The following is a 72,089-nucleotide window of genomic DNA, read 5'->3' as shown; positions in this document are numbered from 1 at the left end:
CGCCATGAACAGAATTGTTCACGTAACTGCCTATGTCCTTTGCGTGTTACTGGAGGATTCCACTAGAGGGCACATCAGAGAACTAAGGATATAAATAGAACTTCCAGATTTGCATGATGTAAACAATAAACATGGCGACACTTGAAGAGGTTACTATTTTGTTAATTCTGAGATCATGGCAGAAAAGCGACAGTGGCGCCATCGTAGATGGTATGTAAAGGCCCCTAAATCAAGCACGTTGTGACAATGACACATCATACAGATGTGTGTAATTGTGGACTTGGTCTTTTAACATGTCTTTAAAACATTGTTGTCACTGCTGATGTGCCTCCTGACCCCTGACCCTGTCACATCCCCACACTGCCCCTGCACTACCACTACCATTCATGTGCATATTGCATCTTGCTGACGCGTAGCATTAATTTCTGAAGACGCGCACAACCAACGCTCTAAATGGACGCAGGATATGCGAGGCAGCCATCATGCACACGCGAACGCGTAGTTAAAAGCAAGTGTATCTCTGACCTTAATGTCATTCTTGCAAGTCACAGTTTATTTCAGCTTTATGCGTAGCGCACAGCAAACTTCCATAGCCTATTGAATAGAAAATAATCACAACATGCAATTGCACGACGTACTGTCATCATAAAAATAAATGGGTTACGGTATACACCTTGTCAGACTAAGAAAACAGTCTGCTTTGATGACAGACTTCTGTCTTCTTTATATGCTTTCCTGTAGAGGGGTCAACTGCGGCATGTTGCCTCTCTTTTACCCACATCGCTTTGCTTCTTTTTTTTTTTTTTAAATATCCTATTTTTACTTTAGATATTTTATATGGTCTATGGGTGAAGCAGCATAAATCACTAAGATTGGGATAAATTTTTGTCCCCAGTGGGGATAAAAATAATTCAGCAGAGGCAGGGATATATAGACCAGAAGGGGGGAAATCCCCACCATCATCCCCAGCAAATCACACAGTGGTTACAATAAAGTCCATGTAAAACTGTCTCTCTGTATAAAATTTATGATAGAAAATAGGAATTGTCTGATAATACCTTTGTCTATTGTCTGCTCTATGTAAGAAATTTAATTGAGTAGTGCAGAAGCCTTACAAAAGGACAGAGAGAGACACACAGCCCTCCAAGGCATGACATTGTTTTTGACTTGGCAAAGTGCTGAGCTCAACAGCAGACCACTAACAAGGAGACAATCACCCCTGAAGGAAGGATGCGTACACAGAATGGCAGGAGGACTCCTCTTTAAAGGGAAAGTGGTAAGCACTCACTCTTGAATACTCCTGTGGTTAGTTCCTCAGTCATAACAAAGATCTACCGGACGGTGATTTTCATACTCATCTGCTTCATTTTATATTTGCACTGCGGTTCAGCATCAACACTAAGATTTCTCTTGAATATCAATAATTTAGCTTTTGCATGGAGTTCATTTTCAAAGCATTCAGTCAGATGAAAAACTGTATCAACTTGCTTTTATCTAACATTGAGAACAAACCAATCTAAGGCATTGATGTTATTTCTCTGCTTTGTTGTCTGAATTGGAGCGTTGATCCCCGAGACACAGAGGTTTTGTTTTTATCTTTGGATTAAGGAAGCATAGGTCTTTTTTAGATTGGGGAGTGCTCTCGCAGGGGTCAAATAACAGATTAATAGGTCCAGTAATGAGCTCCCTGGAGTGTCCAAGTCTTTCCGACTTCCCCAACCTCCATTATGTCCTTTTATGATGGATGGTGGCAAACATCATTCACACATCTCAAAGAAAAATGACTCGAATGCCATTTGTGTGAAGGAGAAACATCAGCTGTAGTGATATATTGTTCTGGTATGATGTTCTCTTTTGTATCTTTGTTTGTCATCCATGCTAAACTGTCACTGCTGTCTCCTTTTGTTTGGTCTCCTCACAGCAACAGGAATGTTGACATGCCACTCTGGGTTTCTTGAAGGAGCTTAAAGGAACTTAGGTTTTAGATCTGGTGAATTCGTCTGCTTTGATCCAATCACGTCCTTGATGCTCAGACCATGCACTTGAAAATATGAATGACAAGACACCAAAGCTGCCCATTCTTTCTTCACAACAAATCATTTACTGCTAAATCAGCACAAATCAAGTCGAAGATGATTTTAGGCAATCAAATCTACACAATATAATGGCACATTCATTCCAAGCAATACAGTGTTGCTCTCTTACTATGACTGTATGTAAATCTAATACACACAGCAGATTTTTAAACTTGGAAATTGTACAGATATCCATTATGATTAATGCTTTCACATTAAAAACATTGTCTTTGACATTGACATTATGTTTGTATTATGTTGTGACCCAACCTGAAAAACCCTGGATTTTCAATGACAGTGGGCCTCATGCAAGAACATTGACGTATTCTCTTCTGTGAGGTTTGGTCGGATTAACCAAACTCTCTTAACTGGACAAACTTGTTGTAAATCGCTTGTTTCAGTCCGTAATGATTTTTTTTTTGTGCGTGAGAGAAAATTCTAACTACAAGAAAAATGGTGAATGCCACAAATTCTCTTAAATTACTCCTATGTGCCACTTAAGAATAAATCTGTTTATACGAGTAGTTCTTGCATAAGGCCCATTGTTTGTTTGTTTTTTAATGTCCAATGCCAATGTTTTAAAATTTTTTCGCTTTCTGCAATATATGTGCATGGCAACTATGGCATGGTTAGGAAAGGATAAATTGCACTGCGCAAATAAACTCTAGTTAAGGTATGGTTATTGTTAGGCAACTTATAAAGATCAATGTTTCAGCAAAACTTCTTTATGATGATCCTGATGAGAATAGTTTGCTGAAACATTGATCTTTATAAGTTTAAATAAATTATTGTATTGGAATTTTGAGTGAGCGGCTCTCCCATTCTTCTTTTTCTAATGTCTACTTGCACTTCTGTGTGTGCGTTTTTCAGTTTTTCATAGGGTTACAAAGCTAAAACACTTTGTCAAGGCTAGAGAAAGGTCATGGTCACGGTTAATAAAAATGTGAACATTATTTGCAACTTTGGTCTCCTGCATGGAAGTTGAACTCGATACATGCTCATCCACCACCACTTTGCACACTCACTGCATATATATATTCCACTGCTCACTACTCCACCTTACTGCATATATGGCACACTACTTCCTGCATTGGCAATGAATGTTGCCACTGGAAATAAGAAGCAGCCGACGTGAATTGCGAAATCATCCAATATAGATGTAGTTCAGGGGATACTAGGCTGTGTGATCACTCCAATGCCATGTTTTTGCTCCCACATTATAAAGCTCAGTCATTAATTTGGGCCATTATCAGATGGATAAACTGGGATAAAATTTGGACACAATTTAATATTTAAATGATTCAGGAAATGTTATTTCTATGTTCTGGTATGCTGAGACATTAAGCCCTCTGGAAAGTGGAAATGTTGCAGGAGAAGCAGAGTTTCACACCTACCCACTCAATCCCAATTTATGGTCAGCCTGTTCTCATTGCAAAATCTTTGATGAGCAGCGGGGAATGTTTAAAATCCTTAACAGTGTCGGCCTTGTCATCTCGTCGTTGATTAAGAAGTGTCGGGAGTAGAGCATAATCAGCTGCCTGAGCGGCTCCCCTGGTCAGATATCTCTGTCCACCATCATTAACTGACCTTACACATGTAGAGAATAACCACAGGGGGAGGACAGACAGTACAGCAGTCACAGCAGACGGATCTCAGGAGGTGATTACTTTATGCTACACCATGGAGCGATGCTAATGACCTCTGTGCTCTTGCATTAATGGCCTTTGCTGTCACATTATCATGTGGCAGAGGTGTATGAAGAGGTCCTCACCTCTCAGAGACAGTTTAATCTGAAAAAGCTCCACTAATACTCGGAATGAGGTTAGATGTTTAAGACGTGTAAGGATGAGCAACTTTGGTGGTAGCATGGGACAAAAAAGTTCTGTAATTACCTACAACAGAGTCAGAAGGTGTTTGTATATGATATTCTTAGAACCATATATACTGGCATTATTATTTCTATGCTGTCAGATATGCCTGTAATAAGCAGAGGGCCTTTATATTAAATAGAAAATAAATACACCTATATATGCTTTCTTTCTGAGTGTTATATGAGTGGATTGATATCATTCTTATGCATGTCTAGCTTGGCATCAAGACTAGAGGCAGGCAGAAACAACTAGTCTGGCTCTGTCCAAAGTGATCAAATATGCCAATAGACATTTTATCTCAATTGTTCAACCTGTATATAAACAGAAATATAAAAATGATAGTTTGAAGTTTTAGTTACATTCTGGAACTTTGTGAACAACAGACACAGCGAGGGTGCGCAGCTTCCTGGACTTTTGTTGTCATAGTGAGGTTGCCATGTTTGGTACCATAGTGAATGTACAGAGACTAAAACCTGTGCTTGCCAACACAAGATTCTTGATGGACCCGTACGACATGCAAGGGAAGGGTTATGGGGCAGACGAAAAAGCTGAGGGCATCAGTAAGCCTACTGGTGGAAGAACTATTGAGATCTATTACTTAAAGTAGCAATTCCACAGTGTAAAAATACATATTACATGTAAATGTCATATTCTAAAACCTAAATTTCAACATTGAACCAAAGGTTATTTAATGTAGCTTTTTTGACACTAATCAACAGAAAAAAACATTTTGTGTCAAATGGAAAACAGATCCCTCCCAGTGATCTAAATTAATTACAATTATAATACATATATATAAAAAATATACATACCAGTTTTACATGTACAATTTACATCTGAAAAGTATGAAATAAATGTAGTGGAGTAAAAAGTGCAATATTTCTCCTTGAAATGTAGTGGAATTATACAGTAGCGTAAAATGGAAATACTCAAGTATAAGTTATTCAAAATCAAGTAAATGTACACTACTTTGTTATATTAGTAGGCTAGTTTTCCTTTGTGTTGCTAGCCGACCTCAATTCAAAATATGACATTATATCCATGAATATTCAAACAAACATAATTTCTAGTTAATCAGATTTTGAAAACCACATTATTAACGATTCCTTCAATATAAGTTACTTTCCTGTTTCTGTATCACAGAATTTTCTTTCAGTTTTTCGGTGTAACACTTCCACCAGTGTATCAAATAATAGGATATAAAAAGACAGCAAACATAATTTTCAATAATCAATTCCGTCGTTTTCATTTTTCAAAAAAAATGCTTAGCATTGTCAAACTCAGCCTAACGTTGTAGTAATAGCTCATCAGCCAGCAGAAAACATGCTAGCAGATTAGCTTACTAGCGGTAGTGTTAGCTTGGCTACTCCAGTCAGTCATGTGACCCTCACTTTGCAGGTCATAGCAGTCTGTCTGGTAAGACACACTTGAGCCGGAGATAAAGCACAGAAATGCTGTGTGATAATTGTTGATCATCAAGAAATAGCTCGACCACCTAACGACCCCTGAAATCACAAACCGTCAGTCTTACATTTCTTATTATAGACAGTTTAAAGCAAAGGCATGCAATGTGTTAACTAGTCGATTTTATAGGTGTTGGTGAGTGCATTTTTCTCACTTTGGACAGAGCCAGGCTAGCTCTTTCCCCCTGCTTCCATTCTTTATGCTAAGCTAGGCTAACCACATCCCAACCCTCAATCTTCTCATCCCACTCTCTTAAAGAAACCAAAAAAGCTTATTTCCCGAAATGTTTAACTATTCCTTTAGCTATAGTACATGTTGGGGGAATATGTACAAACTATACAGGCTCTGGGTACAATGGAGGATCTTTTTTTGCCTTTTTTCTGTTTATTTTTCCATGAAAACAAAACGATAGCCTTTTACAGCGAGAAAAATGTGTGCTGGGCTCCAGAAATGACACCATCACTGCCTCAGTGGAGAGAAGTCTGTCATTCCAAATTCAGCAACAGTTTCTATTACAGCCTCAATACATCTCATACAGAGAGGAAAAGCTTTATGTATCTTAGGACCCAATTTCAGAGTGAAAAGAGCTGATTGACTTAGGGGCCCAACTTTTTTCTCTTTCTATGAACCTCAGCTAGAGTGAATGCAAATCAAGGTAGGTGTATTAATGGACATCTCTCTCACTGTATGAGACGGGGACTTAACGTCATGCTAAATTGTTTGTCTTGTGCTCTGGGTTGATCTCTTCATTATATGGCTCATGGAGGATTACTCCAGGATTTGGGCAATCCCTCTGACTCATAATGTGAACGGTGAAAACAACGCTGAGGTGCAGTATATTGAAGTGGTATATGGGGAAATGAAACGGCAGGACAAGATGAAATCATTTGGATATTTAAAGTCACCTACATGTATTATCTATTTTTTTTAATATGCTGTTTAACGTTTCGTCTGCAAAAACAATTTTTCTAAGATTCCTGGCAACATTTTGCATCTGTATTTGATTTAAAGTCTTTCATCTCAATAGAAGTGCGACATCTCTGCCCTTATTCAGTCTACATTTTTTCTCTGTTGTGGCTCTCTATCTTGTGTCAAGTGGGGCCACAACTTGTGTGTTTGGGTTGCCCCACCAACACTGATGTCAACACGCTTGTGTCCCCTCTGTGAAAAACCAGGCCCTGAAGGCAAATGTGCTCATTCGCAAGGTCGAGTGGACAAGGCTCTTTGGTTTCATGGGTGTAATGTACAGAACATACGAAAAACTATCACATTATATTTATGTCGGCTGCTTCTTGAACTATTTTCGCGAGCTCTTGTTGACAGTGTTGCCAACTTTTGCTTCAAACCCACAATTTGGAAATGTTTTGCCCTATTTTATGAAGTAACGGGTGTGCTAAAATGGGCTAAAAGCTGAAGTAGTTTGATGTCAATGAATCCTTAGTTTTTACTTGGCCAGCCAAACAGAGGACACAGCTCCTCAGTCTCTATTTCTCTATAGCAGACAGCAGTGGTTAAATGGCTGCCGTGTGATTCCTGCATCTTCAGCAGACCCAGGCCTGAAGGAAAAGTGTCGTCTTTGAATTCACTGCAGAGACACAGAGCTCTGGCCCCTTTCTCCTCTCAACTTCCCCCCTTGAAGTTTTTTTCTTACAGCTGAAAAGAGAGCAGGATTGTGCTTTAAAAAAAAAAAAAAAAACTAGGGGGTTTTTAATCTGGGGAATGAGTGCTTTGCCATGCAGCCCAGCTCTGGAGAGAGTGCCAAGCAGGGCCGGGCAGTGTATTAATATTTAAATTCCAGTCCAGATAATCAATAGAAGGGGGTACTTCTGTGCACTGTTACCCTCAGATGGGAAACGATAATAGGGAGAAAACCTGCTGATTAGCCTCCTTAGAAGCTCTCTTCTCTGTGTAGTGCTCAATACTTTAGGAGTGATTATAACCTATTGAGGCAGAAAACCTGATCGAATATAACCTCTTTTGAATTCCTTGTTCTCTCAATAGTGTGTCAAAAAGAGCATTCAGCAGTTCATGTTACAAAATCACTGCCTCTCTAAGTTATTCTCATTTCTTCTTTGCATATGGTGCGCAAGAAAAATTTCAGGCAGCCTTTATATCGTAACATAATGCTTTAATATGGGTGCCACTGCCATAACAGACACCAATAGGGAACTTATATTTTATTCTTCTTTTCAGTGTACATAAAAAATCCCAGCTTAGTCCTTTTTGTCTTTTCAATGCTTTGAACTCCTTTCAGCCTTTAGGGGGACTTTTTGTGCTGTGGACTGTGGTGTGCATTCACTGTAAAGGCACTCAATACCGCAATAAGACCACAAGCAAAACTGAGTGTCTTAAGCGGGACCACACATCTAAGGCATTTGCATAATTTAAGGAGGAAAAAAAAGAGAAGGCAAAAAACCAACCCTCTTCATTTAAGATGAGAATCGAGGCAACGCATACCTCTCTCGACCTATCGGGTTACTGCATGTTTTGGTCAAAATGGCCCAACAACAGCTGAAACACAATGTCTTAGAATTTAAGCCTTTCAGGCGAGATTCGTCTTTTTGTGGAGTTAAGGTTTTAGCCACTTTACCATATTCTCATAACACGGTGTGTCTGAAAATCTGAGTGTTTAAGAGAGGTCAGGATTTTTTTTTTTGCCATTGTCCTCACTTAGTTAAAGCATCAGAGATAAAGAAAAGAGGGTGTGTGGAGGGGTGGGGTGGGGGGGGATGCAATGCTTTTCCTGAGGATAATATCTCGTTTGAAGGGCCAGCAGAAAGAAAAGCAGAAGGAGTTGAAGTAGTGGTGGTGAGTATCTTGAAAGAGAGCAAGGCCAAAGCTGAACTGCTCAGTTCATTTTCCACCTCACTGGCCATCGTAATCCATCTTGGCCAGCTGCTAACAAGATTGAGTCTGAAGTTTACCTCCACAATGAGATAATCAGATTAAGATGCACAAAGATCAAATAATGACCCGGCTTTAGGGCAAGTTCAGCAGGCCCTTGATTGCGATGTGTGGTCCTTCAGATATATTAAAGAATTAAAATAGTCTTGCTATGACACGTATGAAATTATCAGAGAAATACGTCGAATGGGATAACGATGCTTATTTCATGCTTAAATATTTAGATGGATCATATAAGTAGACTTAGTGAAAATGTAAAGCTTCATCATCTATGCCTTCATGTCTATTCTGAGAAGTTATAACATATTTCTGCAATTAAACTGAAAATCAACATTTTAAACAATTTTAGACTACTTAGGTTTCTAAGTGATATATAATTGAGAAGTTTCGTATTTTCCATTCAGACTTGTCTTTCCCTGCATACTGCTTTGCTTTAATAGAGTAACGGGATTATTCAGAGAGGCATACAAATGTGATTGTCTCACAGCAGATGGTGCGCACTGCTTCACCTTTGAGAGAAGTTAATTAAGCCCACCATATTGTGCCTATCCAGGGGAAAAAATGTAGATTAATATTGAGCAATCGAACCCTGTCTCTTTCTCAGTCCTCAGCACAGGGACAGAGAAGGTCACTGACACAGAATTATGTACAGAGTTCAATTAATTCCCATCCACTTTTCAGCTCTCGCTTCCCACGTTTCCACAGTGGATCGCAACAGACCTCCTGAAAGTTCGACCCTCACTAAATGCGCCGCACCACGACGGCTGCCAAATTCTCAAACAACCTCCGTTGTGTGATATCAAACGGGTCAGTGGGAGGGAACTTTCCTAATTCCCCTACTCTCTCACCATCAACAAATTACCTTCGATGACCTTACAAAAAACTCAGTTTTCACGCTCATGCCGCTCCAGTTATATTTTAGCGATGGTTAGTAAATTAGTGAAAGTCAGAAAACTTAACCTCTATATTAAGTGTTTTCTGCTGTGAGGTTTTTCAGAGTTAACCCATCAAACACCAGCCGACTAAACCAGCTAGTGTGTATTCCACTAAACATCAAAGGCCTGCGAAGTAGAGTTTAAAAAAAAAAAAGACAAAAAACAGGGAACTGTGGATTATTAAACCAAGTGAAGTCAGAATAACAAAATAGTGTTCAAAGTGCCCAACATGGAGGGGGAAACCTGCTGAGTGCAATATAAAAGTAGGGGTTAAGCTTATTGTAAACTCCCTCTGCTACGTTCCAAAGGTAGATGTTACATATGATTAGAGGAACTCTGCTGTGGCAGTCACCACAAGCTACTTCCGTTCCAGTTGAGCATTGCTAATTTTTTAAACCCTCGACCACATGTGTGGCACTACTGTGTAGCTCCTTTTTTTCTCTCTTTTTGATCTGTTTTCAGGGGGGGTGACTGCAATTTTATGGTAAAATGCCTACTTGAGCCATATCCTCTAATGTTTAATCATGCTTAGTGGTTCCCAAATTATGTGGTGAAATAACTTAGAATGGCTGTACTTAAAGGTTCCTCTATAATTTAATATGATACAGAAATTATTTTTTTTCAGTTATATCCTCAGCCCAGGTCACATTATTGGACAAATAGTTTGACTTTTAATTGTATATTTTGAATTGTCTTACAATGATTTATCTGATTTTAGACTTCATGTTGTCTTCATGTTGCTTTTTGCCAAGATTGATGATCCATTGAATATTATCAATGTTTGATCTTCTAACCTGTTACATACTGAAAGTAGAGCACTGTCTTTAAAGGAATTTTAAGTATTTTTGTGGTTTCATAAGTGTAATGTCATCTGTCGAAGGTGTGACATAATACAGTATTATATAACTGTTATAAATGATTTGGGCGACACATATTTGTTGCATAATGCTGTACAAAGTTATTGCCAGTGGGTCATACAGTTTGCAAAACTTTATGCAATGAAGAGAATAAGTGATTACATCTTAGGGAACTGGTCTTTGCCATTCTCATTCAACCCTGAGTCCTAGGAATTACATTTCTGTACTACTAAATAGTATGTGCTTAGGATGAAATGTAATTACTGTGTGTGTGATGTCCATTGGGTACAGTTTAGTCCAAGAATTGCTACATTCTTGTACCGCAGGAAAACCCCAACCGGTATTTGTGTTCTTCGTTGATGTAGGAAGTGTGATGTCGGCCATGGAGAACTCAGTGGAAATAACATTTGACCTTTTAAATAATCTCTGATCAAAATCTTCATCTTTGTAAGAGTTCATCTTAAAGGGGACCTATTATGCTCATTTCCAGCTCTATATTTTTATTTTTGGACTCCACTAAAGTAGCTTTGCAGGATTCACAGTTCAAAAAACTCCTTAATTATCTTATACTGGTCCTTTATGCAGCCCCTCAGTTCAGCCTCTGTCTCTAACAGGCAGTCTTAGCTCCTGTCTCTTTAAGGCCCCCCTCCTGATGAGCCCGCTCTGTTCTGATTGGCCAGCTTTCCAGAAGCCTGCCGAGGGAAGCCTGCCAGAGTTGTGTTAAGTTACTACTGATGAAAACCCAACATTTCCTGATTTATTGCTTCATATTAAAAGCTTTTAAGTTACGAGATAATGGGAGACTTTATTGTGAAGAGTTTACAGGAAGTGAAACATGTTCCTCACTGAATTATCAGAGCTTTGTTAGCCGTACTAAAAACCAGTTGAAATAACAAGATATGGAGATATTTGAAGCTCTATGTTCAGGGGATCAGTTAAAAATAATGTAGGGAGGAATAGTACAAGCAGAAACAGCCACAGTGATGATGATGTTTGATGAAGAGCTGCGGATGACCAACACACGTCCAACAGGTAAGCTACTTATTTTACTTTGCCCTGCTGTGTAATGGACAGTGTGCTGGCTCAACTCGAGTCATGGCTTGGTGTGGCTACCCCACAACAATAGAAAAATGCCATAATGTTAGCAAAGCAGATGACGATATAAAGAAATCTGTCACAAGCCGACATTGGCTCGGGCTGAAAGCTGAAAAAGTCTTTTTGCTCACAGGGATTACTTTTACATATGTTTTTTTTACATATGTTTACCTCATTATTTGACACTTTGGTCATGTTTAATATGAACATCCAATATTGCAACATATATAAGTATATCTATAAAGTGTTCAGTCTTTATAGATATAGTCCCACTCTCACTACCATGTCTGCAACTTACTGGAAATACATAATCCAAGTTGGGACAAAAAGGACAAACTCTGGGAGTGCATGAGTTGGCAGGCACAAACCATGACTACCACAGTTGAATGTGATATATGCTGAGACACCTGTCAATCGAGTAAACACGACAAAAACACAGTTCTATTTACACTTTTATCACTATGAGAACAATGATTCTCAAAGTTACCATAACATAGAAAAGTATAATTAAGATCTGTGTATAAAGGAATAAAAAAATGACTGACTTTGTATTTCATACTGCATCTTAAAGTCCCCCTCCACTCAAGATGGTTCCACTTTGCCTCTTGTTACTTCATTTGGATGTTTGAGCTTCACTGTGTAGAATGACACTAGAAGGCTGTTTTCACATTCATCAATGTCTGAAGGTGGTAAGTTTCTCTGTGCTCACCTTAAATCTGAGTTCAAGGCGAGTACCGACTAGCATGAATTCTGACTAATTTTATCACAAATAGTGAACAATTGTTATCAAATATTCAATTTACACAAATATGATGTGAAACTTGAAGCTTCCAGTGCACATACACTTAGAATTTACTTTTCAGTGAAGAAGGAGACATCTTGTCTCCAGTAGTTAAACATTTCCAATTAAAAATATTTGCACATTGAGACATTCTGGATTTCTCAGTAAGGGAAAAAGACTCATTTAATGAATTTCTAATGAGGAAATAGAATTTTTTTTGTGAGGAAAAAAACATATCAGGCGCAAATTATTATATTTTTATATGTCATAAAACATGTCTGGAAGGGGTCTTGAAGGGAGTCTGTATTGGCCTTCAGCCATGGTGGTGGCCAAATAATTTATCTGTTGACAGTGAATGAGAGTGATTTGAAATGACCATTTGAATTCATTATTAGTACATTGAATTCCAATGCATGAAATGACAAGTACTAAGTCATAAACTTTTCTTTTTGATCCTGTTAGACTACACTAACATCACACTAGCTGTTAGTTCTGAAAAAGCCTCTGTAGCTTTAAATAGCTTTTCGTTGTTACCTGTATATTTGCAGAATGGATGTACACAGTTACCATTGCTCACTAAAAAGATACTTATAGTATAATGTAAGTCATATTAAACAAAATAGGTAGCAAGACTTGAAAGACAAGATGAGCAGTGTGGGTGTTTTACAACAGAAGCAATATCATGCAAGCCCATCTGTGTGAGTATACCTCTGCTCAGGCTAACACTCATTAAAAACAGGGATGACGCTGCAGGGTGTAGGGTCATATTACAAGGTTGGGGATTATGCAGCTCCATCACTTTTAAATTGACAACACAAGTTACCCAGATCTATAATTATACTTCTCTTATCTGCTGTTACATTGGCTAATGATGGAGGAAACTTGAAGGCTTCTCCTGCTTAGTTTTAATGAGTCCCCTTTCTTTAAAGACCACAAAGTGCCACCAATTTAAGTCCTGCCAATGCTCTCCATTTCAAGTTGAGAAACACCCACAGAGAGGAAAAAATCACCTCGTTGACCGGCAGTGTCAGTTAAGAAGCCAGCATGAGCCTGTTCATTCTCTGTGGCAGGGATCAGATTAGAATTCACAAAATAAAACTTTTCTGGCACGAGATGATCATGGTGTCACTCAAACCTTTAATTAAAATAAAAATAGTCTATCCTGCAGAAGCACTGTTATTTTTAAAGGGGTTATTTTTAAAACGGCAGTGATTTAAAAATCCAAGTGTTCTTGTTGATTGCTAAGATTAATATAATTGTGTGGTACTGGTATAATAAATAAGGTCAACTATCTACCAAAGCTTTGAAGCAAAAATGTAATGAAGTACAGAATTTAATCAGAACAAATGGAACAACTCAGACTGGGTCTGATATGACTCACATGTTAGAGAGCTCCAATGATGATAGCCAACTTCAAGGTGGGTTTAAAGTCAACTTTTGATCCCAAAATGCCACAATGGCTTTAAAATTAAATGTCATTGTAGCTTGAATGCCTATTGAGCATCTGCTGACACCTGTCTGACCTTCAAGTGAAGCGTTTTGGTAACAAGCACAATCAGCAAGCAGCATCATGCAGCTCAAAGAGAAAACTACAGACGTTAGCTGAAGTATCTCAAAGCTGAGAAATGCAACACTTTGGAAATGAAGTGGTCTGTCTGTATGTTACTGTCTGCACAGTGTGTGTAGGATGTTGATATTTTTCAGACTTTTTTGAAACAAAACTGTGGTAGATCAAATTAGCCGTAGCTAAAACATTTGTCAAGAAAACTAAATTTGATCATCTGTAGCTATTGCAGCAACAAACACATAATGCAATATTGTGATGGATGCAGAAGGCAATCAAGGGTTAATCTGTACTAAAAGTGAGTGCTGAAATAGGAAATTCCAAACTTTCTGTTAACTTTCAGCTCTGCTAACTGAGTCTAGTTGTAGTTGTATACATTTGCCAGCAAAAAACATGTTGTTACAAAAACCACTGTCCTGATTATAAAAACACAGAGATAAAGGCAGATTCCCAGTAAAACCAGGATTACAAAACAGAATAATGAATTAAGCTGGGAAACTTTGCTGGATACATTTTGGAAACCCCCAAACCAGGAACATGCCCTAAACTGTGGTTTTCTCCTTTTGCGTAGGCAGGTGCGAGGCTTTACGATATATAATTTAAGGGTAAAAACATTGTGATTTCTAGATTTTTTTCTCATAGGTCTCTCTATAATTGAGGGAGCTTGTTTAGAAGTTTTGAACCCTATCTTTAAAAATTCCAAATTCCTATGATATGAATGGAAAATGCTATTGTTTAATTGATTACCAGAGTATTTGTACATTCCAACAGCCTCTATGAGTTTATATTGTTGGGTTATATGATAAGTAGTCTGACATTTGTATATTTAATATCCTGAACAATACTAAAAGCATTTTCCGTTTCTCAATGCCTCTCTCTAATGACGAAGCACCTGTGTGTCAAAATTGAGTCATCTGCATATAGTAACATTTGCATGTATTACACTGGGATTTTAATATTTATGAATTCAATCAAAGCCAATACAGGGCGTTTTATTTGAGTTTATTGTTGCTCAACACAGTGAAGACATTCAGGTGTAAATAATTTAAAATAATATTTTTCTTTGGCTCATAGTTTATATGAGATTTGATAATCTATCACATATTTTGCCATCAGACTATCACTTAAATCCGTAATGTAAAGCAAGGCCTCAATTGATTTCATATACTCATTGTATATGGAATAAAAATATGGCACAGTTTGTGTTTGAAACTGATCCTGTAATATTTTGTTGGCTTTAGGTTTTATGCTCTCGTGACCTTTACACCCTTGAAAGAATATTATAACTCTAATTGGGTTTGAGAGCACAGTAAAAAAGTAAACCCTGCTGAATACTTGCCAAACTCTATAAACACCATCTTGCCTCATTAAACCTGCCTTGAGAGACCACATGGAAAGATTCTATTGAATGGAACCAATACTTAAAATATGAAGAAAAGAAGCAAAATACTAGTTTTAACTGCTGTGAAGAAATAGTAATGAAGGTTCACTGAGGAGAGAGTATAACAAACTATATAGACAGATAGAGACAAAACATTTCAGAACCATTCAATAAAAAATTAAAGAGTATGAAAGCTGAGGGAAAATACCTGCATGAAATTCAACACCTGGACCCTTCATTTCATTTTAATTCAAGAGAGCATTAAAAACTGATTTTCTACACACCGGGAGGCTTCTCTTCAATTATATTCTTGTAAATGCAAATTTTTCACCAATGTATTTTTCTCTTCTGATTTGGTTTAATGATCTTAAATGCTTATTTGGAAATAAATGAGTCGTTGCAGTCTGGGATTTAGCCTAGCTGCATTTGCTTTCTGAAGTTGCATTGGTATTCAGCCGTAACACCTGTTCATCCAGCCAAGGCTCTTCTGCAGAAACAAGGTGTATTTGCTCTCCTTCCTCATGCCCATTTGATTTGCTGCAGCATCGTATGATGATTGGATACTGAGTGGGAAAAAGAGGGGGGAGAGTGGGGGTCTGTTTATCCACCAAGTTAAGTCAACTGGCAGGTGTTGGGTCTACCAAGAAGGATTTTGATTTTCAATGTGACTCATGTTGCACTTGAAGCTGGAGTGGTATGATTGGTTTGTGAATGATTTAATTTGCAGGCACAGTCGGCGTCCAGCCCGCTCAGTAGCAGCGAATTACACAGTTGAGCAATATCACAAACTGACCTGAGAGTGTCCTCATTCACAGAGAGGCTGACTGTTTCCCTTTTTGGATAATTGTCAGGCAGATTTGGGAAAACGTATTATTCATTTAGAATGTGAGAAATTCAAAAAGAAGTGCTCAGATACAAGCCCAAAAACCACATGCTCAGACAATTCATTTCATTTTCCAATATTTTGTCTAACCTCAGTGATATGCAGTACATGGGATGGACAAAATATTAGAAACATCTCTCAGTGTAATGTGATACAATGCAACAGTACCACAAACTAGTGTGTCCAAAATAACCATTCAGTTGAATCGACACCTCTTTGAAACAAAACAAAAACTGAACATTATAATTTGTTTTTTCATGTTAGGGACCGTCTCAAAAGTGCATGCAAAATGACAGAACAGTTTTTCAGATGGTGGTCAATAGGTTTCTCTTTTTTTCATTGACACTTCAAACTAACTTTATTTTCACCTTGTCTTATTATATGGTACAGCCTTTTTTTTTTAAAACAATGCATGTTATCAAACACAAACTCTGTTTTTTAAAGGAAAATCATGCAATATGGCCTAATGCAATCCTGACTTGTATTTTCCCATTTCACTGTTAAAACCCCAGTTCCATTTCAGCTATTTATTTCCACCCAGACCCTTAACAGTTAAACAACTTTTATTTACACTTAATTACTTTTTTCTTTTTTTGTAGATGGGACTGAAATGGAAATCCTGAAATGGATTAATTTAGTTACATAAATATTAAAATATTATGCTATTTTGTTGGCAGCTAAAGTTATTTACATATGTGTGAGGGGTATAAATGGCAGTAGAAGACAATTAAACACAGAAAGTTAAGCAGTCTGGTGCAGGCCAAATCCGAATCCAGATAAATAGATATTTTTGCGACACAAATAAATACAGATGATAGCTTTGTGTTACACTCCTTGTACCTAAACTGGCAACTGAGTGTAGAACAAAAACATACATTTTTGGTGACATCCTACAGCCAGTGCCCAGTCAAATGACCAACCTCTATACTTTGAGAACACTCGCATAAGAAGTGTTTTATGCTAGCAGCTGCATATGGGCTTGTTTATCATGCATTACAATAGAAGTACAAGAAATTGCATCAGCAAGAAACAATTTATGCTGTTTCCCTTAAGCCAAAAAGTGCATAGAGAAAGCCTGGTGTCTGAGATAGTGCTGTTGGTCTGCACAGAAGATGTTTGCCTTTAGAGCTTAAATGTAAATTTAAAATGTTTCATTTCAAATTAGCTAATAATACCTGAAAAATCCTTGGTATGTTGCAACACATAGATGATGAAATACCAAACTCCAAATGATAATCAGGTGTGATAATGTTCTCAACGACAAATAGGTTACAAAAATTATAGATCTTTTAGATCAAAATCTGTCAACTATTACATGCATTTCACAAAATATAACAAACATTTCCCTGTGAATCAGATGCTAATACCATTTGCTAATGGACTGGAAAATTGGTCTTTAAAAATTCAAGCCTTAGAATAAAAATTCTTAATTAGCTTCTTATGATAATGTGCATGTGTCCCTGGATCATCTTTGCACTACCAGACAATCAAGTCTTTGCTTTTCAACATGGATGTTGAAGTGTTATTCTGCACAGCTACATTTGCATAATACAGATAAGCGATTATATTCAGTGTTCATGATGGAAATATTGTCCAAAGGCATCATTGTGATACAGAAACTTAAATGCATGGTTGTGTTTTCACATCACAGCGTTTCTTTTTCTCCCAGATTCAAACAATGTAGGCTAGACAAAAACAAACAATGCAAAGCTATTTGGTTTTTAGCTCGCATCCCCCCCTTTTTCCCCTCTTCTGTCTGTACAGAAATGACAGGAGAAGTGCACATTTGTAGCTTGCAGGTAGTGGTTGGGGTACAGATTGAAGCTATGATATATGACATGTGTTGCAAGCAGTCTCTGTGTATCTCCCAAGGACCTGTCACAGCTCCAGCACAGGCAGTTAAAGGCTCTGTTATACACAGTTTAATCCTCCATTTAGGTCACAATTCACTAGCAAAAACATGGTTTATGTTCAGAAGTCTCTTAATTTAAGCACCATTTCCCTTGATAGTTTAAAAATCTGCTATTATCAGCTTCATCTTTAAATATTTCCCTCCATTTTCTGGCTACTCCTGTATTAAAAATATTTAAATGTGAAAAAACATAATGGCTGAGGAGTAGAAGCATCTCTCTGTTGCACTGTGGATCACATATTTGCATAACCAGTATCACATTTTTCCACACGCTTTGATTCTTTCCAAACTGCATTTTTTTTCCACACATACTACACAATTCCTTAAATACAGACAATTATGTATTAGCCTCGCGCAAATAAGTAATTGTTCTCTGTTACATTTAAAGGCTTCTGATTTTCCCTCAAGTCTTTAGCCCCAGATCATGCGCTGATTAGGGCTGGATTATTCACTCAAGGTTGTGTCATTGCTAGAAGCTAAACTAAGCACAAGCCTTGTCCAATAGACTTTATTTCAACGGTTAAATGTATGTGCGCACATCACAAATTGCACTTTAAAGAGCATATGAGCACAAATGCGCATTCACATTTTGTATGAACATGTATCATAGCCACACATAAATATGAATCTGGTGAAAAAAAAAAAATATATATATATTGAATAGTAAATGGGAGCAAGATGATCTCAAGGCATTGATCTGCTTGTGGTGTGTGTTCTTATGAAACCAAATCAGGTCAAATTTCATTGAACATTTTCTCCCTCACCCTTTTGAACAAATGTGATGCCCTACATGAATCAAGTAGGAGTAGCCAAAGAGCAGATACTAGCTGTTAGGACTTAATAGATGTTTCTTTTTTTGTCTTACTTTTACCCTCTGGAAATTGCAGTGATTCTATACCACATAATAGTCATAGTTTGACCAGAAATAGATCTCACACTAAGCAAACTGGGTTGATATTTTCCTCTAAGTGGAGCACTAAAGAAATATGGGTTTGTCTCTGTTGTGACATGCGATGATGAGAAAGGCACATCCTCTCAAATGCAGTCTGAAGGTGTCTCTGTGCTTAGAGGACACAACCTGTATATATGACATTCCACCAGGCTATATCCCTACGTTTTGCCGTTGTGACCTATGGGTTGGGGGTTGTGTGCCTCCGATCACAGCAATAGTCTGAGGGGGGAATCTGCTAAGAGTACAGTAAAGGGAGCATGTCTTTCTCCAGAGCCCGCGGCCCGCTGGTGCTGAGTAAGCCCATGCAGCAGAGGATGCCTGTGAATTAATACTCCTTGACAGTAAATGTCAACAGAATTTAAATTACACTGCCTGCTCTCTCTCATAAGCATGAGAATGTCTTTAACTTATATTGGGTGCCATGAACACGGCCACAGGAGCCTTTGGGGGAAATCTTTTTTTGCACTTCAAGATGTCTCCGTGTTTGAAACCACCAGCTCAGTGTTTCTTGTCGCGTATCTGAAACCAGCAGCAAATTCACCAGGCATGCATGTGGCTAATTAGTTGAATTTAACCGCAATGATCATTAGCGTTGTAGACAGATCTGCTGCGATCTCAAGCCGGCGCCCTCCCTTCTCCTGGTCAATGGAGCATTTCACTGTTCATTAGAGGAAGACATTGTGATGGAGCAGGCCTGGCTGCCTGTGTTAGTGTTAAATCCCATAGCCGGAGAAGATCAACAACATCTCTATATCTTCATTACAAATAGTGTTTTTACCCTCAGACCTCTGGAGGAACAGAAACATTCTGAAATCTAGTTTTATTTTTGTAACTATGATCATAACCACACGAAACTGGAAGTTGTAGCATGCCAGAAGATTACATTAAATGGGAGACTCTAGAAATGAAGCAGAAATATTTTTATTGTTTTACAGTATCCGGTTTTTTAACTAGAACTAGAAGGCCTCTAATAGTGAAATAAGCCTGTTTGTCTTTGTTAAAAGATCACGTCAGGTCAAGATGTGAATTATGACAATTGAAACTGAAAAAATAAAGATACTAAATGCACACCATAAAATAGTAAAAACAAAGTGTAAACTATCACAAATAAGTTTTGAAGTGAGGAAGTTGAATGAATAATTAAGTATAAAAATTGCACTTAAGGGAGAGGAATCGGGCGCTGAGTAAAGCGGTTGTGTCTGCATAAAGCAGTGTTAGCAGCATTAAACACGCATTTGTAGCAGCAACATAATTAGTAATGCAGAGACAGTTGGTAAAAACATTTGGGGAAATTGACTATTTTGATCAGTGCATTGGAAAAACCAAATCTTTGCACACCTGAATGTGTGACAGGCACTAATTAACTTAATTTCTGTGGTCCAATAACTGAATTTAACATCTATTGATGTTTATGGAATTTAAGTGATGCTTGGATTAAGGTTCATTAGACCCAAATGTTGTATGAAATAAACTAGCAGTTGGTGATGCAGCATGAGTAATTTTTCCAGTTTTAATTAGGATCAGCACATTTGAAGACTTAAAATCAGTAATGTTGTAAATAATAACAATAAATGAATGATTAAGTTGGCAATGGAAAAGCTAAAAATTTGTCAAGTCTATATTTCGGAGGCTAGTGTTGAAAAGTAACATAAATGTTAGTGGGCAGTGGCTACCCTGCAGTGACCCCTGGGACTGGACTTGTTTCAAAGAACACAGTTGACAGGCCAGCAGTATCAATGAGCTGACCTCTCTGAAGCCCACGCCAGCAGGTATTTTTCCAATTGTGTGTTTTTTCTTCCTTTCTTCACCTTGCCACTATTTATTCCCGGTGTGTCAGAAGTTGTTGAGGTATGAATTGTGGATTTTGATGGTTGGCCTACTGGTGCTGAGACTCGTGATCAGTGATGTACATTCAGACTGGCATATTTTTAAACTATCTATCTGTCTTTAACTTATATTGGGTGCCATTTATCTGTATAGCTCTCTAGTTTGGGCAAACTGTGAGGTTAACTAGTTAGCTTGGAGCCATGGCCAATTACAAAGACAACCTGACTAATTATGCTTAATGACATACTTGTTATACAAATAAATTTTAATTTTTGATTAAATTTAATATTTTACTATTAATCTGAACTAACAATTTGTCACTTATATGTGCAAAATGAATAACAACTCTCACAATTCTGGTGTCTTTTGATTCAAGCTAATCAATTCTCCCTATAGATCTATCTGGTCTGGGTGCATTTGTGAGTTAGCTAGTTAGGACATTGTTATCTTTATTTGTGTGTTTTGGTTTTTTTTTAGTCGTTAATATAATAGCGTTTGGTAGCACAGATTAATTGCTTACATGTAGTTGCATGTACATATTTAATATGTACATATATAATAATTGTTCTGGTGTCTTTTGAAAGCTAATCAATTATATCTAGCTAGCTAGTCTGAGTGAACTTGAGAGTTAGCTAGTTACATTGTGATTCATATTTTCTAACTGATACTATAATTAATAGTAACCCTTATCTATCTATCTATCTATCTATCTATCTATCTATCTATCTATCTATTTTTTTATCTATTTTTTTTTATCTATCTCTCTATTATCTTGCTGGACTGCAGGTTTCACATTTACCTTTAGTGTAAATTGCAAATGTTACTGAATGTAAGCACACTGTCAAATCAGAGATAGGGAAGGAATATTACATGTCAACAGCATGAAATCACCTTTACCTGAATAGGCACTAATAAGCTAATTGACCTTTTCCCGTCACTGGCTCTTTCACTGCTGTCTTAAGCTGAGAGGAAATGTTGAAAAGTGAATGCGTTTCTCGTTTTAGCGAGTACATGTGAAGAACTCTTGTTTCTTTACTTGGCTTTTTGGGATTTGAGCTTAATGAGCAGTCTTTCTCCATCTGGGTGTTCAGGTTTCTTTTATCTCTAACCTTCCATATTAGATGCAAGCATACCTACCTACTAAAAACTCTCCTTTCTTTGTGTGCTGAGGAGACAGAGGGCAAATGTCTCCTTTCATTTATTTCCAGAGCAATAGTATTGTGGTGCGGGAGAGCACAACATTTATTAAGCTATTTATAAATTGTAGTTGGAATATATACATGTCAGATGTGATTCCATTCCAGTTGTTGTGCCATGTGTTCCAGCAACATCCCAGACTGTTCAACAAGGAGGCCACATTATAACCTATAAACATCAAAATTTTTACAGAGTCTCCCACTGCGGTTGTTTCAGGAAATACATTTGTGACACCCTTTGGTTTGAATTCCAAAGTGTATTTGTTTAATGCTCTTTAAAGCTTGTCTCTGTAAGTATACACATCTGTCTTTGAATTCTCTATCCTACAGAATTGTGGTGCAAGAAATGTCAAGACAGATCTTGACTCCACCTCCGTCCCAACCCCCTCTAAAACCACTTAGCCATGCTGAAGTGCACTTTGTCCGTAACTAGATATAAAGGCCCTTGTTTTGCTCCATTTGGAGAAGCCGCGGTGTCCAAAGCATTGAGTGTAAAGCGCACATCTCCTTGTATATGTAATTTTCTGTGCAAATATGTGTTTTGTTTACAGAGGGGGAAAAGGTTCATTGGCAAACCAAGCATGAAGTGGAAAAAATATGATTCTGATGGAGCCTGAGTGGTCAGTTAGAGATGTGTGCTTTCTTTTCTGTCTTGACTATCCTTAGGTCATTTCTTTTATTCTGTTAACTCCAGTCTCCTACCCCATCCAGCCCTCAAACCCTATTTTATCTCTTTAATTGCAGTCCTCACGAGCAGACACATAAGTTATACAATTGGGTGTAAACAGGAGAATCGTGCGCTGCAGTTTTGCATAATCTTTGACATTGGTCCTATGCATGCTAGGACAGTATCTGCATCTGATGTTTGCCGTCCTTAAGACTGGAGGGCAAGAAGGAGATCCATACTTTGGAAAGTGCTACAAATCAAACGCCAAGGGCCAGGCTTCTCCACGATGGGAGGTAATAGCGTGTCCATGGGGAGATGACCATTGAAACAAATTGGAGCGCAATTTTCCGATTGTGTTACCATCATAGAGACAACTATAAAAACAACAGCTGGAGTTGCGATGTATCCATTAGACAAATGTGACTTGCCGCCCTCGCTGACAGTAAATGGGGGAATGTGAAACTTGTTCAAACAAAGCCAGCTAGGCTTGTATTACATTAGATATTAATACTTTCATTAATTTTGATGTGCATTAGAAGTTGTAACTATAAAGAAACATTTAGACTTGAAGGAAAGTGCCGTATAAAGTGTAGCATTCCCTTTAGGCCACACAGCGTAACCATTTTATTCACAGTAATTAAACTTGCTTAGCTCTTAAGCAGACACACATATCTCTTATAGCCTGTGGTGTTTTTGCTCAAAGGTCTATCCAGAAGGGAGAACAGCCAACTTTCACACAACTGTGTTAGTACTCCTTTATTGTTTATTTTCCATTGAAAACTATAGTATCAACCTTTAGTTCATTTTTTTAAGGTTTCAAGCATATGTGGAGGATGGAAATAAGTCTGTTTCTATGAAAAAAATGAAGATTTTGTGAAAGACCGTGCGTCAGAAGTAGCCCTTGTTCTTTTTACTGAAGTTGAAACGTGTTCAACATCCCAGTCGCCTCTCGTTTCATTAGAGAGCCCCTCTTTGTGGGTTTTACTCTCCGCTCTGCGAGGGACTTATGGCTCAGACAAGAGAAGCAAAGAGAGCAAACACGCTGTGACAATCGTGTCCTGCTTTTTATTCAGGAGCTTTCACCATTGGCACGATGGTTGGCCAGGTTAATGTCTCCATACAGCATGTCAGCAGAAGCATCCTCTCCACTAGATGTGCACACTGGTGTGACGGCTAGCTTGGGCCTGTTTGCTTGGAATATTCCACTGGAACCAAACAACAGGAAATGTATGCTTTTCTTTGCTAATTTTGACACTATAATCAGTGGTAGATGATTTTTTTTATTGAAGATGAGAAAGTGGGTGTTGTTTGTCTTGTGTATAGAACAAAGAAAAGTGAAATAGAATGCAAAGGCATATTTTGACAGCGTAGGTATTTCTGAACTATTTGATATAGTTGCCAAGTATCCATGGTCAGCTAATTTTATCATTCCTGTCTTTATGCAGGCCCTGATAAATTCACATCAGCTTCGCGTGGACGAGTCACATTTCTTGTCTTCACAGCAAACGTGTGAATCATGGTGTGGCAAACATTGTTAATCTGCCTGTTTACAGTTTGTTGAGCGGTATCACACTATTCAGGGCACATGGGGAGACGTGGAGCCTCTCCAGAGTTCTGTACAGTCCTGTGTCATTTACTCCCTGCATGACAGAATATGCAAACCATGTTTATTGGAGGGAGCAACGACTTCTTTTAGACTCGAGTGCGTTTGGCTATTTTGGACGGATGGTTTGACAAGGGCCAGCAATTCTCAGCTTGCTGCATAAAATACTCCCATTTAAGTATTTGGTTGACTTTAAGGCGTGATGCTCCCTTTACTCCTAAACAAATGTGGCATGATTGTGTGCCACAAAGTGAGCCCATTTGCTTTGACCGCTGCGCTTTCACTTGACCATGCGTCTGAAATGAAAGGACATTTAGGCTACATATGGAACAGAACTGTTGTCACATAGATTTGTTGTTCATATGCTTTGCTGAATGTGAAATTGCATCCAATTTGTTCGTGGTTGTTCTGCATTTTGGAGCGTTGGGATCCAAGCTGTGCCAGTACGCCCTTTTTGCACACCTGTAGTTTGTGTGATCCAACACTATTATGTCAAAACAGTATGATTTATAGAGATTGTTAGAGTTATCTGATGTTTGCTTAATAGTTAAACACATGCCACAATGCCAATCTTTAGTTTCTGATAAGTTTCTATATTATTTTAAATACTACAAAATATTTTTCTTGTATTAAATGTTGTTTGTATTGGTGATTAAACCAGTTTTCCCTCATTAATATCATAAGACTACATTTTGAAATCATAACATAGTGCTTGTCAGCATTTTTTCTCACTAACAGTGTCTTAAATTGTTGTTGTGTTAAATTGTTTCCATTTGAAAAACTTCTAAAAAATAATTAATAATAAATATATTTATCTGACGTACATTCAGGAGATAATGGTTTGAGAATAAATGCTATTCACAGTCAGTATATCCCTTGGATATCTAAGGTCTTCAGTGATCTTAACTATGTGTGAGCTGTAAACAGAGAAATATATGCTGTGGCACAATCTGTCAGATCCTCTATGATTAGGTTGCTTAACAGTTTAGAGGATGCTTTGAAAGTGAGATTCCTCCTCTCTTTAACTCATTGTCACGTTGTTTTTCAGGTCTATAGATTCTGTCACTAATCTGTTTAGCTGTACTTAAATTGGCTGCGTTGACATCTCCGCGCTTTAAGGCTGGGATTCCTTTTTTCCCCTGGTCGAATACCCTTTCACGTAACTTAATATGCCATTTTGGTCTCCCAGGGACAATAATTGAGTTTAGGCGAAGTTTAAATAGCTTAAAGGACAGGCAATACAGATGGGCATCTCTGTGATTAACAAACTCCAGCCCAAGGTCTCTGTGTCAGGCGCTGGATTAGGACATTACGAAGAGAATGACAGAGCTTTTTGGCACTTTATTCCCTCTCAATAACATTCTTTCACATATTAAGTTAATTCCACCCCTAGGTAGGGACTTTATCATGCAGAAGACCTTAATCCACTGTTGTTGAGTCCATCTCGCCCAAGCTTTGATGAAGCCCCCCTGCTTTTCTGTGGGTGCAGCGGGCCTTGGTAAGACAAAGCACCCGTGACAGAGACAATAAGATGCAGCTTGAACCACAACAAAAAGAGGTTTCATCCACTGGAGTGGAGAGAAGAGGTGTTGTTGAAGAAAAATGAGAAAAAACATCAAAGGATAAAGAAAAAGAAGACAAATTCACACAGGATTGCCAACACTTCTGATCAAGAAATGTATCACTATTAACACTGTGTGTGCTTTTATTAGGCGTAGAAGGCCCAGCCCCACTGATCTCTTGTATAGCACTTTATCTGAGGGCCACCTTTGACCCCCTGTTGAAAAGCCCCAGTTGATATGATGAGCGTAAGCTTTGGGTGTTCTTTTAGATCTCGTATTGGTACTATCCCAAATTGAAAAGGGCTGTTTGTGATGCCAGCGGCCAATTTATCCTTTGGCTTCTGTCACTCTGCATGGGAAAAAAGATTAGTAGTCAGTTTCCCCCCCTGCGAAATGACCACCAAGGGAAATTGAGAAAAGTCAGAGCTTGACACTACAAAAAAACATACTGGAAAATTTTTGTTCTTCTAATTGATTCCCTTAGCTTTTGGTTAACAGGAGGTTAGTGAAGTTTGAATGTTTATATCATTTTAAATGATAATTGTTTCTTGAAAATAAAAAAAAAAATCATACTTAAATTGTTTTTTGAGTTCACAGTTTGGAAACAGTAACAAAAAGCTGAGCAGAGCATATGAGCAGTCCATTGACCACTCTGTTGAGAACATCTCTGTTACACCCTGAATAGAATAATTAATTCAGTCACCTGTCTGAACTTAAGCTGTCCATTTGATTGTCAGTGGTGCTGAGAGTCTCTGAAGGTTTTGATCCTTCTAGCGCTAACAGATGGTTGTTGTGGCTTGGCCTGGGCTGGGAATCGCTCCTTAAGAGCAGACAGAGGGTTGGAGGGGGAAAATCCCCTGTTGCCGTCCCTAAGAAGACCATAAGCTTGAGCAGAGAAAAAGAAAGGGCCTGCTACTGGTGCTAATTACCCAGAAACCACACAGAAAGTGCCCACTGTCACTAACTGAAGAGGTTCACATCCCTTCTTACACAGATAAAAGGCGTAGTACGAAAACATTTCGCAGGGGACAAAGAAGGGAAGATTACCATAATCTTTTGGTTTGTATCCCCTGTAAGCTGTCCGTGTGTCCTTTTCCCTCACTCTTTCTCTTTCTCCTCCTCCTCCACCCTTTCTCGCTCACTCTCCACTGCTCTCTTGTTTCTTCTTGTCTAAAATCTGGTTTGAAGGAGCAGAAATGGTGGGAATTGGCTTTGCAGCCTAAGCCTGACAGTTGTGTTCTTCCCGCCTTTCTGTGATCATCCCTGTCATTGGTGGGCTGCTGTTGGGGTAATCAGACAATGGCAGACGAAACGAGGTGTCACTGTGCTGACAGACCCCTCTTCATGTTATGTCATTGTTAATCCTCAGCCTTCAGCCTGCTCCCACTGCTGCTTTCATCCAAGCATTCTCCATGAAGGGGATAGGGGATAAATATGATGCCTTCATATTTCTACATATCAAAGCGCTCTCAAGCGGCTGTTTTCTCCCTAAGTGGCGAGGGATTGTACAGCACACAACTCGGAGCAAGAACTTTTTAAATGAGGACATCACAGCGGCTCCATCGCATTGGCTCCCTGACTGTCCCAGTCACAGGAAGCCTGGACCAAAGCCAGTCACACAGCCAGGAAAACAGGCGCTTTAAAGGCATTGCATAAACGCTGTCTTCTCTGGCTGCGAATCACCCCAGAGGTCTGATCCTTTTAGCATCGTGGCTGCCTTAGAGCACCTCTGCAAAGCTCATTGGAGACTGTGATGAGGCATCGAGACATAGCGGAGGAAATGGTTTCAATTAAAGGAAGAGAGTGACGGGTGACACTAAGAGCCCCGTGTCTCTGTGAGAACAACAGCAAGTGGTAGAGTCTCCGGCAATCATTATCCAGTGCTTTTATAGCTTCTAAAAGCTCACAACATTCAGACTGATGGCAGAATGTGTGCTCAGTGTATAAGACATCCCATAAATGGCTCCGTTTTCACTCTCTTGCTGTCTGCTTTTTTTGGCTTCTGAGTGGGTGGTGTTGAAACAATGTCAGGAAACCTGCTAGTTTTGGTAAAATCTCAAGTTTATAAGCGATTATACTACTTCTCAGCAGTATGAGGAAGAGCACTTTGCATATTTTCCTCACATCAAGGGGAGCAAAGTGACTATTTTCATTCAAATACCCTAGTCATTACATTTCCTCAACATACCCTTTAGATCAGTTGGTGTTTGGTGTGTGTTTTGGGATTCAAGACGATGACTTGTGTCTGTTCGCCCGCCTTAAACGCAGGTCACGGTTTTATTTGTCTTTTAAGCAAACCTTGATTCGTGCTTTTTCAAATGTGACACATTCTGCTAAAACATGCTCGGTCCTGTGCTCAGTCGTGGTGTCCTTTTCATTTTATCGTTTGGTTTGCTGAGCTCTGATTGCATTTGAAAGTGATGCCACAGGTCCATTCCCATTGTGTGCTCTGTGCTGCGAATCTGCGTCTCGTTTCTTTGACAGCCTCAGTGTGAGACTGATGTTTCAGAAGGTAGACATGTGTGCTGCCTGTAACACTGTGTTTACAGAGCCTCCCCACCAAGTCTCTGCTCGGCCCAGATGAGATAACACAGTTTACTGCTGCTCTTTCTAGTGGATGGCAGCAGCCATGGAGAGGCAACGAGTGGACACATTCCACGATGGCTCAAGTACCATTTTTAGATAAAAGGATTAAGAATTATTTCCATGTTCATCACAGTTTTCATCATCTTTCTGCTTTTTTTTATGATGATGGTGATGGGACGAGTCAGCAAACACCACAGTAATCAGAATCACAATTACATGAAATATTGTTTCCATTATTATTATTAGCAACATCACAGATAAAAGTCAGTCTTTTGTTCAGCCATGTCTGCATGTTGAAAAGGTGTCTGATAAATTTGTTTTTCTGTAAATTTTACTGTCAAGACTATGTCAGACTTTTATTTTTAAAAAATACTAGCAGCTATAATTCTAGCTCTATAGCCTCTCTTGCATGGGTCACTATAGCCTCCAGTGTCTCACTAAACCAATCTGTACTGTAATATTGAGGAGGTCTACATAAAGAGAAAGCTTATCTTCACATTAACAAAACAGACATTACACACAGACATTTGTAAAACTGGAAAATGGCTAATAGTGAATACATAAGACAAAGATGAAATACATAAGAAATAAATAAGAATCAGGACAGAAAAATACATAAATGAACCACAAACTGTATCATTCTTATTTTTTCATAAAGGATAAAAATAATACTTTTGAAATGAGACTATGTAACTTTTGAAGGAAGCAATAACACATTCTTCTTCTTACACATGAAAAGTTCAATTAATAAGCACAAAACAAAACACACACTCTTGCTCAATTTAGTAAATTCAGGGGTTTTTCTGCTACACCTTCACTGGGTCTGGTATGACCGGTAGACTACTGTTAGCTAATGTTGTTTATTAACTAATTTATTAATTAATTTATTTACTAACAAAGTGAAACTTATTGTACCCTACTGTACATTTATTATATTATTATACCCTTCAATAACTGTATTGTTGTCAAGAAATCCTACTCCCTCACCCTTCAGCTTCTTTTAACAGACTTAGAAACAGCTGCCAAGCTTAGCCAGCTAGCTCCCATCAGTTAAGGCTAAGTGCAGTGTTACACCTTGATTCCACTGGGCATGGCTGCGTCACGTTCTGGTGGTGATGCAGCTTTGTTCTGTCCTCCGCATGGTGTCATACCCCACCACCAGCGTTTCAGAAGCAGAACGTTTTGCTCCGGCAGCACCAGAGAGAAGAGAGCCGGCCTTCTACTTAGAGAAGAAGCCAGGGACCGGGGGAGTCATGGCAAGTGGTGTCAAAAAATCTTGTGATTTTCCACCTCCAAGATGAATCTCTTGTCGTCCATGGTGACAAATATCCTCTGACCAGTTGACTTCTTGTCTGGTGCAACTGGTTATAACATAATGTTAATGTAGTGATGTCATATATGACTGGGAGTCTGCACTATGTGTTTTATTTTGAAAATTGGCCAGATGCTCTATGCTGTTCCTTTGTCTGATTTCCTGCCTGGCTCGATCTGCTCTGTCTGCTGTCTGATCTGCTTCCATCAAAAATAGACTAGGCGTATATGTTTAGCAGAGTGGAGTGGAGAGCTGCTTCTGGGACGCTTCTAAAACATGCTGCGGTATGTTTGGTTGGATCACAAGCATGGACTAGAGTGGCTGTGATCAGCCCCGATGGCCGCATCACAGCCGGAATGTGACCAAGACACAATCAAGCCATTACTCTGTAGATTTCTACTTCAAATAACTACGATGCAGGGAGACAATCAGTTGTCTTTATGTTTAGCTAAACAAGGCTACAGGGGCCACATAGCTAGCCAGATATGTAACTAGCTTGGTTTGTCAGCTAGAATTGTTTTATGTTTGCAGTATATTGAGGAAAATACACTTTTTAAAATTAATTAGTGACTAGACGGGCTCTGGAGCTACGTGTCCTCTTGGAATATGTGTTAGCTTGTGTATTATTGTTACTATTTGTTGTAGCAGTATGTTTTTCATGTTGTCTGCTGTGAGCTGTTTGATTTGTGTATCTGTTGTTATTGTACATGGGCGACCAAATTAGTTTCCCCTGTGGGCATTATTCAAGTTACCTATCACTTTATGAAGCGCAATAAATAAATGAATAAACAAATAAATAAAGTAGAAGAAAGAGAGAAAATTGTATGTTTTTCCAACAGTATTCATATCACATCATATCAGAGTTATTGTAGTTATCAGTTTCTGTCTTGTAAATAATGATTACATCAATACCAAAGTAGTAACAAGGAATTATAACAAGGAATCTCAGATGTTTCTGAAAGATTTGATATATCTGGCTTGGTGCCTAGTGATATGGAAGTGCCTGAAAACCAAACAAACATGGAAGCTGTGCGTCAGCCAAAGTCTATGCATTGTTCAAGGTAATTCAACCTAAATTTATTTGATACTGTGTATTGTCCATACACAGTATCTTTAACCCTCTTATGACCAACTCATTGTCTGATGATGTGAACACTCACACGTCGTAAACATGGGAATCTCTCCCATCGCATTAGATCTGATTGGCTGAAGGAAGAGCAGGCAGGGATTTGACAGTCTTGAAGCTCCATAGATACCAAACTCCAGGAACAATCTGACTTACACTCACTGATGTAAAAGAAAGACACATTACAAATGCCCTAAAACAGCTTTTCTTGTAACACAAGTCAAAATGACAGCAGAGATGTCTGGCGAGGGCCACAGATTGGATTGCAGTGAGCTGAGTACATGTCTATTTACCCACAGATTCCTGTTACAGTCAGTCTGCATTTCTTATTTAACCTGACCGAGCTCATTTACAGGAGATGAAACGGGAGAAATAGAAAAGAAACAGGAGATCTTGCATTTTTAATCCAGGACATTGGGTAGTAGATTTTTTTTGACAACAAACAGCACTTACAGGCGTGTTACACACAAAGAGATTCTCCTACCCTGGAGCCCTGTTTTTGAGAAGCAGACAGTGAAGTGCTGGCCCTGAACCAGTCAGTTTAAGATCATTCTCCATTAAGGATCTCTTGTCTAACAGTCACTGAATTCAGAATCTGCACACACAAACCCAGCCTCCCAGGGTTGTCAGCATCATACATATGCCCTGGAGTCCTCTAGCTACCATCACTGGAGGATATTTACTTAAATCTATAATTGTTTCTGAATCGGATCATTCTGGAAAACTGTGAAGAGAAAGAGAGAAAACTCTTTAAGAGGCTCAGTGGGATTTTGTGGCGTAAGTGTTTGAACCATAAGCGGGAGTTGCTTTAAAAAGTGTATACACACCTAATGTATTTTTCATCCTTCCCAAACTGTAATGGGACTGAACAGAAGTTCAGTGTTTGGGAGCCATCTGAACTAATTACAATCACTATCCATAATTGAGAGGCAAATGCATGGAAAATCGCTCTACATCACATTTCATTTTAGTGACAAAGCATTTCAGAGCAGCGGGTGACTTTTTTTGTGTCGTAGCTTATGCCTGGGTGGTGCAGAGCTTGATTCTGTGACAGAGTTTATCGAAATGATTTAGTTTGTAGCAGGCTGCGTCCGGGGATTTGCTGTCCAAAGGTGTTGGGTCTGAAATTTGAGCGGCACTTCTTAGTGCTCCATTTTCCTTTGTTCTATTTGTCTTAACACTTCATGCTTGATGAATATCAAGCCTTCTTTAGTGGTACGACATTAGCTCATGCACTTAAAGCGTGTTTATATTTAAAGCGTGTTGTTTAGTGGTTTATATTCAGACTATTTCCCATCGTCGCACTTCTCTGACTGTACTGTAAATGCAGAATGTTTTTAGTCAATTGGCTCATAATCCTCTTTTAACTAAATGGATCCTGTGTATCCAAATGCCCCTCAGCTAAATCTGTAGCATTGTGTCTTTGTGTAAGCTCACACAAAAAAGGAGTATTTACTTAATTCCTCAAAACACAATAACCATTGGGAATATGGGTTGTGCTCTCAGGTCACTAAATCTAGTATCACCAGATGGGATGTTTTATTTGATGGGTCTTTGCTGCTTTGTAAAACACAAACCCACCTTGTTCATATTCTTCAGCTGGTAAAAAGATTTGGATACCGCACACTGCTCTGTCATCTTGGATTTGTGCATCCATGTTGGCCTAAATATGCTTTTTCTCTGGTGTGGCCGATGCTGCACTCTTATGGAACCCTTGATCAAAGGATAATGCACAGACTGTCACTTGGCCTCCCTTAGCAGTTGGCAAGAGCACTCTGAATTATTCAAATGCATTCTCATGAATACTTGTGCAGCTTACAACACTGTTGATGGCAAATAACACTTATCTAAATAGAGTAACATATCGTCTTTTGTAATTCTTAGTCTACACAGCAGGGAGGACTGCGTTCATATCTGGAGCATTGAGCATTGATGTTTGGGTTGGGTTGTCCATTATTATACTGTAGAACTGTTCTTTTTGCTACTTGCTCTGTATTTTAGATCAGTGGGTCCCAACCTGGGGATGGGGGCTCCCCAAAAGGACCCCAAGATGAACTGAGGGCCAGTGGTGGGAAGTAACCAAGTACATTTACTCAGGTACTGTACTTACGTTTTGTAACTTGAAGATTTCCATTTTATGCTAATTTATACTTTAACTACTCTACACTTCAGAGGGAAATACTGTGCTTTTTACTCCACTACATTTAGCTGACAGCTAGCTACTTTAAAGATCAAGGTTTTACAAAACATATAAAATATGTTAGATGAAGATTATATTACCAAGCAGTATATAAGTAGTAAACATCATCACTCACGTCATTACTTTGATCAGCTACAACATGAAATGCTCCATATACAGTCATGCATCAGTATTAATCCTGTAATAATATGCATAATATAAGAGAGATCGGGTTCATTCCACTGAATAATAATAATTTACTAATAATTTACTGTACTTTTTATACTTACAAAGTACATTTTGCTGTTACTACTTCTGAATTTGTACATAAGTAAAATGTTGGATGTTTAATTGTAGTGGAGTATTTGTTAGCTTATTTACAGTATTGATGCTTATATGTAAGGTAATACTTCGTCCATTGCTGAGGGGTCACATGGATGACTTGAATATTACTATTATGTAAGTACTATATGTATATATTATGTGTATATAATACTGTTTACTATATACACAGAATTATCATTTTTTCTGACTTTTTTTCTTGTGAAATACTTTTTCATGAGTCTAAAAATCAAACAATTTGAGAAATCAGTCTTTGGTTGATCTGCTCTCCACTTACGTCTATACTAAGGATGACAGTACATGTACAGACGGCTTTATTTTAAAGGAATCACTGCTGAAGATAACAGGTTAATAGGGTCAGTCAAAATGAAAAAAAAAAACCCATTACAACTTATTGTAAATGAGTTTGAAATGGTTTTATTAAATCAAATTTCCACTGTCAGATCCTTCACTTACTGTTAGCTTTCAGTCTGGATTTTATGCTTTGTGTTGCTGTTTTTTTCAGATTTTGGACTTGTTTTGACATGAGCAGGGCTCTGTGGGTTTAATAGGACATTTAGTGTGTTTTTGACCCATGTCATGGGTCACCTCTGGCCCGCCTACCAGGTTGCTCTAGTTCACCTGCTCCAAGCAAGTAGAAACATGGAGAGTGCAAACAATCAAGCACCTTTTGATAGATAACCTCTTAAATTTTTTGTTTCTCTGCTGTTACTATACAGTATGTTTTATGAATCTGGACTATGCTTTTTTTGGTTAATTGACAAAAAAAAAAAACTGTCTCGTGTTGACAAGTATGCAAACAGACAATTTAACAGTAACAAGCATGTCTGAGGTGACAGTTCATATTCACCCTATAAGTGGCTTATAGAATACATTACGTCCCACATTGAAACAAGATCAAAGGTAAGGTAAGGTTTGAAATATTTAAATATATAGTGTGTACATGCACTACTCTTGGACTAAAAGGAAGAAAGCATCTGACATCACCATTTAACTGTAACAGAATCCAAACATTTACATTTTTTGGTGCTACTGTAATGTACTCAAAAATTTGGGGTCCACCAACATGGAAATTTCTCCATGATTGTGACTTGTGAAATTGTTTGTGTTTATCCTCTCAGAAAAGTAAAGTTATTGATTTTGTGGGCATCCAATGTCTCCTCTTATTCCTTAAGGTGAAATTTCAGAACGGTGCTACCGACAGAGGTCAGAGGAGCCCAGAAAGACTGTGTGACCGTGCACAAGATTGTCAGGTCATCTTTTCAAGCCTCCTCTGATCTCAGGGCTCTGTACTCATCCCACAGATAGGCCAACTGAGTAGATAAAGGTTGGATGTTCCTATGCATGAGTCGCTGTTGTTAGTACAGCAGGGGGAAGTGCCTATCAAATGCAGTTTTTTGCTGAAAGATTAAATTTGTACTACTGCCTACTCTAAAAATGTAAGAACACTACAGTTTTATATAGCTTAGGGCTTCACCATGTGGATTTGGCATTAAAATATAGCATGTGGGAGTTGAAATTTTTCTTTTTTTAAATGTACTGCATAGTGACCTCTTGGAGTATCCAATTTGGCTTCCAAATACAGTAGTTAACAGCAATCACTCATTCATTGTCAGGACGTTTTAGTACTAAAATATGCCTGCACTGTCATCATGCATATATGTATGAATAAAATAAATATACATGTCTATCTATCTATCTATCTATCTATCTATCTATCTATCTATCTATAGGACAAAGTGAGACGTTAGCTTGCAGCCCTCCATAATTGTAAAGACACTTATTGTATATCTGCTGTAAAAATAAATTTGGTTTCATGATGGTTCCCCTAGCTTTGCATTAATTTGATGGAATACCTCTTCTGTCTATGTAAATGGTGACTTAATTTTGTTACAGCACATAAAATCTTGCATATAGCAATAACCTGGTGGTCTATAAGGCAGAGCAGACGGTCACTCTGAGCCTGATAGCATCCTACTACACAACACCAGAGCCACAGACTCTGAACAACAACCCACATTAGCTTTCCTGACAAACTCTCCTTCTAATTGAATTTGCAAACATGAAACCATGTCTTGTCCTGCACCTTAGCGTGTTGAACAAGCCACAAAACAAATCTTCACTGTGCAAAAATGCACCACTAATGTCAGTTAGCAGACTAGACAGCAAATTAGCTGCTCAGCTGCAGCACATTAAACAGCATGTAAACATACCTTAAAATATCACTTTGGACCTGTTATGCTGTGGTTATTGCTCTTCAGTACCACACTGTCTGCCCATGATTTGTAAGCTACAGCGCAACTTTGTTTAGTTTGTCTCTCATTCCCTATGGTGTAACACTGGCAATCTGCCTGCTGCTGTCAATCAAACACAGACACGCCCTTCCAGCTGGCTGAGACAAAAAGGAGAATTTCTGATATTTCCCCAATGACCTAATTTCTTCCTTTTAATAATAAAAAACTCTTAGCAATACATTTAAAAACATGTTGACATTATTTTTGACTACAAAAAGGATGAAATGGGATTTCAGTTAGCCTTAAAATAACTAATTATGCCTAGTGACATACTTAGGATACAGTTGCATGGTGATCTTTTTGATTTTGTGATTTCTGTACTTATATGTATATAATTAATAGTAACCCTAATGATTGGTGTCCTTTGATTCAAGCTAATCTATCTACCTATCTGGGAGACAGGCTAGTTAGCTTATTTTTTGTTTTAATCTTTATCTTATCTTATCTAGCTTACAGCATACTAATTGAAAAGACCCCTTAAGTGACAAATTATAATAATGATATATTTTTAGATCTTTATTTTTATTCTAATTAGTGTAATATATTATATATAATGATACATATCAATAATAGTAACACTTAGCATTCTTGGTGCCCTTTAATTCAAGCTATTTCAGTAATCACACCTTGACTGGCGCACTGCTTTTCAATTACTCATCCTATCAGCCTCAGTTTATATCATATTGTTGAAGAAGAGTGAAGGGAAATGAATATTTCAGCAGCTCAGTGAGCACGGAGCACCAGCAGGGCTTCATACTATCTTGTTTGCACTTACTACAGCCATTAAGTTTACAAGCAGCATTTGTATTTATCACCAGGCCTGTATGGTTAGAAGCAATCAAAAACCAAACACAAGGAGAGAAATGCAAGGTTCAGGTTGACATGTGAAGAAAAACTGAGGTGAAGTGCTGACATGCTGATGTCTTAGCAGATAACACTTAAATCATTTTCCTCCAAAACTTCACTGGTAGCGGTTCAAAGAGATATAGCCATAATACAAATTTTCGGAGTAAGTAGTGGTGTTTGAAGTTATTTTATGGGATTTTGCTGTAAGGCCCAGAATTGATTTGCAGAAGGGATAAAAGGAAGATACTTTATCTTCGGAGCTTTGTCGGAAAAAGCTTAGCATCCATTGGTAGTTCCGCCAATATGCCTGCAGGGCATGGAGGTAGGGTGAGAGGGGTGTTGCTGGCATTGACATTATATACCAGAATGAATTGTGCTGAGTTTACACCTCCTGCTGCTTACGTTCTGCTCTTTCATAATCTTTCATGAACCATACAATGTTTTATTTAATGTCCTGGGTCAGAGAGAAACTTGAGAAAAAACATATTAATAATGAAACGCATAGTACTGGGGAGGGAAAGAAGGAGAAAAAAAAAAACTTGGTTTGAGGCTCCTCAGCAAACAGGTCAGAAGGACCTTTTGAAGTCTACTGCTTCAGTGCAGTCAATAGTTTAAGAACTTGTGTTATTTCTGAATGTAAGGCCAGCTTGGACTTTTTCCTACCTGAAAATGCCAAATATCTCATCGCTGCTGCCCAGTGTCTCACTGCGGTCCTTGAAAGGCTTTTCAAGCAGCCAAGAAAAAAAAAACTACTCAGTATCTCAGGTTGGTACTTCAGTGAAAACAGTCCATGACCGAGAGATTATTCTGTAAATACTCTTTGGTTTAGAAAATGTAGGGCACTGTATTTGCAGTACCAAATAATATGTGATATTCAAGGTTATTATAACTCAAATAAACACAATAAAACACACTAATGTTTTAAATGTATATGAAAATATAAAGAGAGTTAGATGTGTCTGTGTGTACATGTCATATCAGCCAGTTCTTTTTCCCTCTACTCCTTTGACATAAGCTATTGCTATCAGTACCAAAGGGAGCAAGCATATGCCATTGCCATAATGTTTTGTATTCCCTGGTGAATCCTCATTTGCCGTCTGTTTAGATGTGTAAGGAAAGCCAGCTCTTGGCCTCTCTGCCTCTCAGGTCTTAATTGCTTAATTACAGTCATTATTTGAACTGGAAGCAGAATCACCTGGCACCCTGACACCATGCTGGCCTTGCTGAAAGAAAAAAAAAAAAGCTTTGAAAAACTGAGTGGATGTTGCAGGGTCTCTAGAGGATGAATGAAGATGCCTGGTGTGTGATCCACAGGGTTGTGATGTACTCACACACACACACACAAGACAGCCCGCATGCATATACAGCCTATTCACTTGCATGTATCTGAATTCCCCACGTCTCCAGGACATTTCGGAGCTATCAGATGAAAAAGCTCAATGTCAGAGCCTTGGTACCTTCAGAGGAAGGTCCACAGGCTGTGTGACTTATTCATGACTCTCCTGGTGCTCTCCATCCCGGGTCTCTCCACTCTGCACTGTAACCTGTGTTTGCTCACAGACCAGCTCTTTGCCCTTTCATATGGTGTAGCATGCTCATCCTGTTTAAAAAGTAAACAGTGGGTTGCATCTGTGCTAATAATTTATGTGCAGGGAGTGAGAAAGGTGTTTATGTGGGGAAATGAGATGGCATTAACACCTGCTCCATGATGGAATTAGCTCCCGTTACGGTTTATGCAGCCTTTACCTCACGTAATCCACCTACGGGGTTTTTATCATGTGTAGGCTTTGTACAGCAGATCCTTTCACTGTTAACTCTTTGACTGGTCATTTTCCAAGCTGTAATTAGCCTTGTATATCTTTGGTTATGAAAGAATCTAACAGTAAAAAAAAAAAAGTGGTTACACATGTCAGCTCATAGGTGTGAATGTCTGGAATGGTGTTAATTTCAAGCAGGACGTTACTGGAAATGAGCATGTGGGGTCAGGTGACATTACATGGAGAAGAAAAGGTACAAAAGAAGGAAAACCGGCGATGAAGCATTCTATTGAAGTAGGAAACTAATGATTCATTCGTGAATAATTTTTCTTTTCTTTTTTTTTTTGATTAATTAACTTTTTAGTCTATAAAATATCTGAAAATAGGCAGAAATACACATCACATTTATCCAGAGCTCTAAGTGATGTCTCTGTATTGCTTGTTTTGTCCAAACAACACTCCAAATGACAGAGATTCAGTTTACATTTAAGAACAGCAAGTACTAACAATTAGGAAGCTGAAGAAGCAGTAAATGTTTAGTATTTTTAGTCAGGCTTGCCGCATGTCGTTTTTGCCGCTTTGTTGGTCATCCCAAGAGGATGAATCCTACTGAGTTTAGTGATCCCCTGACATTACATCTGGTGCCACCATGAGGTGACGTTTGTCATTTACTGTGAAATGTCACAACAGTATTTGGATGGTCCCCCACGAGATGAAATGTAATGACTTTGGTGATCACCTGACTTTACATCTAGCACTGTTGTCAGGTCAATTACCAAATATTAGCATTCTTACATGCTAAACTTAGGTGAACCTGGTGAACATTATACATACTAAACATCTTAGCATTGTCATTGTAAGGATGTTCACATGCTCTTGTTAGCATTTAGCTCAAAGCACCACTGTACCTTGGTAGTCTTAAAAAATGACTTAAACAATTAATCAGCTGTTGAAATTGTTGTATATTAATTTTCTGTAAATCAACTAATCAATTATTTTATTTATTTCCAATTATTTGAATGGTTTCAGCTGTATGTTTTAGTTCAATGTTGCCAACAATGCTGCAGTATACAGACATTGCATTGGGCTCTGTTCTAGCCTGGCTTAATACTAGCCGATTGTGTACCTGATTTAGCATGACAGGTGTTATACGTACTATATGGCAGGAATAAACTTCAGCTGTATTTAAATATATCTGGCTAATGCCCCATAAAATAGTCAAGCGTTTGCATCTTTCAAGACCCCACTCTAAGCCATTTCTTTGAAACTTCTTTTTAATCGTCCATGCTTAAATGTTAATTGCACATACCTCTCGCAAACACACTCTTTTTTTACATTGTCAGGGGCTTTTTGTTAGAGAAATATGTTACTAATGGCTTATGAATTAATAAGAAGCCAAACTAAATTAGACTTTCATGCAAGGTGATTGTAAAGAGCTTGAAAGCCCCAACATTTTATTCAGATTTCAGAATTTTCTGGACGAGTGGATTCCTTTTTGCTGTGGCCTATAATGCATCCTTTGTCATCATCTCTCAGCAGTGATTTAGGCTCTGGGATGTTCTTGGTGTAATTTACTTACCCAAGCAGAGCCATTAATTTTCTATTATTGTGAAAAGATGATTCGTGTTTTGGAGGCTGTCTTGATTATTTATTTAGATACACAGCAGGGAAACATGAGGCAGTGGCTAATGGAATATAAAGTCACAGGCCTCATTCCCATTCTGACATTTAACTACAGAAGCGGCACATGTGTTAATGTGTCCTCCCCAAGCACCTTAATTCGACTTGAAATTCCTAATGGATCTCGCTATCTGTGCTGGGCCTTTGAGACAGTGAGGGGGAGGGAGGGGGACACCAACTTAACACATAAATTCACTTGTCTGAGTCTTGGCTGTGCATCTAGCGACTTACTGTAAATGCTCCACTGGTTGTATGTCTAGAGGGAAATGACAGCAGATAGTAGCATTTTCACTTGCACTGTTGCCTCCCGTCCTGGTTTTATACAGTGACATGATCTTTGCCTTAATAAATCACAGCTATTCCTATTTGTAAGGGACCTTTTTAATACAAAATACCAGTGAGTGATTATTGGAGGAAGTCCAAACTTTTTAATAAGATATACACGTACCAGTTTCTTGCAAGGCACCCTTTATAAAAAATATATGTAAATAATGGCTTTGTTAATGGTTAATGAATGATTTAGTAATGCTATATACATCAGTTAAAGCCAGTAATAAGAACAATATTTGGGTTGCCAGGTTGTGAAAAATCTATTATTGCTGTTCATGAGTTTCTCGGTCTCTAATAAGCCATTAAGTCAAGAGTTAAAAGAAAAGGGAGAAAAGACTGATACAACATTATGTTTGTTAAGTATAAGGCTACAACCCACTAGCTTAGCTTAGCATAAAAACTGGAAATGGGGTAAACGGCTAGATACAAATGTAACAAGATCCATCTACCAGCATGTCTAAAGACCTCTAATTAACACCTTAGATCATTTTAGTTTTATGTGTACAAAAACCAAAGTGTAAAAAAAACAATTTGTAGTTTTACAAGGAGTTATGTGCCAAACTACTTTTTGTGCTGGGTGCTATGATGTCTGTTTTTATACTTTTTGTACATGTTAAACAAATGAGATAGAATGTGTTAATTAGTGAGCTTCAGAGGTTATGGTTGGCAGATTTAGTTACTTTTGTGCACAACCAGGCTAGCTGTTTCCCCCTGTTTCCAGTCTTTATGCTAAGCTAAGCTAACGGGCTGCTCACTGTGGCTTCAGTTTTAAAAGACAGTGGTATCAATCTTCTCACCGAACACTCAATGATGAACTGTTTTTTAATAAAGGGTAGTAAGCAATCAACTCTGCAGTTACACATGTTAATAGTCATTACAAAGTGATTACAAAAGGGTTGAGTTCCTCTCTTTCTAATAAGTCATCAGCAGCTATAATGTTAATAGGTAACTGATGAAGGGTTTTTCAATAATGCAATGATTCAGCAGTTGTAAATGTTAATAAAAAGTTGATAAATAGATTGCAGTCCAGATGCCCTGCAGCTGAAAACACCAATCAAGTGTCCTGCTGATTTTTTCAAATACTGCCAAACCAAAAGTTTCTGGCGCCTGATTGACACAGCTTGCTCCAAAAACCACACTTCTTTTTTCTGAGTCATAACTTTCCGGGGATATCAATATCTGGGATGTAAATAATGGATACACATCCATAAATCTGCTCAGAATTCATAGAAAAAAAGAAGGTCTCATAACTTCAAATCTTGCTTCATGGTGATCAGGTTCAAAGGTTCTCTTTAGTATTACAAGTAATCCAGTGATAGTTGTCTGTTCATCAGCTCAAACAGGAACTGTTAATAGCTAATTCTGCATCATTTTTCTTTGTGCAAAAACAATTTTAAACCACATGAAAGCATTTTTCTGTTCTGTTCTGAGGGGTGAAAGTTGAGCAAATTGCTGCTGCACTGAAATGAAACTATGCTGAGTGGCCAAAAATGTTTGCAGGATGCGTTGGCTGTGAATCACAGCCTTGACACTCAGTCGTTATTACAATTAATGACAGCGTCTCATCTGTATGAGTAACATGTGATGAAGTGGTATGACTCTTGCCTTTTTGGCTTTTTTCCAGTGCTGTGGCCAGTGGCTCAATCAGGCTTGTTCACTTTACCGCAAAGGACATCTAGTGGTTACACATCCAACCGACTCACTCTGTCTCCACTGCCTTCTATCTGCAGCCTGCACAACCTCACAGCAGTAATTGTCTAAGGTAAGAGTTGTAGAGAGGATCTCCTGAGTATATCCTGATCATGAAATAGAATGTTCTTCAAGGATGAAAATAGCTGTTAATTAAACAGTATCTTTTAGAATAAAGCCAATAGAAATTGATCTCATAAAAGATGTGATGGGACAGAGAGCTGACTGACACAGTTGTAATCTCAGTATGAACGCGGTGCAGGCCGTCGGATAATTAAAGAGACGAGGCAGGAAGGACATGGCTATTAGCAGGTTAATTAGGCAATAATGAAACAGATACCTCAGGTTACTGTGGGCTTTAGCGCTATATGATTCCTCGCAGAATGATATAAGGTGGGTGTTAAATTTAATCCTTTCACATTAATAGAGAACGGCATACCTTCCAGTCAATTATTGCCAAAAGACTTCACCTGCTCTGCACAGTCACAAATGGAGAATACAGAACAGATTCTATTTGGTGGCTGTCCACTCCGATTAGTTTGATGAAGCTTACAAAGCTTTTAGAGGGGATATTTGCGAATTTAGCAGGTGGCACATATCATTCATGGATCTCCTTATTAGAGAGATTCAAGTGTTTCATTTAATGAGTAATTCATTTCCTGCTACTTTTTGACCCACTTTGACAGAAGTAGAAGTACGGTGTCTACCATTTATTTAAAAAAAAAGAGAGAGAAAAAAAAAGCCACTTAATGGTAGTTTCATAACCTTGAGTGTAGTGCTGTCCTAGTCACCATTTGACACCGTCCTCATCTTTGTTTAAATATTCCATTTAATTATGAATCAGTGTCTGCTGTGATCAATTCAACCACTGACTCGGAGCATTTACAACCTGCCGTTGGACAGAAGTGGCCTGCAGATGTTAGAAGTCAGAGGATGGGTGAGGTCAAAGGTTATTGTCCAGCGTTATCCTCCTCAGGTTAGAGTGACAGCAAAACCATGTGCTTCATCCACCCCCTCTAATTGACTTACAAATGCTGCAGCACTTTCGGTGTCAAGTAACTCACAGCATTAAGTATGGCTGTAAAGTCAATATGACTTTATTAGTGGCTAGGTCTCCATTGACAGGCCCTACTTGCACTTTTGACCTCAGCTAACTGTGATCTACTGTCCAGAGACCGCTCTTCTCTTCCTTTCCCTCCCTCTCTATCTCTCTCTCACTCTGTCATTATCCCACCTCTCAATGATCATGTCACCCTCTGACTCCAAATCCCGGAAGAGCGCAGGCGGCCAGGAAATTCTACATTGTTGCTTCCCTTTTTAGGAGTCTATCGGTAAACCTTGCTAATCCACAAATCCAACCTTGGATTTGAGCCGCTGAGTCTGAAGGGAAAGTAATTGGGTTGTTGCTAATAATTGGATTTTCTGCTGCTTGGTCAAAAAAGAAAAAAAAAAAACATAAGCAATGTCCAGGCAAGAATAAGCCCGCACCACTTTAAGCTTCAGTTCATAGGTCAAAGCAGGCCCCAGGTTGCGCATATAAAATGATTAACATTTAAAATCTGCTTTCAGCTTCTGTGTTTCAAAAAGCGCTCTCTTGAAGGCTCTGTAATTTTTGGTAAGTATGTTGTAAAGTCCTCATTATATAGACTGAAAGGGTCATTAATGGAAAGAAATCATTAGTTGCCTAAATTACAGCTACTGGCAGGAGAAAGGTGACACAAGGGTGAGAAAATCACCGAAACATACAGAAATCTGATCAGGTTGAGGGCAAGTTTCCCAAAGCTCTTCCACATCTAAGCATTTCTTCACATCTCTTCAAGGGCATTTTCTTTGATTGGTGTGTTCATTCATTGTATCCAAACTGGTGCACTGCTGTGACAGTGTGGATTTATTAATGTGAGGAGAGCTGCGACCAAGCACTGTGGGCACACTTGCACAATGGTAGAATATAACTACATTTACACACTGGACTTATTATTAATACTCATTATTAAATATTTAGTTATTCGACAACTATATTTACTAGTTACTTTACAAATTAAAATCTTACATATAAAATATATGATAAGCTTATAAAATACAATGCATTGTTATAGCTTAACCTACCCAACAATTAGCTCTACCTTGATCAACTACAACAGTATAATGTTACTTACACATTAATGCATTATCAGTTAAAAATAGAATAATACATAATAGTATAACACTCATAGGGGTCAGTTTTCTGCATTGAGTAACTTTTGATACTTTAAGTACATTTAGCTAAAAATACATACATTTTCAATGCAGGACCTCTATCTGAGTGTTTTTACAGTGTGGTGGTGATACTTTTACTTAAATAAAGGAGCTGAATACTTCCCCCACTGCACCTGCAGGCACCTGCAAAAGTGATTCATGGACGATCTTTTCATGGACTAATTTAGAGTTTAAATTTGAGCTAATAGAATTTGTCAGTGGAAACAGATTTCTAACAATCATGTTTCAGTTTCAGTTTTTTTATTTTTCAGTTTAATTATTAGCAGCATAGCAGTCATAGTTGATTGCATTTTTTATGTAAGCAGTGCAGTGCAGTAAACAGTAAACAGTGCAGAAAATGTGGAATATTTAGATATATGAGTTGAGAAGCCTGATGGCCTGGTGTTAAAAACTGTCCTTATAGGGAAAACTTTGGTATTTTTCATCCTGGACCCTATTTTACCATTTTTTTGTGTTTAAGTGACAATTTTTGAAATTGGTCCAGTATTGAGTGAGAGCGCTTCAGCCAGCAGCTGCTAAATGGACAGCCTGGTAATCTGATGGGGCAATAGCACTTTGTCAATGTACGTCCACTAAAAGTGCTTCTTTTAGCCGCTGACAGACTCAGATTATTATTATAAGAGAAATAAAACATTTTTCTTTACCTTTTGCCTGATCCGGTCTGTTTGTTGTTGTGTCTAACCAAGTCTCGCTCAAGGAGATGTCTCGTTGTGAAATATCGTAAGAGTTGAGTTATTGTCGAAATCAGCTAATATTCAGCCATGAGTTGGAGAGAGGAATGCTGGGAGGAGTTTGTTGTTTTGGAGTACAGAAAGCATAGCTTTGTGTTGTCTAAAAGATTTTCAAATTCATGGCTGAATATTTAGCTGATTTCAACAACAACTCAACTCTCACGCAATTTCAGAGCAAGACTTCTCCTTGAGCGAGACACAAGAATAAACAGAGTGGATCAAGCAAAAGGTAAAGAAAAATGTTTTTTTCTCTGTATGGTCCTTTCTATAATGTTGTCAGACACTTATAATAATAAACAAGTACTTTTAGTGGACTTATATTAACAATGTGCTATTGCCCCATCGAATTACATTGCAGCCTCTTACGCAGCTGCCAACTGAAGTGCTTCTGCTCAATACTCGACCAATTTAGAAAATTGTTGTCCCCATTAGTCACTTAGACACAAAAAGATTGAAAAATATTATCCAAGTTGAAAAATACTGAAGTTTCCCTTCATGTCTGGTGGTACGTGAGGCCGTGCTCCTGTATTGTCTGTCAGATGGTAACAGGGAGAACAGTCTGCATGTTGGGTAGCTGTGGTCCTTGATGCTGTGTGCCTTCTGCAAGCACCGCTGGTGGAAGATATGCTGAATGGCTGGGAATACGTTGCCAGTGATGTGCTGTGCCGCCTCCACCACTCTCTGCGGTGATTTGCGGTTGTGGGCAGAGTGGGCATGTGAATAACTTTAACAATGTATGCAGTGTTTTCAGAAACAAATGACCAAATGCAGTGGTGGAAGAAGTGTCCAGATCATTTACTTAAGTAAAAGTGTATGTAAAAATATTTGTTATAAGTTAAAGCCCTGGAATTGAAATAGTAGTTGTACTTGTAAAAGTACAAGTTTTATCAGCAAAAGTGTCATATTATTATATATTCTATTATTTAATCATTATTACTGATACTTTACTGTAAGTGTAAGAAGCAGTTTACTGTTGTAGCTGGTTGGGTTGAAGCTAGTTTCAACTACCAATGTACCATATTTTATGTTTCAGCTGAAATTAAGTTGATATGTGCATGTTTTCCACCACTGACACTGTACGATTAAATACTATTAAATACTCAATTTCCAGCATTAATGTTCTTATTGGGTTCTCATGGACAACATTTAATATGTTAACATTAGTTCTGTAAAACTGCCTCCACTGTACACCATTTCAATCTATATTTTGTAACATGCAGTATTAACTGAAGACTGTCTGTGAGGTAAAAGCCTAAAAAGAAAAGACTATTATTTGTGTTATTTGTGAGAACGGGCGCCTGGCAGTCTTAGTTTTAGAACCTGTATTCATAGGCTGGCTGAAAAAGTTTACAAGAAGCCATGGGCAGCTACGGAAATGAGCAGCATACCACATGTTGGGTCTGTGGATAGACCAGGGGAACAACAATGCTCCCTATCGTGACTTTGAGATCCAGGCCCAGATTATTGGAAAGAGCAAACTTCATGTTGCTTTAAGAGAATAGTGGAGAGCTCACTGCACTCTCCTGCAGCTTACCACCACCCTAGATGATACAGTGAAGTCATCCTGATTGTTTTCCCTTGTGAAGCCATTAGATCTAGAGACATGCTGGCTTCACAATGCACTACTCTAATGGCCAACATCTACCAAACAAGTCCTCTATACAGCAAATCCATAGGCTCCTACAAATGTTATTATACTGTAGATCCCTGCTGGGCAACCAAAAGTCAGTTTCTTGTGTTGGGAAAACATGGATACACACTCGTCTAGTAGAGAAATGCAGAAAAAGTGCAAGATTTGATTCTTGTGTAGTTTTGTTGGGTGGATTTTTGAAAATGTTAGAAGTGCTTCTTCTTCTATGAGGTTACCCAAAGAGTCATATACTAATGTTTTTTTACCATGAGGTATGTAAACTTAGCCAATGTGCTGGATCTATTTGGTGAGTCCTTAGTAGAGAAAAAACATTAGAATTCATTGTTGTTATTCAAAAAATGTAAAGACAAGGTTTTGTTACAGTTTTTAAAACTGTGCAGTAGTTTTTAAAGCTAAAATAAGGGTTATATATGTAGAATTTGCAACTGACTAATTGCAGTATACTAATGATACAACTTATACCAATATAAACACTAATAGTAGTGGTAGTAATACTACTAATAGTATGAACATAGCCTGAGAGACAGCATCTATCCCTCAAAGACTGAGCTGTGGGTGAGACAGGAAATCTGCTCCCCATCATTTTCTGTATTACTGCGCACTAAAGGTCAAAGCTCAAAAATGGAGTGACCACAATTATATATGATTTTTGCAAGAGCAGGAACAAAGGACTGAAAGAGCACAGGCCTTTTCTCGCAGTAATTTTCAGAAAGCTCTAATTTTGTGATATAAAATAAGGGCAAGTTAGAAGCACTAGACGATCCTTGAGTAATGGAAAAAAACATCCTGTAGATTATGGAGTCTGAAATTGGGGTGGTATTGGCATTGTATTAATACAACAAAGGGAGTGGGCATAAAGCACAGAGGAACACATGTACAGTGTATGCACACAGACACACACACCGAACATTTGGGAACACGCTTATAAGCATGTAGGCCAATCTGTATGGACATGGCTGTAAATGCACAGAGCAGATAACATCATATAAGTAGCACCTAATGAACTAATCTGACTGTGTTCACGCTGAAATGTCAATATTTCCTGATAAGTCTGAGTTGCCTGTCCTTCCAGTTTTCCATAGGCAGTGTTACTGAGAAGCAATTCATAATTAGTATCCATGTATTGTGCTACAATACTAGTCAAAAGTGAAACAATGGCATTTTCTCCTATATCCAAAAATAACATAATGTTCATAACCATCCTCTGCTTCATGTTCACTGGAAAATTAACAGGATTGGAGAGAACAGCAACATACATGTGTGAGGTACAAAATGTCAAGTATATGTGATAATCCTTGTATTTTGTTAAAGCCTACATTCAAATCAGTTTGAGTTATTGAAGATGCTGTACAAAAAATAAATTGGCAAGTGTAAAATTAACATTGAAATAAGGGACACAAATGGTTATACACGGTGTGAAATGTACAACAAATTGTCAATTTAATATTGTTTTTTTCAAGTTTGAGTTAAAGTAATACAAAAGTTACAAAGTAATTAAATTATTGTTTGATCATTATGATCACAAGATGAATGTGTATGACTCAGTGGATTATAATGTGTCAGCAGCACTATGTGAGGATTTGCACTTTGTCACTGCAGGTTGAGGTGTTGTGTCAACTTTTTGTGGAAAATATTTCTGTTTGACTTCAGAGATGCCTTTAGTTGTAGAGTTTCTATAGGAAATAGGTCTTGATGGAAAATGTATGTTTATTTATCTGTCTTCTATCCAAGTTAAAAGATCTGTAAAGTATAAGAAGAGTTATGATTAATATGGTGAGTTATTGACATCAGTCACCTATGGGGCTTGTGTAAAAAATAAGGACAACGTGACTCTGCTGTAATTATGATTATATGAGACTTGATGTCAAAAACACCATGTTGCTTGGAAATAAGGTTGTTAATAGAGCAACACTGAGAACTTTTGATTTCCTTTTAAGCACAAACAACAGAATGAGAGAGACTTTGTTCTCCCACCATTGTCCACCCAAGTTCCCTCTTTTCGTTTTCATGTCTCAAAAGCCCGCATTGTCTCCCAGGACACAAATAAATCAGTGTTCTTCCCTTTTCATCTATGTTGGAAAATAATTAAAAAGGGAGTGCTGAATTGTGTACAAGCTGATTCCTCTGTTCAGTAAGCCACCTTCATCTAAGAAAAGTCCCCCCCCCCTCCACCCTCCCACACCCTCTGTTTTTTTCTTAATAATATGTTCTGCTCTGTTTAAGATTGAGATCAAATACTCTCTCATAGAGCCAGGGTAATTAGATTTCACTATGTAAATGGCCTTTAAAGCGCACTCAGAGTGTGAGATGCTGTGCTCACATTTGTTCGCTGCACTGCTGCCTCCCTCAGGTCATTTGTGTATGAATCACTTGGCATCGCCCTGCACTGAAACACACAGCTCTGCCGCAGAAAGTAGTCCAAATAAACACTGATAGGAACGCATTAATACTAGTTGCTCAATGAGTCATTTGCAAAACACTAAAAACAGCTTTTACTCCTATTTTCTGTACAAATTTAATAGCAGTTACTGTGCACATATTTTTTTTGAATTAGTTTTTAGTGATTACATCTCCCATTATAACTTGTAAACTGAGCCTGACCTGCAGTTATAACCAATTTATTACCAATATATTGTCCTGTGATGTCACACAGTGTAATCTATTTGTCTGTTGGCATAGCAGTTGAGTGTTTTTTTGTTGACATATTTAGTAAAGTCTATTGTAAAAACACAGCATTAGAGGCAAAAATAATGTTTTTTTTTTTGCTTCCTGTCCCCAAAATAATATAATAATTTTCCTAATTTTATACACATCACAAAATAATCTATTTCTAATTATTTTAAAACGTCTGTTTGGCAAAGACGAGTTAACAAAAACAGCTTTAAAATTCAACACTTCTCCATATAATTTCTAACAAATAGCTATGAATTTGGACACATCCTTATGTGTATAATTGAGATGTGCAGTAGCATTTAGTGATGGATTTGTTATTATTCAAATGTCATCTTTTGGGAGGGGGGGTTGCATGTGCGCCTGTCTTGCTCGCGAGGCAGAGACAGCAGCTATTGTCTTGAGGAGACAAAAGGAGTAGTGACATCACTAATGTTTCAAAAATAAACAGCAGGCTCCTATTATGTGGTACAGTTAAAGCCTGGAAAGGAGACCATATGTTAGGCTGAAGGCTATGCTGCTGAGAGTAGCCACGCATTTCATATCACTGACAAGTCTCCTCTCCCTCAGCCTTGTCAAACCACTGTTGTAAAACAATTAAGCTCCTATTAACATATATTTTATTAATTGCCCTATCAACATGGAAACACAAAGACATGTAAATGCCCCGGCCTGACAGATTTAGAAAAGCATAGCGTGGCAGCTTTCTCACAGATAGTGACAGCTGAAGGAATCAGGTCAGATTATATGAGCATGGACAACTCAACAGATTTGTTTGCTATTGATAGCAGCAATCAATTCAATTAGTTGTCTCTCATACGTTGAACGGCTGATGAGATTAGCAGTGGTTGTGTTTTGTCATTTATTGTTTAATGTATGCATGGATTTCTCTTTCAAAAGAAAAAGCTCTTGATTTTTTTTTTTTTTCTCCAATGTGCAGTGACTGTTTCATAATTATTGCCTCACAGCTTTCTATTTCCTCTGGAGTAATTGGACTGCCCTGTTAGATTATCCGGTCTAAATTGCAATACTAATTATAAAGCCTAACAGTTGTGTCGCATCAATAGTCTATTAGGATTAATTAAGATAGGAAGTGACAGCTGACGATTAAGCGCATCAGTTGCAGTTCAACAATGTAGAGGTCAAACGATCAAGTTCTTTTCTGTCACAGGAACGTTAAGCCTCCTTTCAAAAATGCAAATGCTTTTATTCTTACTGACATATAATGTTTTACAATCACATGCATGGATAATTTTGTTATTTATTTTATTGTATGCAGCTTTAGATATGGCTCGTTGTTATCCTGTCACAGTGACAGAACAAACGATTTCATAATTGATTATGCCTCTAATTACAAAGCATACAATTAGTGGAAGTTATTGATAGTTCAGCATGTGCCTTTTAACCCCGGAGCTGTCCGTTTACTCCCAGAGGAGATGTGTGTCCTTCTGTGTTAATGATGGAAACGACTTTTAGATAACAAGGGTGTCCCAGACAATCAGCTGTGTTTACACAGTGACCTGGACATTTACTTGCTTGGCCTCTGTATCTCCCCCTGCCTTTATATATGCCAACATCACTCCTAATTACATTGCACCAAAGCAGACCAACTAAAACTTTTTCCACATGCTTCTGTACTATAGTGAAGAATATTGTATTTTAGACAGATTTGGAAATTATTTTTTTACCTAATACATTTCCTTCTTAATTGGCTGAATATTTATGAATGCCCTCAAATGGCCCCGAGAAACGCACTTGTCAAGATGTTTTCAAGAGAAGAGGACTGCTCACAAATTTCATAGAAAAACTACTGCAATGCTTTAATAGTTAGCCTCAGACATTTTCAAATGTCAGGTCCAGGAGGCTTACTGTTTCAGCACTCTGTCCATATCTTCATTTAATGACACTTATCTGCAGTAGTGCAGTGCTTCTCAACTTTTTTTGTCTAGCGTGCCCCCACATCCCTATCAGATGAACCCCCATGCCCCTTCATAGACCCCACCTCTCATATTCCTGATGTTTATTTCAACTGATTCTGAAGTGAATGTTAAATAACACTACATAAAGGTGGATCTTTTTATAAAAATATTTCATATCATTTAACTGTCAGTGTTTTGGTTGGTTAGGTCAAGTTTGCAGTGACCATCAACATTTCCTTTAGATAATTGTTTAAACTGTTTATCTGTTACTTTAAGCTAACTATTTCAACCATTCATCAATTACCTGTAGCTAATTATTTCAGCGGATTATCTGTTACTTTAAGCTAACTATTTTAAACATTTATCAATTACCTGTAGCTAATAATGCTGACTGTTTCACCATTACTTTTAGCTAACTATTTCAACTGACTCATTCCCATTGTTTATCCGTTACTTTTAGCTAACATCTTTAACTAGTTATTAATTACTTTTAGTGAACTATTTCTTAACTTCTCTGCTAGTTTGCTAAGTATTTTTTTTATGTAATCTTAATGACAACATGTGGCTTTAATGTGTGAACTGATGGTGGGAGGTGTACTGTGCAGCGACTTTATTATAGCTAGTAGCTCACTGGGTTTGTGAAAAAAAAATGTACTTAAGATCAGCATAACAAAAATGTGTAATCATATTTGGACTTTCCTACTTAATACAAATATGTGGTTAGTTTTTTTAAAAAATCAAATCATAATTTCTTTTTTTTCTATTAGTTGAAATAATTTAAACCACAATCTCTCCAGAAGAGCACAAGCACTCTCTTGGCTATTCCTGGTTGGGGATCGTTGCTTTAGTGGACAGATATGAGTGGAACAAGCACTGATCTTATCTTCTGTCAAATGCCCTGTCATCATCCATTTCTGTCTAGTGATTGTAACAGAGCTTTGTTTTTTGAGGGTTTCTGTAGATTTACTGTAAAATAATTTGCTATTAAACATTCATGGGCATTGATCACAATATATTTATGTATAATTTAGTATTGTATAGTAACTGTTAATCTCTGCAGGGGATGAATCTGCTTTTCAGTTGCACAAAATCCTCTTGAGAATGCTCAGTAACTTATACTGTATGTTGTAAGCAAATGCAAGGACTGTATTCAGTCCAGTATACTGAGTCTCTTAAAGGGCTGGAGTGCTAGGGGGCATACTTACCCTTGAGCTCCCAGAGGAGCAATGTTATTATTGGTAATAAGAAGTGATAAATACAGTGTGAGGGAAGCGTATGCCTCCATAGAAGTTACACTCCACTGAGTGTAGGCACCTTTGAGAGTTACTGTAGATGAATTTCTGTCTGTCTTTCCCCCAGAAAAACACCTTTTAGCATTTGCGCAACAGCTAACAAACAAGTTTGTTAAGAAATGTTGGTTTAGGACATTGCAGATTGTGTAGCACAAAAGAGTGGGGCATCTGTGCTTATGACAATTTCAATAGTTTAATCTTTCAGGGAGGGTTGAGTGCGGAGTGATGCTAAACTACTGTCAAGACAAATATTTCCAGCAGAGTCCACTTGTATAATGGAATGAAAAAAAAAAATATAAGCTGGCACTAAAAGTGTTTCTTCTGCCTCTTGCCCTCGGCATTGGGCTTTTTCCTTTCCTTATCCAGCACAAAGAGTGCATTGTTAGCAGGGCCATTACAAGCAGTCTCAACTACACTGGACAACATATGGCTCTAGGGAGAACGCTATAGATTGTAGGGATGGGAGAAATGGGAAAGTTCATCAGACCCATCTCATCTGACCTCAGTTGGTTCTGGGGAAGAATGCGCCGGGATGCTACCGCTGAATAGACAGATTTTCCAAATGCTTTGAATTCCGTTAGGATAGCAAGAAAGAAAAAGGCAAGATGCTCAAAGAAATGGATTTGGCCTATAAAGTGTAAGTGGCGTGATGCCCATTTCTTCTCAGAAGGATGACATTAGGGGACCGCTTTTATTGATGGCTGCACAAAAGGGGTAAAGAGTGCACACAATTAGGAGTCAATTGAAGGACTGGGATATTAGGGTTGATATATTTTAGCCCTATAGCTTTAGGTCTTTTCATTTTGGAAACACAAAGAGGAAGAATGGAGTGCTGTGTTCATTCTTAAATGCCTTTTTTCCTCTGTTCTTTTATTTATTTTATTCTATCATTAGTTGTTTGTTTCGTTTTTTTTTCCGTGGATAGTAACCACGACCCCGCTTGGAACAGATGTATTACTTATGACATCCCAGTTTTCATCCGTTCACAATTTTTACATTAGAGTTAAATCTCTGCAGCTGGAATCTCACGGCTGAGTTAGCCCGAGCCCATAAAATATTGAAGCCTTCAGAGCCACTGGCAGGCAGGTTGAGGGGAGTTCATGTCCAAAGCCAAGCTTCAGATTCACAGACATCCCAATAGGAGTGTACTACAGAAAAAAGCACTAATAAAAATTTCATTGAAATGAGACGGGGATATTGCTAGCATTCTCCCCAGCATCAGTATGAAATCTTAATCTGAGTTAATGGAAGAGATATGAAAGCCTTTCTCAATTCAAACACAAGCAGTGCATAATTTATAAATTATTGTCAGAAAAGTGATTCCGCTCTGAGATTTACTCTCTTCTAGATGGAAGTGAACTCAGGAAGACAATAAGAAAACATAGTCTTTTTGACCTCTAATGCCAGGAGATTTTACAGTAGAGCTGTCGATATAATCAGGTAAACTGGTCTTTTTTAAAAAAAAAAACAAAAAACACTACAGCGCTTAGAGCGAATAAATACCAGTAGAGGCTTTTTCTGGCAAGCCACAGACCTGGTGCAAAATGAGTAAATAAAGCAGCCTCAGGAGGATGGAGTGTAAGAATCCTTTGTCCTGAAGGTTGACAGTTTGATAAAGGCTTGGTAATGTCTCAAACATACAGTATTGTCTCAGTGATGTAGAGGAGCGGAGTGTTATTTTAAAAAGCCTTTCCCCCTCTTCCCCTTTGCTCACTTTTTTACTCCAATTACACAAGATATGTTTGCATGGCATGCTCAGTGGTTAATTCACAGTGACAGCTTCCTCTTCCTGCCGCATGTGGAGCGTAATAGAAACGGTGTCCCATGCTGGAAAACATTATTCACTAATGTAGCCTCAGCGTGTCCAGCGTGGAGCTCGGGGTTGTTCCTACTCCATTACATGGCAGGGAACAGGTCCTGATTAGGATTAGCACATGTACTCGCCCTCCCTGAAGACAGCCAAGTTCAATCATCCTGACTACTGCACTCTATTCACACTCTGCAGCCGCTCCTAGCGAGGCCTGCAGCCTTACGTTTCCTTTCATGCAAACGCTTGTGGGACACACTTTAACAGTCCAAACAGAATAAGTTATCTTTCATTTATTTTACTGAGCAAATTAAAGAGATTACTGGGTTGCCAGACATCACACAGTAATTGAAACATTGTTGTTTATTAGTTGCCATCAACATGATGAACCCAAAAACATTTTGGCTTGATTAGTTTCATAAATAAAACACAAAATCATATTATCACTTACACGTTCAGTTTTTAAAATTATGACTCAAATTCATCTCTAAACATTTGACTTGCTCTTATATACAGCGAACTGCATATAGTGGAAAAAAACAAACCTTGGTTAACATTTGTTATCTATCAGCCATATAATGTATAATATATAATATAATAAATTGATGTTTGTGTCACTAAATGGTAAAGGCGAAGTTGCAGACGCGGAGCGCAGGATGTGTTTTACTTTGGCGGGCCACTAGATGTTCCTGAAACTGGCAGATAAGGGAGCGAGTACACGCTTGGCTGAGTCAGGCGTATCCAAGGTGATAAAAGCATAAAAAGGAGACATGAATGTTAGATGGAGTGCTGAAGTATACACTGCAAACTTATTTAGGACAGTGGCGACGAGCGTTCTAATGTGAATAAATGGACGTGCATCTCGGTTTCCCTTTGCTTTTGTGTGTTCCGCCTACCCTCCGGTGAATCGAATTTGATGAAGCTCCAGAAAGCCTTATGGGAGCGGTGAGTGAGGCAACAGTGTCATTACATGCCCCGAGCCTGCATTTGTAGCCACAGGTTACGGAAATGGAGTTTTAACTTGTAAACAGGGAGTATTATCCATTATTCACCATTGCTTATTGTGGTTAATCCACAATAACAGCCTTTTAATGTAAGTTATTCACTCAGTGGTTATTATTAGGTGAGTGCTATGTTGAAATGAGGCTATAGGGCAGAGTGTATACCGACTCAGAGGAACGTGCCGAATCACTTCAGACGACACAATCAGTGAGTGCAGGCTGGTAAATTGGAGCTGCCAGTGATGACTTATTGATGACTGAGCTTGTTCTTTCCTCAGTTTAATTATGAGAGCTAGTTAATTCACGGCAGCTGGAGAGTCAAAAGGAGACGTGTTGGGTGTCATTAAGATATCCCACAACTTCATCACTAAGGCTCCATCCATAATTCACCCTCAGTTCATGTGTGACTAAGAGGGCTTTATTTTAGAACAGCCTTAACGGGTAAACTCATGTGGAAAAAGGTCTGCTGTGCTGCAGTGGTCTCCGTGTCCCGCCAAGTGGAAGAGTTAAGAAGTGTAAAAGCTGCCTTTTTGAGAGGCCAGAGTGGACCGGCAAGAGGAGGGAAACGTCTCTGGGCGGACGAGGAGAGGTCACATGATGTAAGGGGAAGGAGGGCCATGTGCAGTGGGAGCAATTTTTCGACCTTCTAACTGTAGCTGAGGTGATGCTGTTCATCTTTAGGAGGCTACTTATGTCAGGAAGTGCCTCGGCTCCCAGCGCTCAGGGACCTGACATGCACTCCGAAGTGTCCAGCCTGGAAAAACCTGCGAGATGTCCCTGGACCGGTGGTGCTCACTCACTCAGCTTTACTTTACAATTTCTCTTGTGGGACTCGGTGCCGACCACTCACTCTTTCTCAATCGGTCTCCTTATCTCCCTCCCCTGTCTCCTTTCTCTTTCGATTCTATCCATTTTTCCAACCTAATTTTTTCCCTCTCTACCTCTCCACCAACCCCCATCACATCCATCACCGGACCCGCACATCCATCTGTTGTCCTCCCAGCTTATCCTGGCTTGTTATTGTTTTTCTTTTAGGTTTGGCAGGCTTGTATTCGCAAATGGTTTGCTGCTTGCTGACCAATATTTCAGACTCTCTTGTATCTATTACTGGAAAAGCAGGATGGTAGTGAGCAGGGATGAATGAAAAACCAAAGGCCACAATCTCATATTTCTCTTAACTTCCCTCCCTAATAAATGTGAGATTTAGAGTGATGGTGACAACTTTGCCATCATTGCCCTCATGATGAAGTCAGTAAAATACTCTATGTATCAGTTAATCAGATATTCTCATGCAAAAAAGACTAAAATGTGCTCAATCTACCTGGAGAAAGACATGCCTTGTCTTTGTTTTTCTGTTTACTTTCACCTGACTTGGCTGTGTGCTCTGATCATAGGACTGCGTGCTGGCCCCGATCCCAGCACTTGCATATTCATCTGGTCTAGGTGCTAATTTGTGTGTTTCATGCCTGTACTCACAAGCTTGTTTGCACACCCTGTTCCACCTGGGCTTGTTTTGGCGTCCTGTCAAAACCCAGGCCAGCGGAACAAACAGCGTCTGTGAAAAAAATACCCATGCATGTTTAATTATGACAGGACACTCTCTCTCTCTCTCTCTCTCTCTCTTATTCTCTCCATAGACCTCTCCTCTGAGAGGAGGTGCCTCCTTGCAACCCTGCATTATTGTCGCCTTTTTGAAGTATGGCAAGAAAAAAAGGTATTAATATTTAAAGTGCTTGCTGCCATCCCCTCACACACACACACACACACTCACATGTATGTACACACATCTCCTCAGCTTAATCCAGTCCTGATTTGGGATTTAAAATAAAGTACAATGTATGTATTGTTTGATGCATGAATTACTGAAACATTCAAATGTAAGTATGTGATCCAGGTGGCAAAATCAACCTGTTTCATTTCTTTAGATGGCTTTCAAGCCATAATAGGCTACACATTACACTTATGTAACAAAATTAGCATACACCATGCTTCATGAATGTTACTGATTCTTAAAGTCAAACAGAAATTCTCACTTTTTGTGTAAGGAAATATAAACTGTAATTATAGTGCAGATATTGTGCATATTTTTCAATTTTCTAAAGAAAGTTTTTGGACATATTGCGAGTTGTTGCTATTGATAAGTTGCTATTATTGATAAGTAATGCACTGTCATGTTCCATGGTGTGCTACACACTGTAGCATGTCACAGCACTTTACAGCCAATTAATGTTGATTTCAAGACATCTTTCCCCCTTTTTCAATAAGCCCATCTAACAAAGAGTAAACCCTAACCATGATTTAAACTGTCTCTTTATAACATTCAACATTTGGGAGGACCTGTTACACTATTAAGTTTGTATTCCTCTTGAAAAGTTAAAGCTAGCAAGCTACACTAACTAGCTTCCAGTTTCTGAGTGGAAGCTAGTAACCCTAGCTTGCTAATGTTAGCACTGTAGTAACATCCAGCATTATGAGTAACATGGGAAGAGCTCAAATCACAGAATGGGACAAAGCAACGACTACAAATGTAGGTTAACTGTAAAGCAATATTTGTACTTACACATACAGATATTGCTCAAATAAAAATTAACAAAAAACTTACCACAGCACATACCAGGAACACTGATGGGGGGGTGCTATCAGCGCTTTCTTTTTGGTACTTACAAAATACAAAACGAAGACAAAGGATATATATACTGATTTCTTAAGAAAAATGTATTTTAATGGTCATTCAACTATTAGAATATATTATTGACAAAATGTCAATTATGAAATACTAAAACCCTTCATTTAACTGATTAAAATACCTAGGAAAGCCTGGCCACATGACATTAACAATTGTTTTCAGCTGGTAGAGAAACTTTTTAATGTTCACATTCCAAGACTGTTTTGTTTTCCGGTAATTGCTTCCCTAAAGGACCCCCAAAACAAAGATATGCAAGATGCATTTTAAAAAATGATCAGTAATATTGGTCCACTCCAGCGCAAGTTGGGAGTGAGGGGGATCATTTTATATCTACTCAATATCTGCATGTTATCGAAAACATCACCGATTAGAAGCTGCCTCAAATCGAAGCATGAATTTTAAGTTAGAGGCAACATAAACTTGCTCAGCACTGTAAAAGCAGCCGCTGTGAGGCAAAACAATAGACTCATCATATAGAAGGAGAGAAGGAGGGAGGCTTGTTTTCTCACAGGCCTGACCTCTTTTTCTGACGTGTCACATTATGGTTATACAGAATGTGTCTCCTTTGCATACAAAAGGTCAGGAAGATAAATCAAAATCCGCATATGTGACTTGCCCGATTCATCACAGCAAAGAGGGTCAAAGTGTTAGCTGTAATCAGATTTTCCCCCCCAAATATAAGATGAATTGTCTTTGTTAGCAAAATGCATCTGTGGAAATGGAGAATGTGGCGCTTTCTACAAATATACAGCTCTAATTAAACTATTCAGTGAAGTCATGTCCCTGCTTTTGAAAGGAATGCAGTGAATTTTATTACTTTTTACACTTTGGGTGTGAGGAAGGAGACTAATTTACCCCTCCAGGTCTTAGAGATGTTTGTTGGCTTAGTGACACTTGTGCTTGTTAGATAATCCGTGATGATGCAATACTCTGAAATAAAATGCTCTCCCAGCTAGTAAAGCTCCAGTTTGGATCTGGGCCTGTGAGGGTTTTAGCTCCGTCTCAATGTTCCCTCCACCCCTGCTGAGACATTAATTAAGGCTCCTTTCAGGTCCTTTTTTCAGCAGTTGCCCCCGTAATACTCTTGCTCAGTTAAAACCTGCACATGCAGGTGCCCCCATCATCTCACAACAAGCTCCTTAATTAACTTGAAGTCGTAACAAATGGCTACACTTTTGTCTTTATCTTTGCTCTTTCTCTCTGTTTCCCTCTCTCTCCAAGTTTCTTCGACTGAACATAATAAATATAAAGAAGATACAAAAAAGTCAGTCCTGTCTCTTTAACCCGGCGTCTTTACTCCGTGAAGCGTTTGTCTTCCTCTCTCTGTAGTCTGTCATCTCTCACAGTAGATGATCTCGAGAAGAGGCAGAGGTTCAGGAAGGAGTATAGTGCTGCCATCGAAACAGGCATCACACCTCTCCCACACACTGCTAATTAGAGTTAATTATTAATACACTTTGATTTAGCCTTGCTCCCCCACCATCAGGTGCCAGAGTATTTTAACATGTTTTTACAAATGAAAGGAGTGAAGCAAATTGATTGATACTTTTTCCTTACCTTACAACTTAAATCAAAGGCCCCGCCAGTTTAATTGAAGGCAGAGAACGTTTGAAAGTCAATTTTAAAAGATATTAGAAGTAAAGTTAAAAGGATAAACTTATTAAATGGAAAAGTTTGTGGTGAAGAGAAAGGCATATCGGGTTTGTATGGATAGAAAAAAAGGTGAGACATGTATATCTGGACATTGTGATACTTTTGGTGGATGCAGCACAACTAGTTCTTCAAACTAAATGACAAAATACATAGTTTGTGATTGCCTTCCAAAACAACGTATATGAGCATTTTATGATTTGATAACCCTTTGAGCTGTTACAAAAATGATACATATAACCATTTTGTGATCTTCAAGCATTATGGTTAAGGTTAGGCCACTAAAACTACTGCATTAAGGTAAGGAAATGATTGTGGCCATGGTCAAAAGAAGAACTAATTGGTTAAAAATTTGAGATCAGTCAGAGGCTGAGCTGTCATAAACACACACAGACATACACAAACTGAGTGTGTATGTAGCTTACAGCTGTACAGTCAGCTCTTTCAGGCTGTTCAGGGGTCAAATCACGCAAATGATGCAAGGTGAAAATTTTCCTTGCCTGAACAGACCATCAAGAGATTTTGTGGTGCTAATAGCAATGTCATGATAACTGCTTTTGCTCTTAACAGACAGTTCAAAAATCACACGGCTACTAGAGGTCCTTGTAAGGTGAACTTGAAATTGAAGTGAATTATAGTGTCACCTTATTTACACAAAGTAGGCTGAGGTACTGATTTTTCAGTCCAAGTTTATTCCAAGTGTCGACAGCTGGGGCTGAAAAAAGAAGCCAACATGGAAGAGCCAAAAACTGCAGTTCCTCGAATAGCCACTTGAGGCTGGCTCCAAAAGTGAGTCAATCCCAAGCGGGTAGCTCCCAGTCTGAAAAGGGAAGCCAATATGAAAGTGCTTCAAACCTGCAATCTTTCTAATGGCCAGCAGGGCGCGACTCCACTGGCTGCAAAAATAAGTCTGATTGTATAGAAGTCTATGAGAAAATGACCCTACTTCTCACTTGATTTATTATGTTAGTAAACATTTTCCTAATGAGTTTATAGTCTCTATTGCTAGTTTCAAGTCTACTTCAATACAGCATGATGTTCATTTTGTAAATTATGGCCCCATTTAGAGTGAAATAGATGATAAAGAAGTGTATGCTTTAGAGCATGTCTACGTTGTGATTAACAAGTCGCTACAACATTGATTATGTAACATAACCATGGCATAACACCTCATTCACAGAGTATAGGCATAGCTGCTGCTATTTCAATTGTTTGTTTTCAATTAATTAAAGTTAATTGTAACATTTTGGTCATCTAAAAAAGTATTGTTCAGCATCTGGTTATGATAAAAGACCCTCTAAGGAGTCGGATGTTCAGTTTTTCCAGTGAGTACATTTTGTTTTAATGGTAGGCCTGTTTTTCGCTAGCAGAAATTAGCAATAGCATTAGTATTAGCACTGTTAACCATGGATTGTAAATGCACCGTGCTAACCAAGCCAGCAGCTAGTGCTATGGTCAGCTCCACCCTCTCGTCACTTCTCACTCCAAAAATCAAACATGGCAACAGTCAAAATGCAAACTCAAGGCTTTGAAATTGGACTCCACAAACCACATCACAGTGGCTATGTCCTTTTTTTTTTTTTTTTTTTACAGTCTATGGTTTATTCTCACAAACCTCCAATGTAGAGACTGTACATTAGCTGTAGCTGATAGGTAGCTACCGGCATACATACCAGCTATGTGGAATGAGCCAAGTGTGTTTGTGAGACTGCTCTACCAAGAACTTTCATCTCTGTTCTTTCATTTGTGAAGCAAAGTTACACTGTATAGCCTTGGTTTCAGTGCAATTTTTTTATTCAAGATCAAGCATAACTCTCACACACAAATTTTTGCTTCACCCAGTGCAACTTGGCATCCTTGCACCCACCCTTAACTTTCCATTCCATTGTTTTATGAAGTCACATCACCTCCAAAACTCATTTTGCATTCAGTTTAAACACACTGTCCTTTAGAGGGATCAGAAATGCTTTTTTTCTCCAGCAGAACACCGCAGTAGATGGATACAAAATGAATGACATGGCAATAGGACAGAGGAGGGGTGTAAAAACCAGGTTAAACTGCAGTCGCAGGTTGACCCTGGGAATACCAGCGCCGTCACATCTGATGACAATCACCAGGTCTTGAGCGCAGAGAGGGATGAAGGGTTGAGAGAAAGAGCAATGGTGGAAAATGGCGGCTTGATTCAGATGAGACATTAATCAGTGATGACGGGTGCTGGGGTTAAGACCCCTTTCTCCACTGGTCATGTTTTCTGTCTGGCTACACAGAGGCTAGCAGGTACAGTAATTGCCCTCTAAAGTGCACATTTGAGCCTGGACAAACCTGTTTGAGCAAGGTTTGTGTTTTTACAATGACACTGAAACCAGAAAGGTATAACCCAACTAAAGGCTAAGGTAAGGTTTTTAAAAATTGTATTATTATTGTTATTATTATTATTATCATTATTATTATATCAAGATGGATAGCGGCAGATGGCTGCCTCCGTTGTTTTCTCTCTCATGCTTTCACAGTTTTTGTTTATTCGTTAAGCCTTTTGCCACTCTCAGAAGATTTACCAGGGAAGAACTGCTGAACATTCAGCAATTTGCGCCACACAATTTTTCTTCAATCTTCACAAATGCAGAAAGTTTTGTGGAAATGTTGTTCTTCCACCTACTGTTTGTACATAAAGTTATCTTATCACTTTTGTTTAACCATATATTAATTTCAGCACTCTTTGCACTGTTTACACCTTTGCACAATTTCTATCCTATTTACAGAAATGGTTTCACTTGTATATAGACATTGTATGTTGTTGTCCACTTGTTTTTTCTATATTTATGTATCTATTTTTTCTAGAGTCAAATTCCTTGTATGCCTAAACATACTAAGCCAATAAAGATAACTCTGATTCTGATTATAAAAGAGGCCTACATCAATACAACAGATTAATGCGAAAAAAGAAATGATGGGAACGCCACCACACATTAATTCCTTGGGGGCAGTGTCAATTACGAAAAATATGAAAAATATTCGTTGACAACCTTTTTTCACAACAACACTAAAACAGAGGTTGATTTAGCAGCTTGACTTGTTGAACTAGTAAGCAGCGACTTGCATGTCATTAATATTAAGCCTGTGTCAGTAATGTTTGCTTGCTTCCTTCCTTGGAAGGAAAAAAGAAAAACATTCATGGACTAAAATGCATCCACAACCAACAATAGCTAAACAGCTGGGACAAATCACGAAAACATGCTGGCCTAGCATGCCAACATTAGGGTAACCTAATGTAACATTATCAAGGGCTATGGATGCCTCAGCCTTTTGTGTTGATAGGCTTTTGGTAGGAATGAGCGCAGGATCAATGTGGGTTGTCAAATCTTCATCCAGATGTTGGTTAAAGCAATATTAAGGAGTAAATGTTATCCATCTTATTGTTTAGCTCTTATAGCTAAACTCACCACAAAACAGTATTTTAGTGAAATGTATGCAGAGTTTGGGAATGAATAATGTCATGGACCATAACACCTGTCCACATCAAAGATGGCGATAGAATGTTTAAAAATTAAAAATGTAACCAAATTTTCACTGACTGAAACTATCAATATTCAAATGGCTAAAATGTGAAAACTAAAATACATTTTCATCAAAAGACTAAAACTAAATCAAAATCAGGTGCCAAAATTAACACTGCAAGGGTGTTGTTTGAATATGTTGAGAGGAAAAAAAGGACATGAGTAAATTAGAGAGGACAAGTTAGACCATAGAGAGAGAAATGTTCCTCCATACTGGTCATTTGAAGTTTGGTCTTTAACTCCACATCACTGCTCCCACCCTGCAGCAAAAGGCACACTTTGATAACACCTAAGTGACTCACCCATTAAATTGCTCTGACTTTTCTGCTGATCCCGTTGTATTCCCAGTTTGGGGGTGAAACTGGCTTGCCTTGGACTCTGTAACTCATCACTGGGGCCAGTGATAATACCCCTGAACCTGTGGCTGTCTTGTGCACGGCTTTGACTCCCATGAAATAGAATCATCACCCCCTGCAACAAAACAAATAAATCCTTCCTCCCAGTCTGTTTTGATATGTAATGAGTCGGTGTTTCACTCTTCTGAGATCTTGTTATGTGGCGTATCGGTGATGTGTCTCTCTGCGGCCGCGGTTCATCTGTCAAACTGGATTTTTCCACCTCAAAATAATGATCCTCTGCTGCACTGAGGGCCCCGCTAAAGTATCTGCTTATTTAAGATGGCTTTGTACCGTTGTTCCATGTAGGTAACACCTGGCCCTCAGGAGTCGTCTGCAGCGGGTTACAAGTGGAGAGGCCCCTGACAGAGATGGAGACACAAAGAAGCATAGATAGTATCAAGAGGTGGTGGATTTTGTGATGTGTGAGTAATGCTATGGTTATTGTCTGTGGATCTACACCAATGATGGATGTCATAAAAATATATACCATACTTAGCAACAGTGTTGGGCTCCAACAACCCTAAAGAAGAGCACCGCATGTTGTCAGGAGAGACATTTTAGGGAAGTAAGTGATGGAGTAAGTCAGGCTGTGACTGCAGCATGAATGTATTGTGCAAAGGCAGGGATTCACTACCATCTGCATTCACATATCAAACATTTCTTTGACATCAGAAGACATTAAGAGACTCTTAATGGGCTTCGCGCTCTTATGTACCTGTTTCTGACTTCATTAAAATCCTTTCTATATACTGAGTATATGCAGGATGGATGAGTGTTGCAAATACATTGTACTTGCAAGATGAAGTCTTAAGAAATCATTTTTAAGAGCCGTTGGTATAATAAAACCAGTTTAGCTCCCTCATGTTCTTTATACAACTGTGCTTTTATCCAGCTGGTATTTCTCCCCGCCTATAAATAGCTAAATACATGAAATACAATTAATTATTTTGATGCAACCATCTTACCTGATGTACTAATCATGGAAGTGTGTGCTACCCAGAAGTACTGTAGGTATCTAAAGACAAGATTGCCCTTGATTTGCACATTATGCTGCATATGCAACAATGTAATTTACTATAAAATAGGCTGTAATAGCAAAGCATGCCACCTAAACCACAGATCAAAGTGATATGTCTATTATTCTAAAATTGAAACAAGATATGCTGGCCTACATAGTGTGTTTGATAACATCATTTATCAAAGCTCTATAGACTGTGAGTTTCCTTGATAGGCTAGTAAAAAGACATCTGTCCAGTTAGATGAAAATACACTCACATAACGCATATTCTTACAATATTTCAAAATGCAAACGTGACAACTCATGTTGTATGAAACCTTTAATCTACTGTGTGCTGTATTATTTGAGCAACATAAATCAATGGATAGATGTGCTTTGTTTTCAATTTGCTATCTTTATCTCTTTATAGTGTCAATTTCCTTCACAGATCTACTGTGCTTTTAACTTGTCTGTGAACAGCTTTTTGCCTGCGTAGTGTTAGAGAACAGGATGGCACAAGGTCGAATGTGAGGGCAGGCGAAAAACAGTTGGTGCTGTAGTTTTGAGAAACAGCTTGCCCTTGATACCTGGCCTGTTCTTCATTGTACTGTCAGACCCACGGAGGAACCCTCCCCAGTGACCAGCCAAGGCCAGTATGGCCCACCTCTCTATCCTCCACCCTGCTCTCTGTCATAATTGAGCTGGGCTTTGAGAATGTTTTTAAAACCCAGTGTGTTTCCAAGATGCAACCTTAAGACCATCTTAAATAATCAGAACACCGCAAGTTGTGAAGGCTTTTCTTAACCCAGCCAAATGCAAAGGATCAAGTGAACTGCTGAGAGAGGGAAAGGTGCGTGGACTTGCTAAAGCTATGAATAAGAGAAACATTGGTTGGGATGATACCTGTCTTTAATATACTCTGATTATCTCTATCTACCACCTTCTCCTCTCTTCACACTGCTCATCTTACTCCCTGCTTTGTCCTTTTAGAGGGAAATTAAGGTGATGATTAAGCTTCATTAAAGAGGTAAATAAAGAGGGGTAGTGCATGGCCCCGGTGCTTCAGCCGTGTTGCTAATTGGCACAGCGTGTGGGTTTGATGTGGAGCGCTGCAGAAGGAGAAGACGTCAGGGGCGGGCCAGCCATGTGACCTGGGAGCTTCGCCAACCGCCGCGCAGCCCTCACTCGCTCTGTTCTCCCTGTGATCATGCTGTGGTTCTCTGCATGTTTGTTGGGTTTGCTAAGTCAAGGTCTTCTCATTCATTTTAATGACTCCACTTGGATGTAAAAGATTAATTGATATTCTTACAAGCAAACACCTTCAGGCTCATTAATCAATGTGTCAGTTTCTCCCTGCCATAAAAATGTACTTTACAGGATAATTAATTTCCTAATATCCTCCAGTCATCCTGAGTGCCCTCAACTTAAAATACTTGACATTTAGCCCTTCATATACAGCTCACTGGCTCCAGGAGCTTGTAATGCATTGTAGTGGAGACTGTAAAACAAACTAATGAACTTAACAAAAAGAGGGCATGTATTTTTTGGTCAATTTTGTCAACTTGCTCCCGTTCTGTAGTTTTGTCATTTGCAACATGCCTTCATATGCAAAGTTGGGCGGTGCAGCTCTGGTTTTATGCACGTGCACTGTGAAGTGCGATATTGGAATCCACTTTTGCATTAAATTGCACCTCCACCTCTGCCAGCTAAAATCACATCATTGCTTGCTTACTATTCAGGAGTAATTTTATGGCTGTCAGCATAGGCATTACATTCCATTTTAACATTAATTATTAAACCAATAAATAGCTGAATTCAACCAAGTAGCTGAATGTATTGCTCTGGGAAATTTGACTTAATATAATATGTGGCTATTGAACTTAATGTGAATCAAAGACTTGATGTTCCGGTCCTTTTTATAGCTTGTTGTCCTGTGTTGCACCAGTGTTGCATTGCCTCTCTGGTCGCCAAAATTGCAGAAATATGTTACATTAGTATGCAGTCTGGGGTGGTGGGTGAGAAAATAGAGCATGTAATCTTTTAATGTCAACACTGAAATCTTGCAGATGACTTAATGTTTATACACACACTATTGATACACTGATTAACCTTATTTATGATGAAGAATATAATGAGTAGAGGCAAGAATAAGTGTTACAAAAGTGAAAATGACAATTTCTACCAAAGCTCCACCACTGGTATTATGTTATGTTATAATATGTTATATCATTACATATTATATTAGGTTTTGTTTTCATTTCTTTATTGACCAAATGAATAGATCACAGAGCAAGTGGGTAACTGATATTTGAGGAAACTGTGAGTTGAAGGTAAAGCAAGTCAACTGGTTCTTTTATGGAACGTTTTATATATTTCGTAACTGAAAGAAGCCGGTCTGTGCTATGTAATCTGATCCTCAGAGGTAAGGCTGCTGTCAAAAAGAACTCTCAGGTTCATGGACATTGATGTAATGTTGTCAGGTGAACTCTCAGTTTGTTCTGAATCCTGCCTCTGGAGCTGTAAGACCAAATGAAATTATTTAACACTTACTCTGAGTTGTAAAAAGTTTTCAGACAGTATGGTGGAGGCACTTGTGTGTATATAAATATATATATGCTACCCAAACTTATAGGGTATAGGCGAATACCAGGTACCGATTCAATACCAATATTTTTCACAGATTTAATATCTGTTCACCAAACTGTGTTGAACTGAATAAGATCAATCTCCTTTTTAACTATAAATGGGGATTTCTATACACCACTCTTTATGCACTTGTGCAAACTTTAATTAAAGCTAAAGTTTATGAAATTAAAGTTTATGAAGTTACAATGCATCATCATCACATGACACAATCATGCTTAACCTGTTTAATCCTTGTAACAAACAACACTGAGCTGCTGTGAGCAGTGGTGATCAGAGGAGATGCTACTGTGTCCACACAGTAGATGGAAAAGGCTTCATTGAACATAATTATATGCTTATTCATCTCTTCACCAATTCACGTTTGCGTGACGAGACAACCCACCTGATAAACAGCATAGCCTCTCCAGTAGTGTGTTCCAAACACACTAACTCTTAATTAGATGCAATCAGTCGTCGTTCTCTGAGCTGTTCTCCTTTATCAAGCCCTGTTGATCATGTGATAAAAAATGGATTTTGTCCATCCAATGTTTCAAAAATAGCTTTTATTTCACAAAGTGCAGAACATTTTTAAATCTAGTTTCAGAAAAACTACAGAGTAAATGTTACGTCAGCTAATGTTAGCTACATGCAAATATCTTGTGCAGTTTCAAAGTAAAAGGCTATCACTGCTTTCACATTAAAAAGCAATTACTAGGAAGCACACACTGCAAGTGGCAAAGTATCAGCAGTAGGTTTAGACATAATTTGCTCATGCAACAAATGAACAGAGCAGAAAAGAAAAGTGTGTTTACTGTGGATCGTTCACATCTGGCAGATACCCGATCCATTTAATAAGGTCAGTATCAGTGTTGGATCAGTATCCGTGCATCCCGAGCTGCATCTAATCAGCATAGCAGTGACAGAAAATATAATTGAGACATGAATATATCTACGGGGGGTATATTTATTAGGTTTAATGTGAAGTTAGGATTGACACGCCAACCAAAAAGGCGCAATTGTTTTCACAGTATTATGACCTGCTGAAATACTGCATTTTAAAATTAAATTAAATTGTAGGAATAGGAATTGTTTGCTGTTTATTTTATTTACTCTTTGATTCCACAGCTGAAAACATTGCATTGTACAGTTATACTGTATGCTGCAATGGGTATGATGTCATCTTAAGTCTTGCAAGTGTAGATTATGGGTTTCAAGTAAACAGTGTCTTTCCACATGTTGTTTTAGATCCCTCTAGAAAAGCGTGGCACAGGAAAGAGTGTAATTACGGTAATGTCACAAGGAATTAGTTTAACAACTATTGTACCTATAGGATATAATGCTGCTGTAGCAGTCAGAGGCACACATGAGCGTGCCGGAGAAGGCGAGGATTTTTCACCACTGTTGATTCTTGTTGATGGCTCTGTGGTAAACCTTTTGGAAGGAAAGGCATTTATCTCCTCTCGCTGGTGTAAATGCACTATCTCCAGTGCTTTCTTGTGTCCCACACCACAGCAGACATCTTGCTGTGAACTTAATGATTCAGCACTCACACATCAGACTGAGAGGCAGGAGAGAACATTGGAATATTTGATTTGTCATCACGCAACTGAGCATAAGTAACACCCTGGAAAATGTCCAATAAGTGATTAACAATGTGCCATCCTTACATTACTCCCACCTAACGTCTACTAATTTTACTTGGAGTTTAATATGGTTAGATTATATAGTCACTATAGGGAAAAAGCTCATAATTTATAGCAGAAACTGTAGCATTTTCAGAGTAGATACATGAGAGCAATTATTGACACCCTCCTTAATCAGTCATAGTGCACACTCTCTAAAGGCCTTTGCTGCAACACAACATGCCCTCTGCTTATATTTTGTACATTTGCAATATAACAGTTGTTTTGTGAGAAAATATTGGGAACATGAAAAACTATAAACTGAGTTGCTGTTCATGTTACAAATTAATCTATTGGGATTGTTTGCGGGGGGAAATCAATAAAGCTAACGTTAGCTTAAACACCAGTCACAGTGAGACTGGTTAGCCGAGCTTCATGAAAAATAAGAAAAAAAAACTTTCATATAAACCTTAGGTAGTCTTGTTAATTGGTTCTTTCTTTTTAACATGTAGAAACAGAACTAGAGACGTTATGGTTAAAAGAGGAGTTAGCAAGTCACAAGTCCATAGTCCATGACAACTCCATAGTTGAGTTGTTCAGTTTGCACAGTGTTGTGACTCTTAGAGGCCACACCAAGGATGTATTATCAGAGATAGATAACTATATACTCCAAAATGGCACCCATTCATTCCAATCACAGCTGCTCATCCAGTGCATACGCCAAAATCTTGTCTCTCATCTTCTGCGTGGCCCACTGCAAATGCACTTTATAATCTCTCTCACTGGACCTATCCAGAGCCCTCATCTCTGCCATCATAGACAATTAGCTTTTTAGGCTGTGGGAATGTTTTAAAATATTAACACTCAATAATAATTTACCTTTTTGCAGTATTGCATTTCCTGTCTACACTTTTATAGTTGTCATTTTTTGAGGTATCATGTTGGACCACTGGGACTAACTGGTAGCAGGGTTTACTTGTTACTTATCAAACTCTCTTAAAACACCTTTGGGCTACACTCACACATATCATTTTTCAATTATTTCTGCTGATTAGACTTCAGTTTAGGTTAAATTTGAGCAAATCTGTGCAGGTGTCATCAAACTCCCTGAACTAAAATGAATGATAAAGGTGTAAACTTCCCCTAACAGGTGAAACTAAACTGACATTTGAGTGAGGGAGATGTCAATCAAGCACAGTCTGTACATGCCCACACCATCCTGAGATGAGCTCTAATCAGGTAACTTAAGTAAAAACACCTGTGTGGGTGCGAGGAATCAAACTCAAATGACTGTTGAATATACCGTTGGCTAAATAACTAGTAATAATACAACAAACAAGTAAAGTAAACAGGACAGTTTTAGATTTGTTGGGAGGCATGGTTTTCACTTTTGACAGAGGCTAACTGATTTATGCTAGGCTAAACACCTCCGGACTGAACTCTGTACTGAACGCAGAGAGATAACCTGATATCAGTCTTCTTGTAAGTAAATAAGTAAGAAAGCAAATTATCGATCTGTCTCTTTCTCTCTCCTTATCATACCAGAGCCTCTTGTTTTTAATGCTTTGCTGCCATAGCATGTTGCTTATGGAGTTCAACTATTTCTAACGTGCAACAGCTACAGGCTCGCGCTGGTCAAATGGATGTTGTGTCCCACTCAGGGCAGGCTGTAGCTTGTTTACTGTATATGTGTGAATGCTCCAGCAGCCCACTCAGTGTCTGAAAACCTCCTATACAGTAGCAAATACACAGAAAAATGTCTGGCTCTGAGTAGGACAGATATTTAAGCTAGCTTGTACTGTAACACGTCCTCCTACTCACTCCTCTGAAAGTCAACTACCAAGCTGTATAGCTCAATGTATGTTGACTTTTGTTTATGTCTTCCCAGATTATGTGCACATATTTCTAACTCTAAGGCATTGCATCTATTGATACCCACAGTCTTTTGAAAGTAATAGCTGAGATATTGGCTAAAAGAATATTAAGCGCAACATTAGTTAATTCTTTGCTTGTGACAGCGGCTGCTAAATTCCTGGCAGAGTCCAAACAGTTAATCCTCCTTTTAGGTCTGTGTTGTGCATCATTATACAGTTAAGAGGAATATTTACTAAAGCAATCCACAGTAAATCCTTGGCTTGGGGCGGCATCACCAGGTTTGTCACCATATGGTGTGAGCCTGCAACCCTCCAGTCATCTACCTAAACTGTGCTGTCAAGCTGCAGCCTTTTAGAAACACAAGTTTACTGATTAACATTTTCAAACTGTGCAGCTCAGAAAATTAGGCCTTGGCTTTATGTACAAAATCTGTTTCTGTTAAATGATTCATGCCCTCCAATATGTTAAGACTGGGAATTATACTTCTGATATTTATTTCATGGTATCATGCCCTTGGAAACAAATAGAACTTTATGCTGAGAATGAAATATTAAAATCAGATCTGTAAAATAAATAAGTAGAAAGACCAGTATACATATTTACAAGAGACATGGTGTGATATTTGAAAATAAATGAGGGCTCATCTAGCATACTTAGAAAATGATGTACAATGAGGCAAAAACTGCTTTGGGATATTTTGATGAAATTATTTATGAGTTTAAATAAATCATTTATTCACCCGAGCTTAAACTATTTATCTAAAATGAATGCACCCTGCATTAGTTTTCATAGCTCAGCATTTAGAGCTGCTTTAAAAGAGGAACTGTGGAATAAGTGAACTCGTACAGAGAAACACAGACAATGTCAATAAGACAGGACGTGGTGTTACAACACATTCAAGCCTCACTGAAGAAATAATCATGCTTTTTATTGACCACCTCTGACCTGCATGTCGTGCGTTGAAAATATAATTTCTCTGAAGCTTATTTTGTGCATTTATCTTCAATATTTCAAGACCGCTTTCCACGAGTCAGCAAGCACACCGAGACATAATTTTTTAATTTAAATCTTCTTGAAGTGATGGCTTCTGTTTGAATCTAATTGAATTTAATCAGGTCAAACACTTATAAGCTTATGTTTCAAACATGCTATCACTGTGTTTATTGAAAGTAGGACAGCAGCCTACAGTATATAAAGCATATATAAAGTTAAGTGACCAATTAAAAAAGATAAATACTGTGGAAATGAGTGTGCTGATGATATCATTAGGGATGATAAGGAGGCAGAAAACAGGGGGAATTACCATAAAGTTGAAAAAGCAATGAGCTACCTAATGTGGATAATGAATCGTCACACTTCTTACAAATAAAAACTGTTGCATTTAAAACATTTAACCCATTTTGCTTCACCGTATTTCACATATCAAAAGGCTGTTTTTGAAAAGCGCTCTGTTTTATAACTGCAGGGTACACTTTGTACGCTTTTTACCCTCACCCCCTTCCCTGGCCCGCCACCCCTCCACTCTCGTTTCTGAAGAAAGCTAGGTGTTAACACTACAGAAGCAAGAGGAGTAAGAAAAAATCCTGCAGGTACCCTGTGGGTATCTTTCAAATTAATCGTCTGGCTGGTCTGTCTTATGTGCAGTTTTGAAACATTAACAAGACCTTTGAGAGCCGGGGAGAAGG

At 38.4% G+C, this 72,089-nt stretch overlaps 1 long non-coding RNA gene across 1 annotated transcript; it reads left to right on the top strand.

Annotated features, from left to right (window-relative positions):
• The first annotated feature begins 32,558 nt into the window (after positions 1–32,558).
• LOC122989144 lies at positions 32,559–64,183 on the top strand. Its single transcript, XR_006404955.1, has 4 exons — positions 32,559–32,650; positions 41,606–41,743; positions 56,635–56,711; positions 63,592–64,183. It is a non-coding gene; the product is annotated as an uncharacterized LOC122989144 (long non-coding RNA).
• Positions 64,184–72,089: the final 7,906 nt, after the last annotated feature.

The sequence above is a fragment of the Thunnus albacares genome, chromosome 9 (assembly GCF_914725855.1).
Source record: "Thunnus albacares chromosome 9, fThuAlb1.1, whole genome shotgun sequence".
Taxonomy (NCBI): domain Eukaryota; kingdom Metazoa; phylum Chordata; class Actinopteri; order Scombriformes; family Scombridae; genus Thunnus; species Thunnus albacares.
Note: the sequence above shows the minus strand (reverse complement) of the source record. Positions and strands in the feature narration are given on the sequence as shown.